At 39.9% G+C, this 72,089-nt stretch overlaps 2 protein-coding genes and 1 non-coding gene across 3 annotated transcripts; 2 read left to right on the plus strand and 1 right to left on the minus strand.

Annotated features, from left to right (window-relative positions):
• The first annotated feature begins 14,427 nt into the window (after window positions 1–14,427).
• Window positions 14,428–15,585, plus strand: LOC143438791 (olfactory receptor 8B12-like). The gene has a single exon (XM_076924479.1). It carries the CDS (start codon window positions 14,428–14,430, stop codon window positions 15,358–15,360), a length of 933 nt encoding a protein of 310 aa, XP_076780594.1. The 3' UTR covers window positions 15,361–15,585.
• Window positions 15,586–28,035: 12,450 nt separating this feature from the next.
• On the plus strand, window positions 28,036–32,600 carry LOC143438983 (olfactory receptor 8B8-like). Its single transcript, XM_076924687.1, has 2 exons — window positions 28,036–28,267; window positions 28,881–32,600. The coding sequence occupies exon 2, from the start codon at window positions 28,899–28,901 to the stop codon at window positions 29,829–29,831; it is 933 nt and encodes a 310-aa protein (XP_076780802.1). The 5' UTR covers window positions 28,036–28,267; window positions 28,881–28,898; the 3' UTR covers window positions 29,832–32,600.
• Window positions 32,601–47,505: 14,905 nt separating this feature from the next.
• Window positions 47,506–47,703, minus strand: LOC143439462 (U2 spliceosomal RNA). Its single transcript, XR_013107686.1, has one exon. It is a non-coding gene; the product is annotated as a U2 spliceosomal RNA (small nuclear RNA).
• Between the last annotated feature and the right edge of the window lie 24,386 nt (window positions 47,704–72,089).

Consider the following 72,089-nt stretch of genomic DNA (forward strand, 5'->3'; position numbering starts at 1 on the left):
TGGCTTTGGCTAGGGTGGTTTATCACAGCATCAGGAAAAATAACTAAGACAACTGCATAAATGAAGAACTATAAATTAAAATATCAGGATGGCAATGTTAGCATCCACTTGTCTCAACTTGTAAGGAAATTATTGCAAAATACAGGGAAGAGAATGTGTTTATATTTCTGGCAGGAATGTTACAGAAAAAAAGATTTAATGAGAACAAACTCAGTATTCTTGCCGAGTGCATGATTAGAAACATCGGTGTTAATTGCTAGGAGCTTATCCTTGGAAGATGAATGAAATGCCAGGCACAGAAGAGCAAATACCATGTGACTTCCCTCACATGAACACTGATCATGTTGATCTCACAGAAGGTAACAGTAAAATAATGGCCAATAGTGGTTGAGGAAAATTAAAGTTCCCAAGACCTCCCTGGGAACTGACATCCTACTTGTCAGAAAGAGATTTGTTTGTGGGTAACTGACATCCTGGTTAGCAAGTTAAGACATGAATTTTAGATAAGGTAAGCCACATCCTAGTAGACTAGTTAAGAAATGACTATTAGGCAAGGCAAGTCCCCTACCACAGTTGAATACCTCAACCAATGGGAACAGGATAAATGTACAAGAAAGACATGTTCCTAAGGAAATCTCTTGTCCCTAAATTCTGATTGGTGGAGTAACTTGGCACAGATGTTTGTGGGTTTTAGGCTTAAAAGCCCTGTAGAATCTTAACTCAATGTCACAGTTTAGTTCCTGAATCTGGATTGTGACCCTGATCCATCAGTCCTGAGGCACAGGCTCAATAAACTATCCCTGTCTGACTGACACTGGTATTCATGTGGTTCGTGAGGCAATTCCTGGAGCCCAGCAGAGATACTTGAGCCTTTTGTATTTGTACCCTTTTTGTTTCTTTCTTATCTCATTCTAGCTAAAACCTCTAGAACTATATTGAACAGGACTAGAAAGACTAGACATCTTTGTCTTATTTTTGATCTTACTGGACATGTTTTGAGTTTTTCTCCATTTAGTATAATATTAGTTGTCAAAAAAACCCCACATTTATTATGTCAAGGTAAGACATGGGCCAGCTGTTTCAGGGCTTTCAATAGGGTCCTGATGGGAAAGACTGGAGAGAGAGGGAGAGGGAGAGAGAGGGAGAGAGAGGGAGAGAGAGGGGAAGAGAGGGAGAGGGAGAGAGAGAGAGAGAGAGAGAGAGAGAGAGAGAGAGAGAGAGAGAGAGAATGAAAAGAGTTAAGAGTCAAAATCTGGGATCAGGAGGCTACAAAGGCTGATGACCCATGCCAGAGAGTTTATTAATGGGACAGCTATAATTATATCCCTCACAGAGGGAAGTGGGAAACAAGTTCTCAAATAAAGAACATCAGATAGCAGAATTATATGGAGTTTAGAACATCTCAAGTTCCTCTTTAGCCAATGTATTATGGGATGTAAGACAAAATATTTCACATCTCACAATCTGGAACATTTGGATACAAATATGGGGCAAATGTATTTGGTTTACACTTCTACATTAGAGTCCATCATTGAAGGAAGTCAAGGCCTGAACTCAAACTGGGAAGGAAACGAGGTGGGAGTTGAAGCAGAGGTGATGGAGGAGTGCTGCTTACTGGTTTGCTCCACATAGCTTGTTCAGCCTGCTTTCTTATAGAATCCAGGAATAGCACCACACACAATGTGTTGAGCCCTGCCACATCAATAGCTAATTAAGAAAATGCCTTCCAGGCTTGCCCACAGCCATGTCTTACAGAGGTATTTTCTCAACTGAGGTTTCTTTCTCTTTTATAATTATAGCTTGTGTGAAATTCACATTAAATAGTCATCACAGGTCACATGCATCTGGATGTTAATTCATTTTTTTTTAAAAGTCTTCACTTTTGTGGAATATAGCATTTTATAGCATGTACTCAAGACTTTCTGGATATTATTGGCATTTTAAAAATATTTTTGTCTTCTCTAATTTTATTGGCTTGGGTCTTCTTAGTTTTCCTTTTGTTTAATTTTCTGATCTTGTTTATGTTGTCAAAGAATGAACTCTTCATTCCCTGATTTCTTGAATTTTTTTTTTATGTCTGTTGCATTAATTTTTGCCCTGATTATTATTTCTCTTTATTTAATGCTCAGGGATTTAGTTTGTTCTTGTTTTTTTAAGACCTTAATGTATAGGATTAATCTATTAATTTGGGTTTGCTCTAATTTTCTGATGTAGGCACTTAGGGTTATAAACTTTCCTCTTGGGACTTCCTTTATTGTATCTGTAGGTTTCAGTATGGTGTGTTATCATTTCCTCAATTCTAGGAAAATTTGGTTTCTCTCTTTATTTTTTTCAGTGACTTATTCATTGTTTAACAGTGTGCTGTTTAAGTTCCATGAGTTTGTGTAATTTCTTTTGCTGTTAATGTCTAGTTCTCCACACCCTCATTGTTGTGGTCAGAAAAAACAAATGATATTACTTCAGTTTTCCTGTGTTTACTGAAATTTGTCTTTGTGTTCTATTTTTTGAAAAGTTCTATGTGATAATGAGAAGAATGTATATTCTTTGGTCTTGTGTATTGTCTTGGACTGCTCTACCCTACATTGGGGGCCAAAATGTCTGGGACCACTCTATCATTGTTGGAACCTGAACTGCCAAAAGTCTTGGGGGCTAAATTGTTAGAGCCCACACTGCCTCAAGCTGCTCTGGTCCGCAGGTCGGGGTTCAGCAAGAGAGAGAGTAAGGATGGACTCAAAGAATGGAGACCAGACAGAGTATGATTCAATCCCATTTGTTCTTCAGTCTCTCTTCTCTCCAAGTCCCTAGTTCCCAGTCCCTAGTTCCTAGTCCCTAGTTCCTAGTACCAAGTTGCTAGTCTCCTTCCCAGTCACTAGTCTTTTTCCAAGTGCCAAGTGCCTAATAATTTCTTCTGTCTGCCTCTTGCCTTTTATATGTCTCACTTGTAAGCTACACCTTTAAGTCATGCCTTTAAGTCTGGCTCTAAATCACACCTTTAAGTCTCATACACCTAAGGGGAAAAATTCTGGGTATCTAAAACAAGATGTTATCAGAGTGTGCTCAGATGTTATAGGCTATTGTAAACAAGTCTCTTGTCAGGGTATATGGCTCAAGATGGCTGCAAGGATGATAGCCGCCTTCTGTCAGCTCCCCACAGTGTATTATGTTTATTTGATTTATGGTTTAACTTTAATGTTTCTGTGTTTATTTTCTTGCCTATTGGTAATAGTAGGTTTTTTTTTTTTGTTTTTTGTTTTTTTTTTTTTTTTTTTGAAATCTCCCACTATAAGTGTGGGTTTATTTGTGGCATTACATTTAGTAGAATTTGTTTGATTAAATATAGTACATTTGTGTTTGGTTTATAGGTTAAGAATCATAATATCTTCTTTTTCCTTAGCCTCTTTTTCATCATCCTTGATCAACTCCAACTGGTCGACCTCCTGATCTTCATTATCCTGATCACCCAGTAGGTCACCCTCCTCAGCAGAGTCATCTGCACTGTCTCAGACTCCATCTTCACACTGGTCTTTCTTCACAGATGCTCTGCTCTGCTCTTCTTCAGACTTTTCATTCTTCATTTCTACTGGGGATGAGAAAGACAAGTCTGTTTGTTTGCTTTGTTCTTTTTAAAAAATTTTCAGGCTTTCCAGCAGGGACTACAGTTTTTGGTTTATCTGAGTCAGTTTTTACTTAATGGCCTGAAGGTCATTACCTTTCAACTTTTCAGACTTGGAAGAAGATCCCCAACAGAGACAGCACCAATGGGAAGGATGACTCTTGAGCACATAGTGGAGTTTAGAAATCGTATCATTATTCATTTACCTAAGTGCTTGTGATAGCTCAAAGTAACACCAGATCTTCTCCCCTAGTATCTTCTGCACATTCTCACTGTTCTCCCTCCTTATCTTTTCTGGGTTAATTCATAGTTGCCCTGGGCTTAGTTACATTTTCACTTTCTCTGATGTTCTTTAGTAGTTTCAGTAAGTCTTACTCTGTACGTTTTGCTTTAATTTTGATACCTCTTTGTCTTAACAATAAAAAGATGCATTTAAAAAAAAGAGAATTATAATGTCTAATTTTTGGGTTGTTCCAGGGGTAGGTGAAATATCACTTACCAGGACAATGGAATGCACACTGAATGCCTGTACTAAGTGGGGCTGAAGGTAGGGAAGGCAGGCCAGACCATGGTGATCCCATGGAATGGTTCAGACACCTGGAAATGGAAGCATGCCAGAATGGGCCATAGATACATACCTGCCAGTAAGACCATGTGGGGTAGCTTTAGCAGGTGGAATTGGAAACAACACCATATATATACATATATTAATTATTAGTAATTATTAATATGTAATATATTAATTTTAATATATGTATATTAATATGTACAATATATTGTATAATATATTGTATAATATATATGTATAATAACTAATATGTAATATATTAATTATTAATATGTAATATTGTGTTTGGGATCAAGTTCAGGGACTTGGGGTTGCTAGAGAAATGCTCTACCACTGAGACATGCCTCTCTAAGTAATGAAAGCACTAGACACTTAGATTAAAAAGGTAGCTTAATTACTTGTTCACTAAGGGTTATATTTCTTCAAGTAGAGATTTCTTTCTTCTTTGGCTAAAGGCCTCATAAATATCCCTGAGAAAGTATTTAAAGTGTGGTTGGCTAGATAACAGCTCAATTTGTGCCTTATACACTGGATCTCTGCCTGAAAGCTGATTTGAAAATTAGGGAAACTCAGAGAAACGGATGATATGTTTAGACTAGAGATACATAGACATTCCTACTCTTCACTGTATGACTTCTGATTCTGAAGAAAAGCCAGAAAATTCTTTTGCTGCTGTAACTTGTGAAATCTAAATTTCCCTTCAGTAGAGCTAGTGCTTTTGGTGGAGCTGTTGTCTGAGCCAAGGACAATGGGTACTGTAATAAGTTAAGCAGTGGTCAACCAATGACCCATTAAAATGATGGATACTGACTGAAATAGTGTAACCGTTATTTTTTAAGACCTGACTAACATGATTATCATCTGCTTTATAACACATCTAATCCACATAAAAGTTTTATGATTATCATCTTGTTTAAATATATAATGCAGAATCCCTGCCTTTCTTTCTCTTTCCCCATTCTTACTATTTGCTGTGATATATTACATAACGTGTTTATTATTTGTCTTCTCTTTCTTAGTAATTGTTAGGTACTTTGGTTTTCTTAGTGTTTTCTCTATAACCTCTAGACCAGTGCATGACAGGATTTCTCAACTTGTTGAATGAGTTAGTGAGTATTACTCTCTTTTTCAGAGTCCCAGATCTGCCTTTGTCATTAATGAAGTGCCTTTGAGCTTAGCATTTGAGGTTCTCCTCAGTGATGGATCCCTTAGTTCTCTCTCAGAGATGGATCCCTTGATTTTTTTTTCTGAACTTATTCAGGTTGACACATGTCTTACTTAGGGTTTCTATTGCTGTGAAGAGATACTATAACCACATTGACTCTTCTAAAGGAAAATATTTAGTTGAGACTGGCCTATAGGTTCAGAGGTTTGGTTCATTATCATTATGGCAGGAAGCATGGTAGCATTCAGGTAGACATGGAGCTGGAGAAGCTGATAGTTCTACATCCAGATCCTCAGGCAGAAGAAGGAGTGACATTGGGCCTGGTTTGAACACTGGAAACTTCAAAATGCACCCCCGACATATTTCCTCCAACAATTTACTCTAACAAGGCTAAACCTCCTAATAGTGCCATTCCCTATGAGCCTATGGGGGCCATTTTCATTCATACCAGCACACCACACATTTCAGTAGTCTTTTCTTTTTATTGCTGAGTTGGATTTCATTGTAGTGAAATACCATGGCTCATTAATATCTTCTTCTTTTAATGCTTACTTTGTTTCTAAGTCTCTAGCAAGCAAAGCCTTAGTTTACCGGAACCCCTGAGTGAACCATGTGGAGACGTGAATCGATGCAAAAAGCAAGAGGAATTTTAATGATCCAATGCATTGGGGTCATCCTGCAGCTGAAGGAGAGGCAGCAAACCTAGGCAGTCCATTTGGTCAGTTTTTATACAGTTTAAAGAGTGGACTAGAGAAACAGGGACTATGCACAATATGATAGAACAGTGTGACTTTTAAACTGATTGATCTTTGGGGAATGAGGTGGCAAGGACCTCCCTTGTCTGTAGGTGGCAAGGGTTGGTCATTCCTTCCAGATTGTGTCTACATGCTCTGGGCCTTCTTCACCCGAAGACTGGTTCCCTTTCCTGTGGTCTGAGGAATGTTAATTAGCCTCTCCCATGGAAAGGGGACAAGTGTTCCAAAGTTTCTCTTCATTCCCCCCTTTTTTCTTTGTGCATGCTTCAATCTTGAAACTATTGGATAGTCATGCAGCTTATATCTCTGGCTCTCTGTACCTAGCTCTTGACATCTTTGTCTCAGGTCCATCAACTGTACTGCACCTATGCAATCTTAAAAGCAACTAATCAGATTTAAAATGCAAGGGCCAAAAGTCAGAGGCAGGAACAAAATTATCAGTGGTTCTAACAATGTAGAAATTAAGGTAGTAAACCAAGGGGAGTTAGTTGTTAAATCAAGACTCAAACCATCTTTGGGCTTGCTCCCTCTTTCTCTTGGCTAGTCCCTCCTGTACCTTTGTCATTGAATCCTTAACTGTCTTCCTCCCATCCCCTGAATGGTCTCCAGTATGTGCTTCTCAATTTTCTACACCCTTAGGTAGCACAGAAAAAGTAGCTTCCTCCCACCCCCACACATACACTGATGGGCCTTCTGTAGGTTTCTCTCATTTTGGGTGCACACATATATGGGGGTTTCTCTCAAGACACTTCTAAACTTTGGGTGTACACACCCTAAGCACTACCATTTAAGGTTGCTTCTTGGGGTACGGTTTAGATTCAAAAGTCCCTCATCCCCGACATTTGGGTAATCCCCACCCCTGTGTCTCTAGGGTGGGGATATCCCAGGAGTCAAGGCCTGGTGCTAACTTACAGAGATCAAAGACAAGGTCTGGCCACCAGACACAAGGCAGGTGTTCCATTGTAGTGGACCAAGCCACATCTCCGGTGGCTGAGAGTACTTGCCAAGTCACTTTGGTAGGGTTGTAGGGGGTGCTGAGGGAAAAGGAAGATATACCATAGCCATCTAATGGTTTCTTTGGCCTTGCAGAATGGCAGGTGATCTTGAGCTTCAGGTGTCTGACTGCTCTCCAGTGGGCATCAGGTGTAGGTGCTGGTCTGAGTTATGTGAAGTCAGGCAGTTACTCTATCCACTTCAGTGGAGGTCAGGATGGTCAACAACACCAGGAATGGCCCTTTCCACTTTGCTTACTCGTATGGAACCTCTGGGGTACCTGCATTATACAGGGCACTAAGTGTAGGCCTCAATTCCTGGTGGCTGATCTGGAAAGCTTACAATTGAGCCATAAGATCCTTATCAGCCTGAAAAATCACATGGGGGGGGATCAAGAGCCAGGGGTCAAGGGAGTGGGGGTCCCACACAGGCAGGGTGTTCCAGGCTGAGAACAGGGCCAGGGGAAGGGGCACCATCCAGCCAGTGCCAGTTTCCTAGGGCAATTTCTCTGCCAATCTCTGACTTACCTTAGAAACAAAAGCAAGACTGTTATCTGATTGAGCCATTGCCCTTTCTTCTCTAGGTAATTGTTGGTAGGGTGGCTAACAATCTGAGTCCTTTCTTCTGTGTGTTTTAAGTGAGGCCATCCCTTAATCTAGTCCTATTCCTCAGCAGGTGTCTCTTGCTGGCCCACAACCAGGATAGGCTCCTGCATAGCCACTTCACGAGCCACTTGATCTGCCTGGTTATTGCCTCAGGCCACTGAGTCTCTTCCCTTGTGGTGTCCTGGGCAATGAATAGTACTCATAGTTGCTGCCTTCATCAGGGCATCCAAGAGATCCAAGATTTCCTCTGATGTGAGCAGTCCCCTCTCTTGGTATATAGCCCAGTGGACGGGGGCTGTGGTAAAGGGATACCTGCTATTCGTGTAGAAGTTAATTTTCTTGCTGGCCCCAAGTTCCAAGACAGCTTTCTGCACTTGGGGAGGGAGAAGGGGGTGTAAGAGGTTCAGCCCAGATGACATTTGTGCCGTCCACCAAAGCAGCACCAGCTTATCTCTGATCAGCAGGGAGAAAACTGCTCTTGTCTGTAAAGCTGGTTGCCTCGGCTCCCAGCAGGGGTTGGTAGGAGAAGTCTTTCCTCCACCCATAGGTTCTCCTTTTGGGCCAGTTTTGAGCAATTGTGAGATGCCAAGTCATGCTTGCCTATGTGTAAGGGATGACACATTTCTGCCCAGGAACAGTGCCAGCAGAGCATGGTTCTTTATGAGTGTTGACTATTGCTGTGGTCAAACTGCTTGTTTGTATAACAGTATACATATTTTCTTGTTCTTCCTTCAAGGAATGCCCCCTCTGCCAAGGTTAATTACTCCATGATAATCACAGTATGGAAGGTGAGGGTGTGTGTCTATGTCTCAGCATAATGATAGAACACTGTGACCTTCAGGACAGTCCTTATGGCTGTGGGAGAGAATGCTGAAAACATGAGATTAAAATTATATAATTTCTCAACTTTGCAAGGTATAAGGATGCAATATATGAATTGTATAAGGAGTGTCTTAGATCTAAAGGAACAGAGGCAGCTGCACTACAAGCCAGCTTGTCAGAAAGCTACAAGGAAGGAGAGAAAGAGATTTATGGAGTGGTGAAAGGCAAGATCCCACCCAGGTAAGTTTGTTGTTTGTGCTTACAAAGTCAGGTAGATTCCTGAGTTCAAGGTCAGCCTGGGACAGAGGGAGTTTAGATCCAGGCCTGGAAGTGGTAGGAATGGTAATTTCAGGGCTGGGTCCCATCCAGCTATCTTGTCTATGCTTGTGCTTACTGTCTCTTTCTAAGAATCAAGGGACTAGGATCCTGGAATGCTGATTCATGAGATAATCAAAAGGGAACCTGGGGTAATTGTGGGGAGCCGACAGAAGGCGGCTATCATCCTTGCAGCCATCTTGAGCCATATACCCTGAAAAGAGATTTGATTACAATAGCCTACAACAGCTGAGCACACTCTGATAACATCTTGTTTTAGATACCGAGGATCTTCCCTTGGGTGTGTGAGATTAAAGGTGTGTGACTTAAGGGCATGACTTAGAGATCAGATTTAGAGACAAGGCCTAAGGGCATGATTAAAGGTGTGACTTAGAGGTGTGGCTTAGAAGTGAGACATATAAAAGGCGAGAGATAGACAGAAGAGTTCAGAACAATTTGGAGTACAACTTAGAGTACAACTTAGAATACAACTTGCAGTTAGTTATTAGGCAACAGATTATTAGGCACTCAGGAATACAACTTGGAGTAGGAATTAGGCATTGAGGAAGAAGACACTTAGACTAGAGAACTCGGAAGAAGAATTATTATTAGGTAGTAGGCACTTAGTACTTGGAGAAAGAACTTGGAACTTGGAGGCACTAGGGACTAGGAACTAGGGACTAGGAACTCAAGACTTGGGACTTGAACTAAGAAGAGAGACTGAAGAATAAATGGGATTGAATCACATTCTGTCTGGTCTCCATTCTTCGAGTCCTTCTTCACTCTCTCTCTTGCTGAACCCCGACCTGTGGACTGGAGCAGCTTGGGGCAGTGCAGGCTCTAACAGTTTAGCCCCCCAAGGCTTTTGGCAGTGCAGGTCCCAACATTGATAGAGTGGTCCCTGACATTTTGGCCCCCAAACGTGGGGCAGCTCGGGCTGCAACAGGTAATGACTAAATTGATATGTAAATAAAAACTGGTCTTTTGATCTGTGTCAGGGCAGCCCTGCTTATACATTGAAGGCCTAAAATCAACATTAGGCCTAAAATCAGCAATAGGCTTGACATACATGCCTGCTAACACAAAGTCTTCGGTCTCTGTGGAAAAACACTGAAACAGATAGCTATAAGATATTGTAAACAGGCAGCTTTGGATGAGAACAATTAGTCATGGGTCTTGTGGATAGTCATAGACCTTGGGTAGCCTTTACACCTCTAAATTTTTGATCCTGTTGATTTATGCAAGGTCATTTTAATCCAACTTCTCCTGTAGTTTTAATTATACATCTCTATATTTTTGGCTGAATTATGTTATTGTTTTATTGCCTTAAACAAGAAAAATTATTTTTGAAGGAAAACAAAAAGAAAGTATTTCATATATGCGTATGTATTTGGTATTTTCACAGACATGAAGTTCCTCCTGTAGACAGGTACTTTCATCTGGAAAGACTTGCTTCTCACTTCTTGTAGTGCTTGGTAATAAATCTTTCACTTTTCATTTGCTTGACAATTTCTTTGTTTTGTTTCGGGAGGTATTTTTTACCGGATAAGTAATACTAGATTGACAATTGTTTTTCTTCAGAGTTTTAAAGATGTCATTTAATTGTCTTCTCATTTCCATTTCCTTTATAACAGGTGAATTGATTTCAGTTCGGCTCCCCAGGGTCTCTGAGCCTGCTTTAAAGTTCTTTTTTTTTTTTTTTTTTTTTTTTTTTAAATCCAGTTTTTAGCTATTTAACTGTTATATGCAACTATGATATGTTTTATATTCACTGTTCTCTTGCTGTGGTTTTCTTAACTTATTTTGTTTTCTGGTTCATCAAAATTATTGGATGGAAGGTTTTACATTTAGTACTTAAAAGTAATTTTTTCAGGTCATATTTTGGAACTGTGATTACACATATATTGGACTCGTTTAAGATTATCCCAGAGGCTTGGGATACTATGGTCTCTTGAAAATTAGTTTCTTTTTTTTCGTCTGAATTTAGTATAGCTAATTTGTATTAATTATTTTATCACTGATACTTTGTGTTATATTACCTAATCTGATATTAACTCAACTCACAAAATTCCTAACCCTCTATAAAAAGTCTCAGTGCAGTAGTACCCAATTAATCCTACTCATATCCACCCTGGTGGTGGTGGTGTCCCTCCTCGCTACCCACCCCAATGTACTGAGTTCTTGAATGAACACGCACATGCGTGCGCATACACACACACACACACACACACACACACACACACACACACACACACACACAGACCCCTTTAACAGCTCAATGACTGGCTCACTTCCAAACCTCCACGTGGCTAAAACACTTCCCTCCTCCCCCCTCCCCCCCCGCAATATTCCTGATTTATTGCTTTACTAAAATCTATATTCCATCTTTGTTGCCCTAGACTCAGTCAGAGGAGCCCCTTGGGACTGCTCTTCCTGGACTCTTACATGTCAGCTGTCTCTCTGTCCTCTGCAGCTCTCAGGCATGATGTCTCTACTCCTTTCCAGGCATGGCAGCTATCTCCCTTCCTTCTGCTTTCTCAGTCCCCTGCCCAGGAATCTTAAGATCCCGCCTCTGTCTCCTCGTCCAGCCATTGACGACCACCAGCGACTTTATTTACCAATCAAAACCAACTGGGGGTAGGGTCCTTCAGCATCTTATATGCAGACATGAGGATTCTCCTGAAATCTTTGGGGACCAAATTAACATAATAAAATCAGCATTAGAACAAATACACATTTCAGTTTCAAAAAAAATTTTTTTTTTATTTTGTTTTTTTCGAGACAGGGTTTCTCTGTGTAGCCCTGGCTGTCCTGGAACTCACCGTGTAGACCAGGCTGGCCTCGAAATCAGAGATCCGCCTGTCTCTGCCTCCCAAGTGCTGGGATTAAAGGCGTGCGCCACCACCGCCCGGCCAGTTTCAAAATTGTCATTTGGTATTTTTGTTGCTCCTTGTACACTGTTGGAATGCAATATTTGTTAGCTCATCTTTTTCTTTCTATATAAATTAAAATGTAATTCAAATGGCTATTTTAATGTCCTTACTTCTAATTCCAGGCCATGCAGTTTTACATTACTGACTATATTTTGGATCCTGGGCCACTTTTTATCATTTTATTGTATTTCTAGTAATATTCAACCTATGACACTAGGGATTCAGATATGTTATAGGACCCAGGATTATTCCCCTCCGTTATAATTACGACTGTTAATTGTTAGAATTTTTTTTCTAAAGGCTAAACAAGGAATTCTACAGATGAACATTTCTGCTTCCTTAGGGAGTGAAACTCTAAGGAGTTGGTCCTGAGAGAGCCTCTGTCTTCATAACTAGGCCCCTGAGATCTGCAAACCAGAATGAAACTCTTTTTCTGTTATTCAAGGACAGGAGCTGCTTCCTTTCTGGAAACTACAGGGGTCACTGGATAAACAGCAATTGTGAATCAATGTTGTTATGACAGAAAGGATTACAAGATAAACAGTGTATGCACATTGGCCTGACAAAAGAGACAGTCCTGCACTCTAAGCCATTCTTTTCTGTTCACAAGGTCTCTATTTTTTTTCAGAACACTTCAGAGGAGAGACAGTAAGCAGCAACATTACTGCTGCAAGTAAAAGAAGGTACGTGCCCCTCTGACCCTGAGCAGCCATGAAACAAGGGTTAGGAGTGCAGACTCTGTGTGGGACTCTGGAGCTTCCCTCCTGCCTGAAGTCTGGAGGATCTGTGACTCTGAGAACTCTGTGTCTCCTTTGTAAAGTGAGATTGCTATATGGTCACATATTCTTTGAGGCTCTCACAGCAACTCTTTCCTAAGTGTTAGCTTAGAACATTATTATTACTAAATCTATGTGTAGCTGACTTAATAGAGAGTGGGAAACACAACTACAACTGGTTACTCTTTAGTGGTGACCTAGAGAAGAGGTCCTGATTTAAGAAATTGGTATAGAGCAGGGCATGGTAAAAAGACCGACTTCAGAATATAAGAGCTACTCAACCTCTCATTCTAGAGGCTAAGTATAGCCCTTACTGTGCTCTGAAAGTTAGAGTCACCTGGTACTTCACTACTACCCACTGTAAATAGTTTAAACCTTCCTACCATAGTCCAAACCTCCTTTGGATTCCATTTTCACAAGGAGGACATAATTTCTTTCTTTCTTTTTTTTGTTATATTTTTTTATTGGATATTTTATTTACATTTCAGATGTGATCTCTTTCCTCATTTTCCCTCTACCCAGGAAGCCCCTCTCCTATCCCCCCTCCTCCTGCTTCTCTGAGGATATGCCCCCACCCACCTGCCCACTCCCACCTTCCCACCCTCAAATTCCCCCACACTGGGACATCCAACTTTCACGGTACCAAGGACCTCCTCTCCCACTTATGCCCAACAAGGCCCTCCTCCCCTATGTATACAGCTGGAGCCATGGGTCCCTCCCTATGTGCTCCCAGGCTGGTGGTTTAGACCCTGGGAGCTCTGGTTAGTTGGTATTGTTGCTCTTCCAATGGGGCCCGCAAACACTTTCAGCTCCTTCAGTCTTCTCTCTCACTCCTCCCTTGGGAACCCCATGATCAGCTCAATAGTTAGCTGTGAGCATCCTCCTCTGTATATGTCAGGCTCTGGCAGACCTCTAAGGAGACAGCTAGATCAGGCTCCTGTCAGCATGCACTTCCTGACATCCACATCAGCATCTACCTTTGGTGACTGCACATGGGATGGATACCCAGGTGGAATAGTCTCCAGACAACCCCTCCAGTTTCTGTTCCATGTTTTGTCTTCATATTTTCTTCCATGAGTATTTTGTTACTCCTTCTAAGAAGGACCAAAGCACCCACACTTTGGTCTTCCTTCTTCATGAGCTTCATGTGGTCTGTGAGTTGTATCTTGAATATTGCAAGATTTTGGGCTAATATCCAATTCTCAGTGAGTGCATACCATGTGTGTTCTTTTGTGATTGGGTTACCTCACTGAGGATAATATTTTCCAGTTCCATCCATTTGCCTAAGAGTTTCTCAAATTTATAGTTTTTAATAGCTGAGTAATACTCCATTGTGTAAATGTACCACATTTTCTGTATCCATTCCTCTGTTGAAAGACATCTGGGTTCTTTCCAGCTTCTGGCTATTATAAATAAGGCTGTTATGAATGTATGTCCTTGTTATATGTTGGAGCATCTTCTGGGAGAACATAGATTTCTTTCTTTCTTTCTTTCTTTCTTTCTTTCTTTCTTTCTTTCTTTTTTTCCTTTTTTCTTTCTTTTTCCTTCCTTCCTTCCTTCCTTCCTTCCTTCCTTCCTTCCTTCCTTCTTTCCTTCCTTCCTCTCTCTCTCTCTCTCTCTCTCTATCTCTCTCTCTCTCTATCTATATTTTTGTTATTTGAGACAGGGTTTCTCTGTATAGCCCAGGATGTCCTGGAACTCCCTTCGTAGACCAGGCTGGCCTCGAACTCAGAAATCCTCCTGCCTCTGCCTCCCAAGTGCTGGGATTAAAGGCGTGTGCCACCACTGCCAGGCCAGGACATAGATTTCTAAGAATGGTGGTGATGCTGCTTTTTCTCCACTGGTTCTCTTCTCTGTCACACAGGCCTCCCTCCTGAGAAGAATGACTGTCAAGAATTCCTCTGTGACAGAGTTCATCCTTGCAGGTTTGACAGACCAGCCAGGACTCCGAATGCCCCTCTTCTTTCTCTTTCTAGGTTTCTACATGGTGACTGTGGTGGGGAACCTGGGCTTGATCTCCCTGATAGGGCTGAACTCTCACCTGCACACCCCCATGTACTTTTTTATCTTCAATCTTTCTGTAATAGATTTCTGTTACTCCTCCACCATCATCCCTAAAATGCTGTTGAGTTTTATCTCAAAGAAGAACATCATCTCTCATTCAGGGTGCATGACACAGTTGTTTTTCTTCTGTTTCTTTGTTTTCTCTGAGTCCTTCATTCTGTCAGCCATGGCATATGACAGGTATGTTGCCATCTGTAACCCCCTGATGTACACAGTCACCATGTCTCCCCAGGTATATTTACTCCTTTTACTGGGAGTCTATGTGATGGGTTTCTCTGGAGGCATAGCCCATACAGGAAACATAATGAATCTGACCTTCTGTGCTGACAACCTTGTCAATCACTTCATGTGTGACATCCTTCCCCTTCTTGAGCTCTCCTGCAGCAATACCTTCACAAATGAGCTCGTAGTCTTCATTGTTGTGGGGTTTGGTATCGGTGTGCCCATTGTCACCATCTTCATTTCTTATGCCCTCATTCTCTCTAGCATCCTTCAAATGCACTCCACAGAGGGCAGGTCCAAGGCCTTCAGTACCTGCAGCTCCCACTTGATTGTGGTTTGTCTTTTCTTTGGTTCTGGGGCTTTCATGTACCTCAAGCCACCTTCCATTTTGCCCCTTGACCAAGGAAAAGTGTCTTCCTTGTTCTACACGATTGTGGTGCCCATGTTGAACCCTCTCATTTATAGCTTGAGAAATAAGGATGTCAAAGTTGCTCTGAGGAAAACGTTGGGTAAGAGAATACTTTCTTAACAGAGGAGCAGTATCATGAGGTGCAGTGTGTGATTGGTCAGTGAGCAGTATTCATATAGAAAGAGCTGTGTTTGGATAAGAAGATGCAATGTTGTCATGAGGGGTTCAAGGTCTGGTCACGTTTTTCTCCTCTTAAGTAGAGAAGTTTCTGGCACTATGAACTGAGCCTAGGTTTTCATGGATGCTGGGCAATTGTTCAACCAACAAACAACACGCATCCCAGAAACAGGGTTTCAAGTCCTTATATTTGAACAACATTTTAACACAGCTCTGTTTTTCCTGAGTGATTCTCAGAGTTTCTTCATAAACTCTGTCAACACTTATTTTTTTAATGAAAAAAGTATGTTTCTATTGAATATGCACAAATGTATAATTAACTGTCATCTTCTCTCATTCATAAACTATTTTTCTGTAATTTGCAAACATTGAGCTAAATAGCAATTTTTGTAATGTTAAGATGGTAAGGGTTCAAAGCCTGTGTCTCAACATGCAAGATTTGATATTTGTCCAATATTTAATATTCTGCATGTTTTTCAATAATCAAGAACTATTTATTTATGAAAAGGCTTTATAAATTATTTAACTATTCTAATTTAATAGATATTGAAGATATAGAAATCTGTTTTATTCAAGGATATAAAACTATTTGTCATCAAAAATAAACTCAAGTTTGGAAAGTTGATTCAAGCATGTATTGTTCGTCTTAATTCTGTTTTCTTGCCATATTATCCCTCCTTTAGGATTTTTTTTATTAAAATAATAATTTTTAAATTATTTTATTTTTTGAAATTAAAATATAATTACATAATTTCCCTTTTCTTTTTCAACCCCCAGCCCCTTCTATGTATTTCCATTCTCTCCTCCACATTTATGACTCCCTTTTCCTTAATTGTTAAGATTTCTCAATACATAAATGCAGCTTGAATATTTTGTATATTCTTGCCTGTAGCTATTAGATGTCAGGTCCTACCCTCTGGCCCTTGGTATGATTTCTCTTTTAAAATCATGATAATATATTAAAATCTTATTTTATGTATAATAATTCAATGCAACTTCTCAGAAGACAATTTTTGGGGTGGTGGTAGAGATGAGTCAGTGGTTCAGAGCGTTTTGCTGCTACTCCAGTGGACCTGCACATAGTTCTTAGCATCTAGGTGTGGTGGCTCACAGTTCCTGTAGCTCTAGTTCTAGAGGATCCAACACCTTCTACTACTCACATGTGGCACACACACACACACACACACATTAACAGATACACACACACAGACACACCCTCCCCAGACACAGACTCACATGCAGACACAGTCACAGATACACATAGACATATACACACAGAAACACACACACACATACACAGACACTGACACAGACAAAGACACAGACACATATAGATATACACACACAGAAACATATGTAGATACACACATAGACTCACATATATAGACACACATACACACAGAAACACACAGATTCACACAGATACAGACAAACATACAGAGACAGAAACACACATACTCAGAAGACAAATACATGTCAGGAGCAACCCTGCTTATACATTAACTCCTTACAAAGTCTTGGCCTCTGTGTGAAAGCACTAAGAACAAATAATCATAGATTTTGTAGACAAGTAGCCTTGGTGGGAAAGTAGTAGCTTAGATCAGAACAAATGAATAATAGATCTTATGGACAGGTAGCTTTGGTGGGAAAGTACTAACTTAGGTAAGAACAAATGAACAATAGATCTTATGGACAGATACATAGTGACCTGTTATGCCCTGCTTCTTGTGTGAACTCTTCACCCAGCCAATATTCTGTTCTGGAGAGCATCTATACTCCCTCTGAGAACAGCTGCACTCCCCAGAAACAAAGAAGACCCTACATCATCCCCGTCCCATATCCTGGTTCTATTTGTATATAACCCCATGTGGAAAAATTAAAATTTGACATCTTGATCAGACTCCAGACTTACTGTCCATTTCTTGCATACCCTTGCCCCCAAGTCCTCTCTTCTAGGTCTTCTGATCCCAGTTCCATGTCCTGTGGGACTAGGGCAAATACACACACAGGGATATAGACACAGACACAGACACATAGACACAGATTCAGACAAAGACACAGGCACACACAGAAGTACAGACACACATATAAAGACACAGATACGTACACAGACACAGACACATACATACATACACACACACACACACACACACACACACACACACACACACACTTAAAAAAAACTTTAAAATCAAGCAAATTGAGAGCATTGTCTTGGGCCGGGCGGTGGTGGTGCACCCCTTTAATCCCAGCACTTGAGAGGCAGAGGCAGGAGGATTTCTGAGTTCAAGGCCAGCCTGGTCTACAGAGTGAGTTCCAGGATAGCCAGGATTACATAAAGAAACCCTGTCTTGGAAAAACAAAAAAAAACAAAAAAAAAACAAAAAAAAAAACAAAAAAAAAAGAGGAGAGAGAGAGAGAGAGAGAGAGAGAGAGAGAGAGAGAGAGAGAGAGAGAGAAGAGGGAGCATTGTCTTGGAATTCTGTCCCATGGATCTGTGCCTTGTTTCAACAGTATTTAGACAGAGTAGCCCTAGGTATTCCCTCTTTGTTAGCTTCCATCAGCCTTATAGTCTCTCTAGTCTTAGCTTCCTGGATCATCTCTTCTATGTCTTTGGCTCCTAGGACCAGTCAGCACAATCTTTTTGAGATGACATCCAAACCTCATGTCAGCCATGAGCTTCCTGATTCTTATTAACCTAAGTCGAAGCTGCTATGAACTGCCTTATCAACTTGCAACTGCGAGTCTCCCACATCTACCTTTTTCTTTTTTTTTCTATTTTGATCAGGATGACTTGGCTCTGTAGGGTGTAAGCCACTTGTTTCATGGACTGGCTAAGATGTGCTAGGGCACCAAGTGTCTCATCAAGTTGCAGAACCATCTCAAGGGCCACTACTCTTCCAAAAACGTACGGAAACAATCTCAAGATGAGAAGGCCATGGATGCAGCCTTGTTCCTGGAGAAGAACCTGAACCAGGCTCTCTTGGATCTGCATGCCCTGGCTTCTACTGGCACAGATCTCTGTGACTTCTTGGAAAACTACTTCCTTGACAGGGAGGTAAAGCTCATCCAGGAGATGGGCCATCACCTGACCAATCTCTGTAGACTGGTTGGGCCAAAGCCAGTGCAGATTGGAGTGCTCCAGCTATCTCTGGGGGAGTATCTTTTTGAGCAGTTCACTCTCGAGCAGACTAGAAGGTATCCTCACCTTCCAAAGGGTTCCCTCCTTTGCTCTGCACCAGTCAGCCTCCAATTTCCACCGGGACCTTTCAAGGCACAAGGCAGTTTTGTAACTAGCCCCTCCCAAGTCTTGGACAAAGTAAAAATAAAGCTTTTTGAAACAGAAAAGCAGAAAAAAAGAAAGAAAGAAAGGAAGGAAGGAAGGAAGGAAGGAAGGAAAAGAAAAAAAATCAAGCAAAATTTCAATATTAAGTTTTAGACAGAAGAAAAATATCCTTGTTTTTAGCCAAGTAACAATAGAAACATGACTGTATTTTGTGCTTGTCATTGACTTCTGTGGAACTCAGGAACTTCAGTCTCATTCATTAGGACTGCTAGGGCTTTAATTGTTGTAAAGATGCTGAATATAACCTTGTATAGGTTTAAAAAAAAACGAGCAGACGTTAGAGCTTTTTGGATGTGAAGTTGAATATTTCAGCCTTGAAGAAGAATCTGTGACTCAGGATAAGCAGCTAAGGATTGGAAGTTTTAGGGGAATAGTGAATAATTTAAATCAAGGGGATGCAGTTATTTATCAAGGCGACATCAAAAGCTGTTTATTAGAAGCATTTACATGGGATATTTATGGGTGTGCTAACCCTAGGGATGATATTTTTATCTGGCCATGTATTTGCTTGCAGTCTTCATAGGTAATACTTTTTATCTGGTTATGTAGATGCTTGAATTGTTTTCCTGTCTCAGCTCAAACTTCCTGGGCAATATCAAAGAGACATTGCTTATCCGCTAGTGCATTTCTCAGAAACCCCATGACTCAAGGACCTTGTTGAACAGATAACTGCAGTTTTCTCATTCCTTCCCAACAGGACATTTACTACCCATAAACTGGCCTGATTGTCACAGGCTCCTTTCAGCCTGCTCAGCCCAGGGACCTTGTTCTACCCATGGTGGGAGAATGTCCTGAGAGAAAAGGATCTGGTCTTAAACCTTAAGCACTCCGCAAAGTGTACATGATCTTTCTGTCTAGGTTGCTTTACTCTTGTGAGGTAGCCTGCCAGTTTGTCCCCCAATCAACTTTTCCCCTCCTACAGAGTGGTCATGTTTCGTGGATTTGCTGTGCTTGCTTAAAAGTTCAAATTTCCAACCAATTCAAATAAGAAAATAAGCAATTGACATGTTCATGCAATTAAATGCTATTTAGCAATTAAGGATGGATTACACTCATATACATACATTGAAGAATCTTAATATGACTGAATTTTAAACTTTATCTAAGTAAAAGAAACTTCACATGAAAGTGGATGTGGATGACACTTTTTATAATATTTAAGGCAGGTAAAAATAATATATGACAGTTAGAATCAGGCAGTAGTCATGTAGGGTGAGCATAACTCAGGCTGGCAAACCTATTTTGTAAGTGAAAATATAACTTAACTGAGTGGTGATTGTGTGGATATGCAGTTTTTCAAAATAATACTGAATTGTACATATAATTGGTTTAATTTTCTTGAAGTCTACCTTAGTGACTTCAATGCTCATATACAACTACAAATGATCATGAGACCAAAAGCATACAAATAAATTCTTGAAACCTAAGGAGAGTCTAGGAGATAGCCAGATTTCTTGGTAGGCAGACAGTTAAGGAGGGGAGCCATGACCAGGTAATAAATGTGGCAAATGTTCCAGACAACCTGCTTCTTCTTTACTCCCCTGAGCTGAGACCAAATGCTAGCAGCTTAAAACAAGTGTTTTGCTAAATCCCCCCAGACCCAATCCCCCAGTCTCTTCCCTAGCACTGAAACAGCTGCAGTCTTGCTCCCCTCCTGCCTGAATCTCCTGTGGATTCCATGGATCATTTCCTCTTGATGTCCCTTCCCCCACTTATCCCTGTATCCAACCAAGCCTTTAACATCAGCAGGCATTGCCAGTAAAGAGGCCAAGGTAAACAGGCCAGGAAAACAGGCAGCACACACCATCACACTCTGAAAATCCAGACAGGAAACAGAAACCAAGGGAAACACCACCTACCCAATAAAGACAAAACCAGAAATCAGCGCCTTGACCTATAATCACTCCTAAACCCAGATTCGTAGGAGTCAGCATAAGAACACAAATCAATAACATCTAGGATAATATGTTGCCACTGTAGTCCAGCTATTGTACTGTAGAGTGAAAAATTATAAAGATATACCTGAACAAGAATGTAAGTTCCAGAAAGAGGAACCGAATGTAAGATTTTCACTACCCCAGGACACTTGCTGGATGAATTACATTCCTCAAGCCTCAAGCAGTAGGCCCACCTATGGGTAGGAGAGGCTCAAGGCAGGAAGACATTCCTGACCACAGATAAAAGATGCTGCTATCTAGGTGGGGCTATAGCCGGAAAAAGTAGAGATAGTTAATCTGAAATGGCAGGATTGGACACAATGGCATGGTAAAAACCACATTTTTGAGAAGAATGCAGGGTGATTTCCACATGACACTAATCATTTAGGGTGAGTACCTCTGAATTGTTCCACTATTTTCATGTTTTGTATCCTTGACAGCCCCTCACCCCCCTTCCCACTCCCCTGGTTTGTGATTTTTCCCTTTAAAACCCTCCACGGACTGGCTGTGGGGGTCGTACCCTACTCCTGCGCGAGTACGTGGTCAGACCGCTGGCTGCCAGCTCTTTTCCCTAATAAACCTCTGCTGATTGCATCCAGGTATGGTTTCTTGTGATCTTTGGGTGGTCGTGATTTTCTGAGACTTGAGGAAGGGTCTCCCGAGTATGGGGGTCTTCAGTACCACAGCATACCTTGAATATTCCAATGTAGGGAAAACACAAAGAAAGACTTTAAAATCAGATATTTGAAGATGATAAAAGTCTTTAAAGAGAAAATGAATAAATTCCTTAAAGAAAACCAAGAAAATACAAAGAGTTCAAGAAAATATATAAACTGTTCAAGACTTGAAAACGGAAATAGAAGCAATAAAGAAAACACAACCTGAGGGATTTCTGGATATGGAAAATTTAGGAATTTGTACAGCAACTACAGAGGCAAACTTCAACAGAATATAAGAGATGAAAGAGAATCTCAGGCATTGAATATATGATATGAAAAGTGGATACGTTAGTTAAAGAAAATGTTAAGGCGACAAAATTCCTGACATAAAACATCCAGAAAATCAGGAATCCAATGAAAAGACCAAAACTAAGAATAATAGGAATAAAGGGAAAAGAAGAATTCTAGATCAAAGGTCCAGAAAATATTTTCAACAAAATTATAGAAGAAAAATTTCCTAATCTAAAGAAGGGCATGCCTTTAATGGTAAAAGAAGCTTACAGAACACTAAGTAGATTGGACATAAAAAGAAAGTTTCTTGTCACATAATAATCAAAACACTAAACTTATAGAACAAGAAAAAAATTAAAATCTGCAAAGGAAAAGACCAAGTAACACATAAAGGCAGACCGGTTAGAATTATCAGATTTCTCAGTGCAGACTCTAAAAACCAGAAGAGCCTGGATTGATGTGATACAGACTCTACAAGACCACAAAGGTTAGGCCTGACTACTACATCCAACAAAACTTTCACTCACCATAGATAGAGAATATATAATATTTCTTGATAAAGTCAAATTTAAACATTATCTACAAATGTGGCCATAGAGAGAGTTCTAGAAGAAAAACACCAACCTTAGGTTATCAACACTTACAAAACAGAGAAAAGATAATAATCTCACAACAAAACAGGAACAAGACAAGGTTGTCCATGTCCTCCATATTTATTCAATACAGTAGTTGAAATTTTAGCTAGACCAGTAAGACAACTGAAGGAGATCGAGGGGGTACAAACTGGGAAAGAAGAAGTCAAACTATCGTTATTTGCAGATGTTATGATAGTATATATAAACAGCCCTAAATATTCCACCATGGAACTCCTATAGCTGAGAAACACTTTCCTACAAGACTAACTAAAAAAAAAAGTAACTCTCTTGTATATAAATGACAAATGGTCTGAGCAAAAAATCATGGACACAAGATCTTTCACAATAGCTTCAAATAATATAAAATACCTTGGAGTAACTGTCATCAAGCAAGTAGAAGACTTGAATGGTAAAAATCTAAAGTCTTTGAAGAAGGAAATTGAAGAAGATATCAGAATATGGAAAGATCACTGATGCTCATGGTTTGGCAGGATTGATGTAGCAAAAATGACCAGCCAACCAAAAGCAATCTATAGACTCAATGTATTACCTATCAAAATTTTAACACAATTGTTTATAGAACTTGAAAAAACAATACTCAAGTTCATATGGAAAAACAAAGAAACCAACGAAAATCCTTCAGGATAGCTAAAACAATCCTGAAGAATAAAAAAAACCTTTGGCTGTATCAGCATCCTTGGTTTCAAGTTGTACTATAGAGCTAGATAGTAAAAAACCACATGGTATTGGCATAAAAATAGACATGTTGATTAATAGAATCAAATCAAAGACCCAGACATAAATCCACACACATACAGACATGTGATTTTTGATTAAAAAGCCATAAATACACACTGGAAAAAAGATGGCATCTCCAACAAATGGTGTTGTTCATACTGGGTGTTTGCATGTAAATGAATGCAAAAAGATACGTTTTCAACAACTCTGAGGTGTTCAAGACTTCTTCACTGCTACCTGTGGAACTGGAGAGTTTTTCCTGTCTTTTAATTTTTTTAATTGGAAGAGAAAATTAACCTGATCAAGACCCCCAAGGCTGCATCACTGACATAACTTGTGTATTGGTTGATGTTGGTTACCAGCTTGACAGGATAGGTATTTTCCTCGGAGAAAAGCTTCATGACAGACTTGTGAGTGATATATCTAGATTAGGTGAGCCTCTGATCATAAGTGTAAGAGATTAAAATGGTCAAGTAAACTGTAATGGTTCCATCCATTGTGGGTAGCTCCATTCCATGTCTGGGTTCCTGGACAGAATGAAAGGGAGAGAAGTCCATGCATAAGCAATCGTCTCTCTCTGCTTTCCAGCTGTGGTTGCAATGTGCCCAGCTGCCTTAGCCTTCTGCATTCATAGGAGTTTTTACTCTTAAGTTGCTTTTATCACAACATTAGGAAAAGTAACTAAGATGACTACGTATATGAAGAACTATAAATTAACATATCAGAATGGCAACTTTAGCACCCAATTGTCTCAATTTGTAAAGGACTTATTAGAAAATACAGGGAAAAGAGTATATTTATATTGCTGGCAAGAATGTAACTGAAAAAAAAAAGATTTAATGAGAACAAACTCAGTATTCTTGCAGAGTGCCTGATTAGAAACATTGATGTTAATTGCTAGGGGTTTATCCTTAGAAGATGAATGAAATGCCAGACACAGAAGAGCAAATATTATGTGAGTTCCCTAATATGATCTCTGATCATGCTGATCTCACAGAGGGCAGCAGTAGAACAATGCCAGTAGAAGTTGGGAAGTGTGGAGAAAGGGGAGTGAAAGAGATTGCTAGTGGATACAGGTAATAGAAAAAAGGCTCTGGCATTCTATTGCACAGTAGACTTTATTTAATAATAATAATGTAGTATATATTTCCAAATAATGAGGAGAGTAGACTCTGATATTCTCATCATGCAGAGATAACAAATATTAGAGGTGATAGAAATTCTTATTATCCTGATATAATCATTCTGTGATATACATATGCACACACTGTACAGGTTTTTGAAAATTTTTCTTTTTTTATATATTCTTCTCTCATATATTACACTCTGACTGCAGTTGTTCCTCTCCCGCTTCCTCTTTCCTTCAAATTTACTCCCACTTTCCCTTCTCCTCATAAAAAATCCTTCTAAGGACATCAAACAAATATGACATAGTAAGCTACAAAAAGACCAGGAACATACCATTACATCAAGGCTGGACAAGGGCACCCAGTATGATAAAAAGGATCTCAAATGCAGGCGAAAGAGTCAGAGATAGCCCCGTTCCCACCATTAGGAATCTCACAAGAACACTAAGCATATATATATGTATATGTATATGTATATGTATATGTATATGTATATGTATATGTATATGTATATGTATATGTATATATATATAAAACACAATCATAATATATTTGTAGAAGAATATATATATATATATATATATATATATATATATATATATATATCACAATCATAATATATTTGTAGAAGCCCTAGGTCAGAAAATATATTTGTAGGGAGCCCTAGCTAGGCTCCCTGATTTCTGAGGGCCCTCTTGAGTCCTGGTCAGTTGATTTTGTGGGCTGAGATCTTGTGGTGTCCTTGATCATTTTGGCTCCTCCAGTCAATCTCTCTTCTCCTTCCTTTGCAGGATTCCCACAGCTCTGCCCAGTCTCTGGTTACGGAACTCTGCATCTGACTCCAACAGGTGCTAGATGAAGTCTCTCTGGTTTCTCTGATGAAGATTATGCTAGGCTCCAGTCCCAGTACATGATGCAGGCATGACATACTGTGGATTGGAGGTTTTGTGGCTGGATTGGTGTCCCAATCTCTTGGGAGAATGTGACACTGTCTAGCCGTGGAAGGGTATCCTGGTTCTTGGGTTGTGGGTTTGGCCATGACCCCAGAACCCAAGCTCCTGACACGAGGTCTAATCTCCATTCAGTCACATAGTACATAGGTAGAGGGCTTCAACAGGCCCCAGGCCCTAGAGAGATTTACATAGCCAACTACACACAGACTGGGGTGAGGAACCCTGCGGCTCTCCAGCCATTTTTACCGACAGGACACCAATCTATTTGAAGTCTTGCCTGGTTACAGAATGGTAGCCAGTTCAGGCTCCATGTCCCCTACAACTAGGAGTCTTCAGTAGCGTCACCTTCACAGAGTCTCTGGAGTTTCCATTGCAGTAGGTTTCTACCTTACTTCCAAAATGCCCCCCAACTCCAGGTGTATCTCTCAGTACTTTTTCCTTTCATCCTCTGCACCTGATCTTTACTGTTTCCACCCCTCCCCTCCCTGAGTCCACTATCGAAATCGATTGTATTCACCTTCCCAAGAGGATTCTTCCATCCTCCCTTAAGCTCTGCTTGCTACTTAGCCTCTTAGGGTCTGTGGACTGTAGGTTGAGTATCCTTTACGTTATAGTAATACCCGTGAGAATATACCATGTTTGTCTTTCTGGGTCTGAGTTACCTCACTTAGGATGAGTTTTTCTAGTCATATCCATTTGCCTGAAAGTGTTGTGATGTCATTTTTTTTTTTTGATCAGCTGTATAACAGTCTATTGTGCAAACATACGGAATTATAAAATTTCATTCATTGGTTGAAGGTCATCTAGGTTGTTTCCAGTTTCTGACTATTATGAATAAAGCTGCTATGAACATAGTTGAGCAAGTGTCCTTGAGGCATTTTCTTAATTGAGATCCCCTCCTTTCACATGACTTTTGCCTGTGTTGAGTTGACACAAAACTATTCCAGCACAGTGTCTTAGCCACTATTATGTCCCTGTGAAGAGATATCATAACCAAGGTAACAATAAATAAAAACAAATAAAGGAAAGCCTTTATTTGGGGGCCTGTCCCAATTTCAGAGGGTTTGTCCATTATCATCACGTCAGGGAGAATGGCGGTGCAAATGTCACTGGAGCAGCAGTTGAGAGTTACATCCTGATCTGCAGGCTGCAGGACAACCAGACCTGACATAGGTCTTTGGAACCTCAAAGTCCACCTCCAGTGACATACTTCCTCAAAAAAGGCCACACCCACTCCAAGGCCATACCTTCTAACTCTTCTCAAATAGAGTTAACCCCTGATGATTAAACATTCAAATATAAGAACTTATTTATGGGGGCTGTTCTTATTCTGATTACCACATTGTGTAGCTTTAGTTTTATGGATTTATATCTGAGTTTTCAACTCTGTTCCACTGATCTACATGATTGTTTTTGTGCCAGTACCATGATTTTATTCATTTAATATTTTATTACCATAGCTTTGTGATATAATTTGAAATTGTGAATGGTGATACCTCCAGCAGCATACCTTTTGTTCAGGAATTCTTTTTAGTTGTTTGGGTTTCCATATACATTTTGAGATGGCATTGTCTATATCTTTGAAGAATGGCTCTAAAACCATCACTGAATCCGCAGACTTCTTTCAGTAGGACTTCTTCATTTTCATAATGTGAATTCTTCTGCTCATGAGTATGGCAGTTCCTTATTTTCTGGTGTCTTCATCAATTTCTTCAGTGTTTTAAAATTTCTATCATAGAGTATATTATTTAAGGTGCTCTAGAGAAAAGAAGTAATAGAACAAAAATATCTATAACTACACACACATAGAGAGACACACACAGAGATAGAGAGACACAGAGAGACACACAGAGACACACAGAGACACACACAGAGAGACAGAGAATTTTATATTGGCTTACAGGCTATTTGGCAGCTAGTCCAACAATGACAGAACATCCAAGATTCCAGTAGTTGTTCAGTTCATGAGGTTGGATAGCTCAGTTGGTTTTCAGTACACATTGGGATCCTGAAGAAGTAGGCTCTAATGCCCACGAAGGAATGAAATTGCCAGAGACTGAAACGGCAAACAGGCAAGAAGCAAGTGCTTTCACTCTTTCATGCTCTTTATATAGCCTGTCACCAGAAGGTATGGCCCAGATTTACAATGGATCATCTCACCTCAAAAGGTCCAGATTTGGGGTGGGTGTTCCCACTTCAAATGATCAAGGGAGGAAAAGTCTCCACAATTATACCCAGCAACTTGGGTTTTAGTTAATTCCAGATGGATTCAAGTTAACAAGCAAGACCAACTTTCAAATGGAGGTCGTTCCACAACTCCCTCGGTTAGGGGATTCTGAAGTGTGTGTGACTATTGTGTATGGGATAGAATTTGGTATAGCTCATTTCTATTAATTCTGTCTTTGGTTTCGCTGGTACTTTGTGTGACTTTACTCAGCCTGACATTAAATCAACTTCCTGTATTCCTAACCCTCTATAAAACGTTTCAGTTTTGAAAATTTCATCAGGTATTTTGATGTTTCTTATATTCTGTTGTAATTAGCATTTGTTTGATCATTTTCAAATGTAAATTTAAAATGTAATTCAAGTGGTTATTTTAAAGTCCTTACTTCTAATTCCAGACCACATTGCTCAGCATTTACAGACTATATTTTTACTGTTGGATCTTGGGCAACTTATTATTTTATTGTATTTCTAGTAATCTTCAACTTTCTGACATAGGAAATTTCAATAAGTTACAGGATCCAGGATCATCCCCTCTCACATAATTATAATTAGAAGAAATTGTTTCTGAAAGCCAAGCAAGGAATTCTACAGAAGAATCAAACATTTCTGCTTCCTTAGGGAGTGAAACTCTGAAGAAATGGTCCTGAGAGAGCCTTTGTCTTCATAACCAGGCCCCTGAGATCTACAAACAAGAACGACACTCTTATTCTGTTACTCAAGGGCAGAAGCTGATTCCTTTCTGGAAACTGCAGGGGCTACTGGATAACAACTGTTAGTCAAGATTCTCAGTACAGAGAGAATTACAAGAGAAAACTGAGTCTGAACTTTGATCTGAGAAAGGAGAAGGTCCAAGCTCCAAACTGTTGTCTTCTATTGACCAGGTGTTTGTCTTCCCCAGAACACTTCAGAGGAGAGACAGTAAGCAGAACATCCCTGCTGTAAGTAAAGGAACAGTATGTGCCCCTTTGACCCTGAGCAGCCATGAAACAAGGGTTAGGAGTGCAGACTCTGTGTGTGACTTTAGGAGCTTCCCTCTTGCCTGAAGTCTGGAGGGTCTTTGAGAACTCTGTGTCTCCTTTGTAAAGTGAGATTGCTCCATGGCCACATATGCTTAGAGCTTTTTCCAATAATTCCGAAGTGTTAGCTTAGAACATTATTATTACTAAGCCTGTGTCTAGTTGAGTTAAGAGACTGTAGGAAACACAACTTCAACTTGTTACTCTATAGGGCTTCCCTAGACCTATGATGTATTCTGTCTGTTAAGATTCATTGCAGAGAAGTGGTCCAGGTTTCAGAAACTGGTGTAGACAGGGCATGGTAGAAGGACCATCTTCAGAGTCTAAAAGATGCTCACCCTTTCATTCTGAAGGATAAATGTAGGCCTTTACTGTGCTCTGGAAGGTAATTTACTGCTATGCAGTGTAAATAGTTGAAACTTTCCTACCATAGTCCAAACCTCCTTTGGATTCCATTTTCACGAGGAAGACATAGATTTCTAAGAATGGTGGTGATGCTGCTTTTTCTCCATTGGTTTTCTTCTCTGTCACACAGGCCTCCCTCCTGAGAAGAATGATTGCCAAGAATTCCTCTCTGACAGAGTTCATCCTCGCAGGTTTGACAGATCAGCCAGGACTCTGCATGCCCCTCTTCTTTCTCTTTCTAGGTTTCTACATGGTGACTGTGGTGGGGAACCTGGGCTTGATCTCCCTGATAGGGTTGAACTCTCACCTGCACACCCCCATGTACTTCTTTCTCTTCAATCTTTCTGTAATAGATTTCTGTTATTCCTCTACTATCTCCCCCAAAATGCTGGTGAGCTTTATCTCGAAGAAGAATATCATCTCTCATCCAGGGTGCATGACACAGTTGTTTTTCTTCTGTTTCTTTGTTATCTCCGAGTCCTTCATTCTGTCAGCCATGGCATATGACCGTTATGTTGCCATCTGTAACCCTCTGATGTACATGGTGACCATGTCTCCCCAGGTTTGTGTACTCCTTTTGTTTGGTGTATATTTAATGGGTTTTGTTGGAGCCATGGCCCACACCATTTCCATGGCAAGACTGACCTTCTGTGCTGACAACTTTGTTAACCACTACATGTGTGATATCCTTCCCCTTCTGGAACACTCCTGTACCAGCACCTATGTGAATGAACTGGTTGTCTTCATTTTTGTGAGTTTTGATATCGGTGTGCCCATTGTCACCATCTTCATTTCTTATGCCCTCATTCTCTCTAGCATCCTTCAAATGCACTCCACAGAGGGCAGGTCCAAGGCCTTCAGTACCTGCAGCTCCCATATAATTGTAGTTTGTCTTTTCTTTGGTTCTGGGGCTTTCATGTACCTCCAGCCACCTTCTGTCTTGTCCCTTGACCAAGGCAAAGTTTCTTCCTTGTTCTATACTATTGTAGTACCTATGTTGAATCCGCTGATCTATAGCTTGAGAAATAAGGATGTCAAAATTGCTTTAAGGAAAACCTTGGGCAGTAGAAAATTTTCTTGAGGAGCTGGATTGTGAGGTGTAGTGGTATGATTGGTTAGTGAGCAATTTTCATAAGAAGATTCGATGTTGCCATGAGAGGCTCAAGATCTAGTTATATTAACTATTGGGAAATCAGAAATATATTGTTACTCAGGAGGTAAAAACTGCCTGATTCCACAGATACACTCAAATCTAGGTGATTGAATTTCACTTTACTGTTTTTTTTTTTTTATGCTGTGAGTTTTTCTTTTTTTCAACATTATCATTTTTTTTTTTTTTACTAATTTTTGTTTTATAACTTTGGCAATGCATTAAAATCTGATTTCCTTTACAATAATTGAGCATAACTTATCAAAAATATTTTACATCATAATCATGATCATCATCATTATCATCATTATTATCAAGAGGCAATACAAAAAACTTCTTTAAGTTGGTCTAGACCAAGTGTAAAGAAAAAAAATAAGACTGTGTTGTGTAGTTCTCATTAAGGTTGAGACCATGACTCAACAACATGAATCTTTGCATTAGGACTTCCAAAGGCTTCGTGTTTATTAAGACAGTGAATGTGAAGCTATATATTATTTTAAGATAAGTGAATGTCATTTAGACTTTTTGGGGAAGTGAATTTAGGTAGTTAAGCCTTGATGGAGCAATCTGTGATTCAGGATAACTAAGTAAGGCTCTGAATGGCTTAACGGGGCAGTGGGTAATTTGGGACATGCATTTATTTATCAAGGCAATATCCAACAAACTCTATTTAGAAGGGACAACTTAGTTGCATTGAATTTTATAGATGAGATAAACTTATTTTAGTGATCTGATACTTTTATTTTTAACCTTTTTTGTTTTATATTTGATGTTATGGTGAGAAGACTTCTTTTTCCTTGGACACCTTATGTGTTAAATGGATAGAAACATGAATTTTAAAAAAATCAATGAAAAATAGACTTTTGGTTCTTTTACTCTAGTAAACAGAAACAATTTCTTCTTTCTCAGGCTTCCTTGAACTATTTTCTCATGTTTGGGTGACAGGGAAAAGAAACTTGGGGAAAATATAATTTAAACATCATAAACCAGGTAAAATAGAGTCTTGGATAGGCCTGTTTGGTCCAGTCTCTTTCCCATGGTTGCTTCACTCAGCACAAAGAAATAGGAGTCCCACAAATGAATGGCTCTGGTAGGCTTGTTGCCCTCCTGCTTGCTCAGTGAGATGAACTTCGTTTGATGTACAATTTTAGAGCTGTTGTGTTTTTACTCCAGGATCACCTCGATTGCAGTGACCAAGGAGTTACTATAGGAGCTGACCAAAGCAGACTAATTAGCACAGATGTAGAAACAGCTGTAGGATGGCTTTGAGGCCACCCTGAGCTAGAACAGAGGAGTAGGGGAGTCTGGAAGTCACTAACTCATCTGTTTATGTTCTCCATGTTTCTGTTTTCTCACTGGAGCCTGCCACAGTGAGCAGTTGGCTGTTTGCCCCACGTCACCCAAATGTTCAGACTCAGCCTTCCTGCCTGTTTCTCTTATCTTCAACTAGAAAATGAAATACTTCTTCCATTAGTGTAACACATGTGGAAGCTGATACCTGGATTTCTGAAGCAGCACAGTGCTCTGAAGTGATGTTGCAGTGTGGAAGTGAGTCTTGAGGAAGAGGCGCCTATCCCCCGTTTTCATCCATCTTCTAGAGTCAGGAGAGAGAAGTGATGCTTATCTCTTAGCTGTGGTCACAGGAAGAGGTGTGGGACACTAATGAACCACTATTGGGAAATGTGGTAGGCAGCTCCACATCGAGGAAAGACAGAAACCTTAATTTGCACATAGCCCAAATTCTCTTGGTAGAGAGACTCACCCAACAAACAATGTGTAATCAGACTAAGGATATGAATGTGAGTGATATTACTGATATTAAAAAATGGTAAGGGAAATGTAGATAAAATTACTCTGCCTTTAGACATCCAATACAATTTGATAACTTAAAGATGCTGACACGCCAAGTACTGATCAGGGCATGAGGCCCTCACTTATGGCTGATTAAAGTGTAAAAACTTGCACAGGTACATTTTTAGCATCTTTCTTGTCTTAGTTTTCAATTGGAAGCAATCCAAAGTTTTCCTAAGTGGTGAACAAAGATCAGAACTTTATGCTGAGGGAAAGGACTGTCACATTTAAGTGGCTAATGTATTTTATAACTTTAAATATAGGCAAAAAATAATCTAGTCAGTCTGTAGTTGCTTAGGACCGAAGTGTGGGGTGTGGTTTAACAACTTTCTCTTCTATGTGAACTTTCCATTTTGGAGGGAAGCTCTTGAAGACACAGGGTGTTCTAAAGGAGGTGAGACACTCTACCCTGTAAGGAAGCTCTTTAAGTTCCACAAGTTAAAAACTCAGTTCTTTCAGGAAGTCTCTAAAATTGACCTGCTTTTCTAGAACCCTCTCGCCTCACATTTTCATACATAAGTAGTGAGCATCCTGGAGAGATACTCTCAGACAAGCTAAGCTGCCTAGAAGAGACTGATAGACCAGGCCACCAGGAAGAAGCAGAGACCAGCTGAGCTGCTTGGAAGAGACTCACACCAACTGTGCTGTGTGGAAGAGAGCTTCTTTCACATTTCATCTGTTAAGATGGCTGAGAGTTGTGCTGTGAATTCCAAATTTCCAGCTTTCATGAGGTGTCACCTGTACTGCAGTAGGGTCTTGGTGATGCAACTCTATCTGATCCATTTCTGGTTCTGTAATTCCTCATCCATGCTCCTGGAAGTAACCCCAATAAATTCATTGATTCATCAAGTTGGATTAAGTAGTATCATTACTTTCTTCTGCCATTGATTCCTTATCTGGAATAAGTAAACATTTGCTTATGTTTCTCCTGAAATAATGTCATACAATGGGGGAAGGGGCTACTCATAACAGTACAGAACATTTTAGGAAGATGAAATAGCATATATTGATTGCATGGATACATAATTTATTAAAATTGCTGTGCTGGTCACAAAAATTTACTTGAATTTCAGTAATACCTCAATAAGGCATATTTACATGTATCCATGTACACTGCTAGCTAAGTGGAAACTTCTGGTTTGTTTGGAAAGTCAGTTACGTCAAATGATGTTTTCCTGGTGCACACAGGTGAAAGGATATCTTGCTGGAGCAGACACAGGATGTTTTCCTGAGGCAGTCACAGGTAAAAGAATATTTTGATGTAACAGACACGTGAAAGGATGTGTGATGAAGGAATATATATATATGATTCCACACATAGTGGGAGACAAGCAAAGAGCATTGGTTTGGTTTGCTCCACCCTGCTAGTCTTCACTAACAACATGCAAGCATTGGTTCGCCTTATATAACGTTGTTGAGCTCCACTTGTGGTAACGGCATTGAGAGAAACTCACCCAAAAAACTTCTTGTCAGGTTCTTGTGGCAGCTCACCTAGGCAGGTTGGTGAGCCTTTGCAGTTTCTTCAGGACTGAACTACAGCTACTGGTTCATGCCTGATGTCTGCCTGCTGAGAGGACTGGACTGAAACTGCTCGTCTGCATGTGTTGTCTGCCTGCCTAGAGAACTGGTCTGCATCTGCCGAGTCATATTTATTGTTTGGTAGGGACTGAACTGCCGCTGAAGAAGATCAAGCTTGCCCCCCAAGAGCTATTGCTAAATAGGCTTACTTCCTCCATATCCTAATAACTTTTCTCTTCCACTATCTCTCTGGTGGGTGGCGGGCAAGAGGAGGGGTTGACTGCATACTAAAAGTAGGCTGTAAAAAAAAAATGTATGACTACATATGAGTAACTGAGGATATGAAATATAAAAATAAATTCCTGAAACTTAATATAACTGGACCAAAGATGAAACTTGAGTTGTATCTCTGGACCTGGAAGAGATACAACATCTCGAATGACCTAGAAGGCCGTTAATAGATAACTACCTAAAGCTAGTACCAGGGGCTATGGTAGTATTTATATGTAGAAGGATGTTTTCTGATAATGAATAAAGCCATTTATTAGTCTGTGCTGGCATGCATGTCGGGTCCTCCACTGGAGCATTGGGAAACCTACTGATGGCCAGATTCCCAGTATTTCCTCAATAAGAGATGGGATCTGTGAGTCTTCATTGTTGTGGTAGTATATTAACCTGCTCTATACATCCTGGTTGGTATTTATGTGCTTCTTGCTACTGCCCCAGGGTTCTGGATTCCTGAAAGAAAGACACACATACACAGCCTTATATTTTAAATACCTTAAACAGCTCAATGGTTGGGCTGCTCCCCAACTCAACATGATTAACATATGTTCCCCTACGATATTACTGAGTTAGTAGTTAATAAACCTATATTTTATCTTTGCCACCCTGGACCCTGCTGTGCACCTACATGTTGGGTGTCTCTCCCTCCTACATTTTTCTGGTGTGGTCTGTCTCCTATGCCCTCGTCATGGTGAAATTTATTCTTCTTCCTTCCTTGGTCCCTTCCCCTAAAAGTTCAGACTCTGTCTACCTGCTCAGCCATTGGTCACAGATAACTTTTTTGGCCAGTCAAAAACCAACTGGGGACAGGCTTCCTTTAGTCCTATGTGTGGGATACTGTAAACAGGTTTTGGGTAACATAATTAGCATGAAAACACAAGCCACTATATTCTATCCATCCTAGAATATTGACTGGCTTCGTCTTATACAGATCTTCTGAAGATAACCACAGGTTCTTGAGAGTTACAGCTATTTTAAATCCAGAAGACAGCCTTTCTCACAATCTCTGCCCATCCCTTGGCCCGTACATTGTTTCTGCCCACTCTTCTGCTATGTTCCCCAATCCTTTGGGTGAGGGATTGACATAGATAGCCTATTGATGGCTGGGAACTCTAAGTCACTGATTCTGAACCCTTTGACAATTTATGAAGGCCTGCATTAACTGCTGCCAACTGCAAAAAGAAGCTTCCTGACCAAGGTTCAGAGCAACACTAATTTATCTGTTTAGAAGGCAGTTGGACAACATGACCATTTAACAAAACAACAGTAGTAAGTTACTCTTTAGGGTTCATAATCTCCTGAGTGACAGGCCACTGGCCAGGCTTATAGTACTAATTGTAATTTTCCTTCTGTGGAACAGGTCTCTAATCTCATTAGAAAGCAGTTGGATACTTCTGTAACAGTCATGCCATTGCACCAGTGGGCGGATCACGTCTGTCAGGTTGGAGTTGCAGTATTCAGGACACAGTCTGAAGCCCTTTCTACCACAGTAGCTTACATAGAATCTTCAAGCACTATTAAAATTAGAGAGAATGGAGGAAGTTTTATTTATATTATTTAAAATGTATTTATTTATCAGAGTCAGTTTAGGCTGCCCTGAAACTTGCTATATTGCAGCAAGTGGTGATGACTTTCTTATCATCCTACCTTTACCTATCTAGGTGCTGAAATGACAGTTGTATGTCACCACAATCAGCCAATTTTACTTACTGAATAAAAACTCTGGAAGTAAAGTAATTAAAATATACAATCTCTGATAATAATAATAGTAGTACTGGTGATTAAATGTATTTTGTACCTTCTTTGTGCCAGACAGTGTCTCAGTTATTTATTAAAATTTCCTTTGGGTTTTGGTTATTTTCCCCATTTTAACATCAATTATTAGGAATTCACAGGAAGGTAAAACAAATTTCCCAAGAGAACACTGTTGGTAAGTAGAAAAGCCAGATTTGTATCGAGGAATGATATTTCAAAGTTTGTATTCTAAATACTTAATTACGGTACTGGAGGAGCTGGTAACAATTTTCCTGGGACAATAAGTATGACAACTGGCACCGACTATAATCCAATAATAAAGTGAGTGACTACTGAGAGATCTGCTTTATGGGGAAAAGTCTTTATATCCAGGTTCTGGGATGACTGTAAGATAGACTTTTAGAAATATCCAGAAAAAAAACCTGGCTACTATGGGAGAGCCTAATTAAAAGTCCTTGAACTAAATTCGCAAACAAGGGAGCCTTGCATGTAGAGGTGTTGTTGAAATCATAAAACGAATTGTTAGGTGCTTTAATTAGGCTTTAGCATGTTTGGAGGTCATTGGGGGATGAACTCTTCCCCTCAAATTAACTTTGGATTCTATCTCTCATTTCCCTGGTAACTCACTAACTTTAAGGATGGGAAAATATCACAAGTTCACTCCTTTGAATTTGAAATATCATGTGAAGGAGGGAGGAAGCATCATTATCACTTCCTCCCCCATTTAGATTTAAAATACTATGTGAAGATGGGGAAGTGGAGTAGCCGGGACCTGCTGAGGCCCACTATGAAAAGGCTATTTTCTCCTGATAAAGCATAGGTACTTTTTACATTTATTATCATTTTAAAATTTCCCTTAAACCTTTTACATATATGTTATGTGATATTTGGTCCCAAGAATGGGATTTGAATTCTATTTCTGTCTCTCAGTGGAGTCACGCCATCTGAATACCCCCAAAATTGCATGATTTCAAAGGCATGCTATGGTCCCCTCCCGTGAGTTAATCCAAACGAACCTGTCAACCATGTGTACAAGAAAACACCCATCAGAAATGTGTGATTTCAGGAAATATGGTATGTCTGAAAACCTGACAAAAAGCTGGGAGGAATAATTATGCCCTTAATGACTTAACAAAATGCAAGTTTATCCTTAAAGGACCCCCTGCTTCACTGAAGTTGCTTCTGTCTTCTCCTATTATTTTTTGAGTTCTAACTCTGAAAGCATTCTTTTTAAAAATTGTTGTCTCCTTGTATCTTTAAAAAAAACCACTTTGACAACTTTTTATAGAATTAACACTTTGCCCTAGGACCCAAGGTGTTCCATATCTTTACTCTAGAGAAAACATGTTTACACATCTTGTTTTTTTTTTTTTTCCTTTCTTTTCTCTTTTCTAAAGATATGGTTTCACTCTGAAGCCAAAAATCTAATTTTGCTTTCTGTATGTGATGGTTAATATTGTAAACAAGGAAGGGTCTAGAATCACCTTGGAGACAAGCCTCTGGCAAGCTCATGAGGAGTTATCTAGATTAGATTGCTTAAAGTAGGAAGACTTACTTTAAGAGTGAACAGATTAGTTCTACTTATTTTCTTAGATGCTGTGTAACTTTAATGTTTCAAACCCTATTTTTAATGATGGTTCTTAAACACTTTAACCTCTTTTTTAGCCCACCACCCACCAGAGGTAGTGGGAAAGAAAGGATATGGGAGAAGTGGACCTGTTTAGAAAGGTTCCATGGAACAGGTCCTGTTTGTGTTGTCTAGAAATCAGCAGTTCAGTTCACAGGTTAGCAGGCAGTGGCAGCTCCATCCACTTGCAAACACTTCATGGATACACCAGCAGCCCAGTTTAATAGAGTCAAGATAGTGAACACGAATCAGCAGTGGTGGTACTACCTAGCAGAGGCAGCCCACGCCTCAGCCTCTGTAGGGGTCAGCAGGAGGAACCTGGAGGGACATGAGAAGTTCTCAGCTGTGCCTCTCACAAGGAAGTGAGTATCAGTGAAGACTCAAGACCCACAAGCATTGTACAGCTAGCTCTAAAAGCAAGCCAAGCTCAGCCTACACCACTGTTTATCAATTCCTATTCAACCCTCCAAACATCACGTGTCCTCCATGTGCCTTGCCTCAGCATGGATCTTGCCTCAGCACATGCATCCAATCAGCTGGAGTCCTTGAAGTCCCAACAAATAGAGCTCAACTAAGCAATATAAGGCAGACCAATATGTGTGTGTTGTTAGCAAAGAATCCTTTATCATGTGTCCTTTCACATGCTTCCTTTAGCGGAACATCCTCTCTGCTGTGTCTGCTTCAGTGGAACGTTCTTTCACGAGTCTGCTTTAGTCTTTCACCTGTGTCCACTTCAGGAAAATACTCCTTCACATGTTTGCCTCAGCAAAACACCATCGAACAGAACTGACTTTCTGAAGAACCCTTAAGTTCTTCTTCAATGCTGTCTGAGGTGTGGCCGTAACAATAGAGTCCTGTCTCATGCCATTTCTTCTTTCTGGCCAGGTTTGTGCTGTTTTTTCTTTTTCTTTTTTTTCTGTTTATGAAAATAAATTTTTTCCTCACTTAATATTATTGATTACATCTCCCTTTTTCTCCACTCACAGTTCCTCATCCCCTCTCCTCCTATCAGAATCCATCTTTTTCTCAGAATAATTCTACAGGATAATAAAATAATTCTACAGGATAATAAAGAATAATTCTACAGGATAATAAAATAATGAAATAAAATAAAAGCTAAAACAAAACTAACACATTGGAACAGGACAAAACAAACACATAGAAGGAAAAGAGACTAAGAGAAGGTACTAGAAATTGCTATCGGTACAGAGACCCACTCATTTGCACACTTTGGAGTTCCATAAAAATCTTAAACCGTAAGCCACAACATATATGCAAAAGACCTGCAAGGTAAAAAGAGATAAAAATATATAAACAAAATAAAATAAAAATTGAAAAAATATAATACATTAAAAAAAAAAGAGAGAGGGAAAAGCCCTGACATGGCATTATGTGACAAGGAACCTCTAAAGATGCGGTTGACTTCACTTTCTCTTGTCATCTACTGCTGGGCAGAGAGCCCAGCCTTATGAGTGGTTTGCTTCCCCAGTGAGATTCACTTGGAGAAAACTAGCTTTCATACTCAAGTGGTTATCAATTGGAGATAGCTTTCTGGGTTAGGGATGGGGTTTGTGTCTGTTTTTTCCTTTAAGCTCTAGCATCCCATATGGGGCAGATATGTACAGGCCCTGTGCATGTTGTCTCAGACTCCATGAGTTCATATGTGCACCCATCCTGGTGATTCTGAGGGCCTTGTTTTCTTGGTGTTTTTTATGTTAGTATTCTGTCTGGCAACAGGCAGGTATGCTCCTCCCCACAGTTACCTGGCAACAGGCAGGTATGCTCCTCTCCACAGTTACCTGGCAACAGCCAGCTATGCTCCTCTCCACAGTTACCTGGCAACAGCCAGGTATGCTCCTCCCCACAGTTACCTGGCAACAGCCAGGTAGGCCTGGCCCACTATAAAAGGGGCTGCTTGCCCCCTCCTCTCTCTCTTACTCTCTTATTCTCTTGCCTCTAGCTTCTCTGTCCCCTCCCCCTCCCCTTCTCTTCCTCTCTCCCCACGTGGTCATGACCTTCCTCTATTTCTCTTCTTCCTCTCTTCTTCCATCTTCTTCTCCCCATCTTTGCCCTATCTCCTGAATAAACCTCCCCCCCCGCCCCCACATCCCTCCTCTAATTGTGTGGTCTGGAGTGATCTGTTCTGAGCTGCACGGGGACATCTAACACTTTATCCCCTTTAATTCTTACACATGTTCTCCCTCCTCTGCTTCTGGGTTCCCTGATCTCTGATCAGAGTGACTTTATGATGTAGAGTGAAAAATTATAAAGGCCATTTTATGAAATATGTGTAGATTTCTTTGCCCTTAGGCCTGGGCAGAAAAATGCAGGTCCCAGAACGCGGAACTGAAAATAAGATTTCAGGCCCCCCAGGACACTTGCTGGATGAATTACATTCCTCAAGCCTCAGGCAGTAGGCCCACTATGGGTGGGAGAGGCCCAAGGCAGGAAGACACATTCCTGACCACAGATAAAGATGCTGCCACCTAGGTGGGGCTATAGCCGGAAGAAGTGAAGATAGTTAATCTGAAATAGTTGGTAAATGACAGGGTGGGACACAGTGACATGGTAAACCATTCAGGGTGGGTTTCTCTGGAATGTTTCACTATTCTTATGTTATGTAGCCTTGGCAACCCCTCACCCCCTCCCCACTCCCCTGGTTTGTGGTTTTCCTCTTTAAAAGACCCCTTAATCCGTCACTCGAGGCCAAAGCTTGCTCTTGAGAGAGAGCTTGTGGTTTGACCGCCGGCCAACTTCCCTAATAAAGCCTCTGCTGATTGCATCCAGGTATGGTTTCTTGCGATCTTTGGGTGGTCGTGATTTCCTGAGACTTGAGGAAGGCTCTCCCGAGTATGGGGGTCTTCATTGAAAACATCCCATTGAGGACTGAGTGTGTTCTAGTGCTTTTCACTCCCTGCATAACATCTGGTTGTGGGTTTCTGCGTTTGTTCCCATCTGCTGCAGCAGAAAGCTTTTCTGATAACGGTTGTCAAGGCACTGATCTATGAGTATCAATGCCACTGAGGGTCATTTAATTACTATTATTATTTTTTTATTTTTGATCAGTTGCATTTGTTGTCCCTCCAGGTCCCTCGGGTATCCAGTCTCAGGTTCTTGGTCATCCAGGTAGTGTTAGGTTTGGGTTCTAGCTCATGGAGTGAGCCTCACATTAAATCAGATACTGGTTGATTACTCCCCCCTCAAGCTTTGGGCTACCATTGGACTAGCATTTCTTACAGGTAGGACACTCTTGCAGATCACAGAGTTCCTGGCTGGGTTGGTGTTTACATTTCTTCTTTGGTAGGGTGTACTCTTCCTTGAGCAGGCCTGAGTTGTTTGCCACAATAGACCACAATAGGACCCAGGAGGCATTTCCTGCCTTGGCACCTGCAGTCTGCTACTGGAGCTGAGAAGCATAGACTGCCTGCTGAGCTTGCCTTGAAACTCCCCAGGCCTGTAATTAAGGATGGATTCCCCTCACCCACTCTGTCTGACTGAAGCTAGAACAGTCTCTGGTGGTGGGGATGGGGTTTTCCCTTTTTATTTGAAAGTCATACATTAAACTTTGAGCCTCGGTCAGAGAACTTTGTCCTGGTTTCATCTCTTCCTGCCCTCCTGTCCCTTCTTCCATTCCCAGCCTCTCTTTCAGGTGAACCTGGTTGACTGTGGCTGCTGGCAGTTACAGTAGGGTGCAAAGTACCCTGTACTAAAGACACTAGACTGTAGGAGTGAGGGCTCTATATAGTTTGTGCTTCTTCTAATGCAAGGCTCTGGACTGTACTTGCAATCCATGGTCTTCCTGAAGCCTAGGAGCCTAAGAGCTATACACATACATATATGCAAAATGTATTGTATGCAGGACATCTCAAATTCTGCAATGTTGAAATAATACGTAGTTTAAACCAGAAATAAATAAACAAAGGAAGTCACTTTTCTGAGACTCAAAGCTTTGGAAGCTATCAATATTGCAATAAAGTGGAAAAAACTGTCAACATAGTTGTTTTTTACTTGAGTTTTAGCTTATACTGGAGCAAGTCATTAGGTAACATGGCTTTAGAGAAGCCTGTCTAAGATTCATTTGGAAATGAGGTTGTCATGGCAACTGTCTCTGAAGCAACAGACAAAATCCCCTCAGAGCTTCCAGAGAACCTCCAACGTCTTCTTTACACTTGGATCCGAGGAGCCTGCCTTATGGGCTTATTTTAATTTGGTTTTAATGAATTGCCTTTCTTTTTCTTTTTTGGGGTGAGATTGGAATCCTTCAGACTTACTCTGGGATGGGGGCAATTCCATGTTAACTGATGATGGATTGCCATTGTCAACGTTGAACTGAGAGCGAGCAGGTTCTCACGGATGTATGGGTGTGGTCTCAACACATGCACAGACCAGTGTGCTGTGATTTTTAGAAGATGGACTTCTGTTTTTGTAAAGGTTTGTCAACTTCACCAAGACCATTTCTGTCATTATTTTGGAACAAAACCACATTTCATGTTGTAGGTCAAATTTCTCTAAATTCAGAGATTTATTTTATGTCTATGTAGTCAGTAGTCCTTATATTCCCTTATCATATGTATATATACTATTATATATACATATTATATAACAGCAGCAATGAGCCCAATTTCCATAGAAAACTTTATTAGTCCCTATATTTATATTTATTTATATTATTTATGAAGTCACTTCTTGAAAGTGGTTTGATAATATGCACATCTCCCTGAAGACAAACCTGCTTGTGGGAGACAAAGCTGGGTGCTGTCAGTAATGTATCTGGAGTTTAAGGAGCTCAGTGGGGTTGACTGAAGATTCATTCTGTAGTGTATTATCTGGGTGCTCTACCATTTTAAATGCAGAATGATAGATCTTCCTTTGAAGTTGTTGTGAACAATAAGTAAGACAGAATTACTAGCACACTGCCATTGGATCCTTTGTCTTTGAATGAGGTTCCTGGACCAGATGTGGTGTTTTGTGTATAGTAAGTGCTTCAGTACAGAAGAGCAAAAATAGATTTTTTCCATAGTACATTGTTTTTAATTGTGCATATAAAGATGCAACTGTAGAGTGAAAAATTATAAAGACCATTTTATGAAATATATACAGGCTTTTTCTTTACCCTAGACCTGAGCAAAAGAATGCAAAACTTCAGTTCCAGAAAGCAGAACTGGATGTAAGATTTCAGGCCTTCAGCAAGCCAGTGGTGGCGCAGCGGCTAGGGTAGCCACCTGCAGAAGGTGAGCCCGTGCCCTTTGCTCTCTCTCTCCGGGTTCGAATCCTGCTTTCCTGGTGTCACTCTGCCCGAGTTTCATAGGAAAAAAAAAAAAAAAAAGGTTTCAGGCCTTCACTGCTCTGGGACACATTCCGGGTGGAGGGCATTATCCCTGATTCAGAGGACACTTGCTGGATTAACATTCTTCAAGCCTCAGGGTGGGCAAGGCCCAAAGCAAGAAGACATTCCTGACCACAGAGAAAGATGCAAGTCATCTGGGTGGTTCCAAGAAGTAGCTAACTTTTTACTGTTCTTGGTTACCCCCCCCCCCTTGAGGTTTTCCCAGTGTTACAGCCTACTTATGTTCAAAATTTGTAAAACAACCAATCATGTGTAACCGTGTGAAAATGCAACCAATCACATGTAACTGCATGAAAATTCCTTCCTTTCCCCACCCCATGCTATAAAAAAATCCCTCAGCTTGCTGGCCTTTTGTCAAAATTCTGACGAGCAGTTTTGACCTTGGCTAGCCAACTCTCCCCAATAAACCTCTGCTGATTGCATCCAGGTATGGTTTCTTGTGATTTTTGGGTGGTCATGATTTTCTGAAACTTGAGGAAGGGTCTCCTGAGTTTGGGGGTCTTCACAACTTAATGAGAAAACATAATTAAAAGCTACATGTTTTATTATCAAGGGCATATGTGTATGTGTGTGTGGTGGGGTGGGGGTGTGGAGAAGGCAGACTTCTGACAGTGGATCTGTGAGCCCATTACTAGATTTCTAATCCAGAGTCAAAGTCTTTAGACCCCCGTGACCCACAGTGCCAGGAATGTATGCAGTTGTTTTGTGCAAAGACTATACTGAAGTGTTTATAAAAAGATAAAAAGATAAAGAGAATATGTTCTGTGGGTGTGTGGAGAGGTATGGGAAGGGGATGTCTCAGCGGGCCCATGTAGAGGCATCTCTTCCCGTGAGGGACCAGTTTATTGAGGGCATGGGGCGGGGAGCCATGAGGGTAGTAGAGGCAGAGAGTGAGAGAGAGAGAGAGAGAGAGAGAGAGAGAGAGAAGAAAGAGGGACAGACACAGAGACATAGGCAGACAGAGACAGAGAGGGAGAGAGAGAGAGAGAGAGAGAGAGAGAGAGAGAGAGAGAGAGAGAGAGGCAGAGTAGCAGAGAAGCAGAGAAGCAGAGGAGTAGAGAAGTGGAGGCAGGCCATGACCACGTGGAGAGAGACGAAAAACGGGGGAGAGGGGACAGAGAGGCAAGAGAGTAAGAATAAGAGATTAAGAGGGTAAGGAGGGGGCAAGCAGCCCCTTTTATAATGGACCAGGCCTCCCTGGCTGTTGCTAGGTAACTGTGGGGAGGAGCATACCTGGCTGTTGCCAGGTAACTGTGGAGGTGGAGTTTAGACAGAATACTAACATATAGGAGAGCATCAGGGCAAATGCATACCAGAGAGCGTGTTCTGCAGTTCAGTCTGTGAACCAAGGAAAAACTAAAGGTTTTGGTCTTAAAAGTAATGAACCAGAAACAGACAGGAGCATCGCCTTCCTTTTCTTTCAGAGCAATTTGTGTTCAGAAGTTGTAGAGAGCAGCCATGTGGCTATAAACTAAAGGGGTAAGTGCCTGACTGACACACAGTGTCCTGATGAGATGAGTTACATTTTGAAAGCCAGGTGCCTTAATGTTCACCTGCCACTCACTAGCCTTGAGACTTTGTACCAGTTACTTAGACCCAGGGTCCTCACCTGCAAAAATGGACAAAGTTGTAATAACACACAGCATTTGACACATTCAGTAAACATTCCCCTTCATTTATATTAATTTTTTTATTCATTAATTAATTTATTCACTTTACATCCCGATATCACCCTTTCCCTTCCCCCTTCATAGAGCTTTTCTCCCTATTCCCTTCTCCCTTTTTACTCTGAGTACAGGGAATCACCCCCTGGGTACCACACCATTCTGGCACATCAGGTCACTTCAGGACTAAGCACATCTCCCACTGAGGTCAGACAAGGCATCACAGTTAGGGAAATGGGATCCACAGGTAGGCAACAGGTTCAGGGACAACCCTCACTGCAGTTGTTAGGGGACTTACATGCATGCCAAACTGCCCCTCTGCTATATATGTGCAGAAGGTGGGTGGGTCCAACCCATGTATGCTCTTTGGTTGGTGGCTTAGTCTCAAGAAGTCCCCAAAGGTCCAGGTTAGTTGACTGTTGGTTTTCTTGTGGAGTCCCTATCCCTTATGGAGCCTTCAATCTTTCTCTCAAGTCTTTACTCTGTAATCTTCATTTAATGTTTAGCTATGGGTCTCTGCATCTGTTTCCATTGGCTGCTGGGTGGAGCCTCTTAGAGGACAGTTATGCTAGGCTCTTGCCTGTAAGCGTAAGAGTCTCATAAATAGTGTCAAGGATTGGTTTAAGCCATGGGATGGGTGTCAATTTGAGTCAGTCATTGGTTGAGTCATTCTCTCAGTCTCTGTTTTGTCTGTGTTCCTGCACATCTTGTAGCCAGGATACTTTTTTGGGTCTAAGGTTTTGTGGGTGGGTTCCTGTTCTTATTCATCTACTGAGAGTCCTGCTTGACTATAAGCAGTGGCCACTTTAGGGGTCATAGCCCCCACTGCTAGGAGTATCAGTTAAAGTTACCCCCGTAGACTCTCTGGAGCCTCCCCCTGAACCCCTTTCCAGAACTCTAAAGATGTCCCCTCCCACTGCTGATTTCTGTTCTCCTCTGCACCCCCTACACCAACCCCCAACACTGTTCCCTTCTCCATCTCCTCTCCCACCTCTCCCACTTACTTCCCTCCCTCCATTCACCTTCAGAGACTTAGCTTTTAGTTTCACCCATTTACACAATTACTATTATCATCCAATAATGGTTGTAGAAGACGAGACTTTGGGTGTAGCAGAGCCCAATTAATTTACTCAATTCGATCCCAGTGGTAGCATTGTGCTGCTCACTACCCACCCTAATGTTCTGGGTTTCCGAATGAAATACACACACACACACACACACACACACACACACACACACACACACACACACTTTTCATATTTTGATATGCCTTAAACAGCTCAGTGGCTGGGCCACTTCTTAATCTCGACAAGGCTAATCTACCTCTCTCTGATATATCCAAGTTATTACTTACTAAAATCTATATTCCATCTTTGCTGTCCTAAACTCAGTCAGGGGTACCCTCTTGGGGCTGTTCTTTCCTGGCCCCTACATGGTGGCTATGCTCTTCAACCTGTACTTTCTCAGGTGTGGTTTCTCCTCTCCTCTACCTTCTCCCAGTATGGTATCTCTTTCTTCCTTCTCCTCTCCCTAGCCCGGGAATGCTAAAAGTACCACCTCTGTTTGCCCTGTCCAGCCATTGGCTGTGAGCATCTTTATTTACCAATCAGAACCAACTGGGGGCAGGGTCCCTCAGTGTTTTATGTGCAGAACAGTGCAAACAGGTTTTTAGGGGGCATAATTAGCATGAGAATACAAGCAGCTACATTTGAGTTACACAATTTCATCCCCAGGCTCTGCTTACTGCAGTTTATAACATATATGGAAGATCTGGACAGAGTCAAATGTATCTCCTCCTCCATGAAAGTTTCCTCCCGGGTTTCACTGCCAGCTGGGACTCCAGATCCCATTGTTATTGCGTTGAGATTTCTCTATCACCATCATGGGGAACATGGACTTGATCACAGTCCATGAACTCTCACAGACTCACAGGTACTTTTTTTTTTTTTTTTGTTAACATGGTTCTTTGGAGATTTAAAAAAAATATTGATTCTTTTGTGAAGTCCATATCACGATTCCAATCCCAAACACCTCCCCGTTTCTTCATATCTGCCCTCTGCCCTTGCAACCTCCCCACCCAAAACAAATCAAAAATCTTTCCGTGGAAGCTGTGGTGTGTCACAGTGTGTTATACAGTATGACGTTTTCCTCAAACAGCTTTACTTGCAAATATTCATTGCAATGAGTCATTGGTCTGGTTTAAGGCCTCTGGCTTCTGCTATGCTATCAGTACTGGGTCCTCATGGAGACTTCTCTCAGATATTCTGTGTCATGAAGATCTCGCAGTGTTGCTTCTTCAGGACCAGTCTCTCCACACACTCCAGCAGTTCATAGATGAGGTAGATGTTGGGGTGGACTAACCCAAAGCTCTGCATCTGGGCCTTGTTGGTTGCTGAGTTGGTCAGCCTGACAGCTCTCCTGAACCTACCATGGTCAGCTTTCCTGCTTTGCCCAGGGGAAGAACAAGGCCAGCTAGTGGTAGCAGGGAAGGCGTGGGACAAGCTCTTCTGCTTTTACACCTTCAGGGCCAGCTCTCTAGCACTGCCATGGCAAGATCTGGGGCTAGCTTTCATGACTTTATATCCTAGGAACCAGATCCTCTGAGTGCTGCAGCCAGTGAGGGGCAGGGCCATCTCTGAGCAGCTTTGGGACCTCAACATGGCTCCAGGCAGCAACCCAGACAAGGGACATCTTTATGGCCTTTGTTGGTAATATAAGAACATAGACATCGACACAGAGCCCTGATTCTGCAGGACTGAAGACCTAGAAATGGCCCTCCGTGGCAGGCTGAGCCAGGACATCACTAAGGCCTCAGGTGGCAGCATAGGCTACTCACATCAGGCTATTTCTTATCATCTTAACATCTCCACTTCCACTTCACTTCAGAATGCTCAAGCCGTTCAGGTTCTCTTTCTCTCCCATCTCTCCACCACCTATTTATTCAACATAGTAGCCTCTGTGTATCTTCTGACCATCAGTGCCCCACGGCAGCATCCTTTAGAGTTTTTTAGTTTTTAATATCATCCCCTCAAAATGAATGAATTTTCTTCAGGTGATTTTCTTTGCAGGGTGTATGGTCTATGACTAAACTTTTATTATCTGAGCCTTTTACACTGTCAGTGTTATATAACAAGTAAGTAGTCCTGTATATGACCTCCTGTTGTACCTGGCACCATGCTTTCTCAGTTCTGTTTACTTCACTACTTACTTGGGGTGTATTGATAATAAGGAGTTCTCGAGCTATGGCATGCATAGGAAATAGTGTCTTCTGATATGTTTTCAGATAGTATCATCAATCACTGTATGTGACATCATTTTCTTCCTTGAGGTGCCCTTCCATAGTTCTTTTATTTTTATTTTTTCAGGTTACTTCACACTGTTTTATTTGGGAGCAGGTGCCACGTTCACTCCTCAGTCATGGACTTCACATCTCATATGCTTCTGTACTCATGAACTCACCTAGCACCGAAGGGTCACTCAGTGTCATTTTGATGAGCCAAGCATCTTCATAAGAGGATATGTTGGTGAGTCCCAGGATTTCAGATGCCTCCGACCCAGAAAGGTGTATTATTTGTAGAAATACTGCAATTTCAGGTCTCTTTATGGAGTGGATGGAACAAGTCCCTTAGTTCACCATTCCAACTCCTAGCTCCAACAACCTATTTAAGACATTGTCCCGAATAGCAGACATATCATATAATTAGATAATGAGAACAGATATTACACTTAATTCTAGCCAAGAGGCCAAGAAGGAATCTGCAATAACTCTTACATCAATTTTTTTTTTTTAAATTGCTGCGGCCACTGGTATTGAGGTTTTCATTATTTGATTCCCCCCCCCTTGCTCTTCCTCCCCCCTTCCATCATTCCGCATCATTCCTGCTCTTTGTTCTTTTTCTTTTCTTTTTCTTCTTCTCTCCATCTGCTACCCCCACTTCACTCTTTTTAAAGATGGTGCAGCTTCAGGTAGCCTGGAACTTGTTATGTAAAACAGTCTGACTTCTAACCTGTGATGATCCTTCTGGCTCTGTCTTCCAAGTTCTGGGAGGACTATGCTACCACAAATGGCTCTTGATTTTTTTGTTTCTTATTCTCTTCCAGAACTTTTCATATTAGCTCCAAAAGAGGCAGCTTAAAAATATTGAGTACTAGTCAATTCCACATAATTACAATTTTTCTCTTCTTTGGATGAGACAGTTTGATGTACTTCAAACTGCATTTAACACCTTGGCTGGGGGTGGGGATTATTTCCCTATTCCCTAACAAGGTTGTGTCCACATTTAACTCATTAATTTGAGGAATAGAAGTGTCAAATTCCCTGCAAAACCTTTAACAGAATATCTACTTGTAAAAAAATGGTTTAGTTTATTTATTTTTAATCTCTCTCTCTCTCTCTCTCTCTCTCTCTCTCTCTCTCTCTCTCTGTGTGTGTGTGTGTGTGTGTAGTACAGGCATCTGTTGAGGCCAGAAAAGGACACCCTATCCTCTGGAACTGGCATTACTGGCGGTTGTGAACCACTTAATATGGATGCTGGGAACTGAACTCAAGTCTTCTGGAAGAGCTGCACATGCTCTTAACAGCTGAGCCATCATCCCAGCCCAGAATATGCACTATGAAGTGTTTTTTTTCTTTCTAAAATCAAGTAAAGGATCCTTTACTTCTCTCATTACTGTGGTTTTTATTATCATCATTATTTTTTCAATAAATAATTCAAGCTCCAGTGTCTTATATCTTATATGTAGAGGAAATTTTAACTTTCTCTTAATGGAGTTATTTTAATCCATATATATTTTTTTAAAATTTTAAGATATAGATTTTGTAATTACAGAATAGTTGATGTCAAATGTATTTATATATCATTTCAACTCACCTTTTTACATCTCAAAGTAGGTAAACTTTGGAAACTAAAATTTACCTGTTGACCAAGGACAAATATACCTGGTGCTGGCATTGGAATCCTGGCTTGAATCCCACTTCATTATGGTTTTTAATTATGAAGTATATTTTTTGCCTTCCCTTTTTCTTGGAAGATTTTATTTCACATGTTAGTTGACCTAACACATTTAAGTAATTCCATGTTCTTTTTCACAGGATAATTTGAATATATCACACTTTGCAAACGCGTAGGAGGTGAAATATTTTGTTGAGTTGGCTTTGGCAAAGGGACAAGATTGGTACCGGATGAATTTTTAATGTGTGTGAGGGAGGCATGTTTGGTTTCATATAGGAGTAAACGTGGTGTCCTCTGGCTTGGTGGATGGAGCCCTAGGGAGACAGTTTAGTGGAATACACGTTGTAAAAAATAAAGAGGCATGTATGATAAGGAATGTGTACTTAAAATACTATGATAAGGTCATGGATTATATAATAATAATATCCTGGGGGCCCATCAAACAAAATAGGCTATTGCTATTGTTGTTACCTACTATAACTTAATGCTAAGACTCTGTTGCTGACGGCATCACACAATTTGGCCACAGGACATGGAGAAATAAACTGACACTGACTCAGAAGCTTTTTCCCTGTTGATTTTATAGAAGGTGCTATTCAGACTGCAGAGAGAGAGAGAGAGAGAGAGAGAGAGAGAGAGAGAGAGAGAGAGAGAAGCGTCATCAAAAGTCTTACTCAGCTATAAATTCTGTGAGCTACAATCATGACAACTGGGCAAGATATATCCATGTGTGCAATTGTGACATGAATGATAGGAAGCAATAAATCACACCTTGATGGCCTGATCTGCAGGAGGAAAGACATGCTGGTTCTGGATCTGACCAAGAACCTATGACTGGGAGCTCATAGACTCCCATGGTGAACCTATTACTGTTATTTTGCTAAGCGGACATAGTACTGAACTGAACTTTAAATACATAACTTTATACAAGTAGATTATTGCAGCCCTAAGTTCTCATCAGAACGGCTTTTTGTACAATAGACAGTAATTAATGCAAAAACTCACAATTAGTCCAATGTATATCATGTCTGTGGAATTCTCAGACCCAAATGGGACATTTATATCACACCCTTTCCACCAAGGGTTAGGCAACATTGTAGAAGAGGAGGCAGCATGTCTGGCAGGACCAGCATGAAACAGTGTCTCTTGGACACGACAGGACTGTTGAACTCATGAATTCATAGCAGCTGTTGTTGACCATACAGCATCAAGCCAGTCAAAATTCCAGCATGGAAAGGAGAAAGACTGGTGAGCTCTTATCCCTACCAGAGGAACTATTGACAGTTGATGGCTTCTAGGGGAGTGAAATCAGTTTTCTTTAATGATATGGCTCATTGTAGATCAACCATGATTCAATAGGTGGTCCTATATTCATGCATACATAGACATCCCAAATTAAATTCAATGAGTCATTAAAAAAGGAGGAAATGAAGCTTTGGGTGGGGGAAGTAAAAGGTTGAATTGGAAAGACTTAGGAAGAGGAGCAAACATGATAAAAATAATACTAGTGGGGGTAAATATAATTAAAATATATTTTGTGTATGGAGGAGTGAGAGAGAAGACTGAAGGAGCTGAAGGGGTTTGTGGCCCCATGGGGAGAGCAACAATACCAACCAACCAGAGTTCCCAGGGTCTAAACCACCAGCCTGGGAGCACATAGGGAGGGACCCATGGCTCCAGCTGTATATGCAGGAGAGGATGGCCTTGGTCCCATGAAGGCTGAACACCGAGTGTGGAGGAATTTGTGGGTGGGAAGGTAGGAGTGGGCGGGTGAGTGGGGGCACATCCTCATAGAAGCAGGAGGAGGGGGGATGGAATAGGGGATTCCTGGGTGGGGGGGGGGATGGGGAAAGGAGATCACATCTGAAATGTAAATAAAATATCCAATTAAAAAGTGAAAATGAAATTCATGATTAATAAAAACATATTAGCGACATGTGAAGAAAACTTCTATCTTGAAAGGAATAACATGTTTACAATTATGTACTCTACATTGGTTGACACTTTTTTTTATTAGTGGGGGTATTTTTGAAACATAAAGATTAGTAGAATAAGAAGGCTTAATTGTGGTCAGAAATGGGAAGGTGGGGCAGAGGAAGGAATATGTGGAGGGATAACTAAAACTAAAGACTCTTCCACAATAATCAAAAGTAACATCAAGATGGACAAATAGAAGCAGCAGAATAGATAGACAGAAACACACACAGAAATTGGGTCATTTGATTTTTTAAAAAATTAATTCTTGAAGAATTTTGCACAGCATGTTTCAATCTTATTCAGGCCCCCTCCTCCTCCCCTCACCATCCCTTCTTTCTCTATCTACTCATCTGTTTGTACTTTTCCACCAAATCAATTAAATCCAATTTTTGCTGCCCTTGTATTCTTCAATGTGTGGTCATTCACTTGTGGTCATTGACTGGAGCACGGTTGATCTAACAGGGGCAACAGTGTTGAAGAACACCATCTCTCCTTTCCTAGCAACTTTCCATTGACAATAGCTTCTCGGCCAGGGGTAAAGCTCTGCCTACTTCCTCTCACAGGAGAGGAGCTTGGTCTAGTTTGAACATACACAAGAGTGTGCACGCTGTCACATTGCTGTGAATTCATATGTGTAGCAGTCCTGCAGGGTACAGTAGATATTCTTTATTTGAATTCATTTATCATCTCTGGCACTTACAGTCTTCTTACAGTCTTTACAATGATCCTTCATCCTTAGGAGGGTAGGATATGATGTTGATGTCTCATTTAGGGCCGAGCATTCTGTCGTCTCTTATTCGCTCTGCTTTGCCAGCTGTAAGTCTGAGTGTTAATCACTGCTTATTGCCAATAGAAACTTCTCTGATAAGTGTTGAGAGATTAATTATTAATTTATTACTAGTATAACAATAAGTCATTAGAATTCAATTTACTATTACGTCCATTTAGCTGCACGATAGTAGGTTCACTCCTAGGGCCTATGATTTGTTGAATCGCATGCTCTTGAACCAACAATGGTCTAAGATACGAGTTGCATCTTTTGAAATGAGCCTTAAATCCAATCAGAAAGTGGTTGGTTACTCCCGTGATTAATGCCATTATTGTATCTGTGGGCATATCTTGCTCAGCCAATCGGCTAAATCACCTTTATTAAGTTTAATAAATTATTCTGGCTACAGCAGATCCTTAATATTTTAATTAATTTTAGTTATCTCATAAATTCCTATTTTTAAAAAAACCCCTGGTCATTTTGATAGGAACCGCCTTAAATATATGAAAAGTAGGCACTTGTAGTCTCCTTAGAAACAGATGGGAGTAACTGCTTTAATTTCTCTAATGTGGCATCTCTTAAAATACTTCAAATTTCAAAATGATCGCTGAAGAATACATTTTTGTGTTGTTTTGTTTTGCATTTCTCTTATGATGAGAAAGACGAGAACGTTTTTGAATGTTCAATGGCTGCTGAATTCTTTTAGGTAGTGTTCTTGTATCCTTGGCTCATTTTCTTCTGATTCTTTTCTTTTCCTTTGTATAGTAGGGAAATGGAAATCCCTAGCACACAAACTTTTTTACCTCAGGTAGAAGTTACATGTATTTCCTTTCATTCTGTTATTTGGCTTTTGACTTGTCCTGTATTGTTTTTTTAAAAAAGTTTCTCTTGGTTAAATTTATTATTATTTTATAACTTATGATATTTTAACCATAGTTAGATACGCTTCACGGCTTCATAGTTCGTGAAGCAATTTACTTAGAACTCCATTCCGTTTGCGTCATTTTATGCCTTGAACAGGTAGATGGCTGGTTTATTTATGAGTTGTACAGATGTGCGGTGTGAATGGATCCCACTTCATCTTTTTTTTCCATATGGTTATTCATTTACTCCACTGCTATTTGCAAACATGTTCATCTTTTTCTAGTTTTGAGCTCCTGCCTTTATCACACAGTAAATGTCAAGGATGTTAGGCTATTTCTGAGTTCTCCATTCTGCCCCACTGGTCCATCAGTCTACCAGTAAGCTAATCCCACACTGCTTTAACTATAGAAACTTCATTATGTTCTTATACCATTAGGGTAACTTCCCATTCACTCTTTTTTTTGGGGGGGGTGGGGAAGATTTGCTGAATATTTATGTTTAACCATAACTTTTGTAATTAATTTGGTTTAACTCCAACAAAATATCTGATAGCATAGATGCACTAATTTTTTTTCTTAAGTTGATAAGTAAACTAGGGAGTGGAGTGTCTTACTTAGGGTTTTATTGTTGTGAACAGACACCATGACCAAGGCAATGCTTATAAAGGACAATATTTAATTGGGGCTGGCTTACAGGTTCAGCGGTTCAGTACAATATCATTATGGCAGGAAGCACGGCACTGGAGGAGCTGAGAGTTCTACATGTTGTTCTGAAGGCAAAGAGGAAAAACTTATGTCTTCTAGGCAGCTAGGAGGAGAACCTCAAAGCCCACCCCAACAGTGACACACTTCTTCCAACAAGGCCACACCTACTCCAACAAGGCCACACCTACTCCAACAAGGCCACACCTCCTAGTAGTGCTAGTCTCTGAGTCAAGCATATTCAAACCACCACAGGGGTGTATGTTCTCACACCCCAAGATTTTAAAGCTTCTAGTTGTGAAGTGTAATACAGCTTCCTGTTTTTTTGATTTTTTTTTATTTCAGGTTTCTATCAGTATTTTTGATAATGTTAAATAATTTGATTTGTTTCTCTTTTGCATACATTCTACTGGTCATATGTATGAAAATGCTACCATGACTTTAATAAAAGTCTTATCTTTTACTAGGTTTTCTGTTATTTCGTTATATGAACTACACTAATAAATGTTTGTTTTATACATTGTAATATAGTTTGTCACTTATAGATATTTTTATTTTTGAGTTTTTCTTTTTGATTGACATCATAACTGTGCTTATGAAGCTCAGTGTGATGTTTCATTCCATGTTTTCAGTGTATAATGATCAAATCAGGGCAGTTAGCTTAACTGTCACCTTAAATGTTCCTTCTTTATAGTGAGTACATTAAAAACCTGTACATTTTGTGCTCCGTTACCTCCAACTTTTAAGCCACTTATTCTTTTCTTTAAAAATTTATTTATTTATTTTTATTTTTTCCCTTTTTATTGGATATTATATTTACGTTTCAAATTTTATCCCCTTACCCCAATTCCCCCCACCACCCAGGAACCCCTTATCCCATCCCCCCTCCTCCTGCTTCTATGAGGGTGTGCCCCCACCTACCTCCCCACTCCCACCTCCCCACCCTTGAATTTCCCCCCATTCAGTGTTCAGCCTTCATGGGACCAAAGATCGCCTCTCCCACCTATGCCCGACAAGGCCATCCTCCCCTACATATACAGCTGGAATCATGGTAAGCCACTTATTCCATCCTCCTTTACATGAATCAATGTTTTTTCATAACTTAAATACAACATTAAACAATAGTGATGTCTTTAAGTACGATGGCTTTATTCTGTCTTCTAATTAGAAATGAATTTCAAATTGCTACCCTTTGACCTAAGATTTTTGTATTTTACTATTGATTAGTTTGGATCTGAAATGTCACCTAAAGGCTTATATGCTAAAGTATTGGTTCCCAGATCATAAATAATTTTTGGTGGCGGTGGAGTCTTTAGGACGTGGGGCCTTGTTGGAGGAAGTTTGGGTCACTAATGTGTGTTTCTGAAAGCGATATCAGGACCCTGTACCCTCTTCTTTTTTTCTTTGCTTCCTGGTTGCTGTGAAATATATAGGTTACCTTTCTCACATGCTCCTACCATGGTGTACTCAGAAGGTAAAACAAACAAACAATCAATCAACCAACCACAACCAAAACAAAACATGTCCCCAGTGATCATGGACTGAAAATTCTGAAACCATGTACAAAAATTGGCTTTTTCTGTTCCAGCCATGAGGTGGAAGTTGGCACACTGTTTGACCTCAATTAGTTATTTAGTAACTTGTTATTGAGTCTTTCATTATTGTATGATTGCAAGAATCCCATCTGCCTGTAAGAAACAAAGATCCCAGGCACCTTTTCTTCACTTTTTCCCATTGGTTTGGTTTAGCAACACTTCAGTACACTATAACAACCAAAATATTGCTGTTGGTACCGCCAAGATACATAACAATCCATTGCCACAAGGCTCTCTTGTTTCCACTGCCTTTTTATATCACACCTTTCTCCTCCAAGAAGGAACGCGTTATTCATGCACATTGCAACTTGGGTGCATCTCAATAGAATTATGCTGTGTGAAAAAGAAGCCAATTTTGATGGTTAAATACTGTCTGATTCCATTATATAACACAGTTGAGATGAGGAAAGGGTAGAAACGAGGAGCAGATTAGTGGTTGTCTGAACTGAAATTATACCTGTTCTTTTCACTCCAATTTTTTAAACACTACCTTCCTTCCAATTTTTATGGGAAATATATGTAGCATCATTTTAAGAAGGTAAATCGATAGAAATGGTATCATCATTTACTTAATACCATGTTTTGGAGGAAAGCATTTTTAGCAGATGAGTATGATTTAATATTTATATGTACTTAAAATGCAGAAATTATGGAAATATAGAATAATCACTGAATAGAAGTATGAATCATTCATATAGTGAACTTATGCCTTAGCCAAGATAATGGAGAATATGAACTGAATCTTGCCTCCCAAACTGAGGTATCTTTAGAGAAATGTCACTGTGGTTATGTGTGATTCTTCCCTGCTGTCTTTGTGCAGGGCATCCCTGTTTGCATAGAGCCAATGGTAAGGTGACATTTACTCTGCTCTCTCTCCTTCATGTACTGGTTTTGTGGAGGGTAAGCTTCCATTGTTATTTGATAACATAGAATCTGGAAGTTTTAAAGGTTGTAGGCATTTTACTGAAAAAGCCACCACTGTGAGATAAAAAAATAGATACTTTAACTGAGTGTTTACCAGATCTTAGACTGTAGTACTAAATGTCCCGGTAGGGATTCCAGGTTTGACTCAACGTTTTCCCTAGGCTGAGTTTAAGGAAATCTTTTATCTTGGGATGTGCAGCATTTTTTGAAATAAGAATTTCACACAGAAGTAAAAGTGTGCTATTACAGAGGTGTTTAGGTGAGTATGTGAAGATCTCTCTGCGTTTCCTTTTTGAGCTCTGATCCATTCAAATGTAAAGGAGGCCATTCTTTACTTATCACTCTGTGGTCCAGGTATCACAGATGGGTGGTGCTTTCTTCCTTCAGGTGTAGATGAATTTTTAGGCACAGTCCTGTGTTGAGATCACAGTCCCCGTCAAACTCTGCTTTCCTGACGTGTTTCACTAAGCTGGTGGATTTTATGATGCCGTGCTTATAACCGAACATCTTTATTTCAGACAAACTATCATTTTTCACTGTTCTTTTTCCTCTCCCTTGAGATAAAATCCACACCTGATCTTTTAATTTAAATTAGGTATATTTACATACCCCATTTCACCTTTGGGGACCACGGACTACGTTAGGGACTTTTCAAATTTTAGCGTGCATAGAAGCCATCCCCTAATCATGGGTCTATATTTCAAAGCTTATCTTATGCACAGATACCTTTTATAAAGTTTAATTTATAGATTATGCATATTAAAAGATTTACAACAATGTTAATAATATAGAGCAATCAAAATGATATGCAGTTGTTTCCTGGAATCCATGGAGTTGAGTTCCACAACCTACCATGGATATCAGAATCCAGTTCTGCATTGAGCTTTGGAGTTAAGTCTCTTGTACAGAATGGTTTAGTATTTGGATACAATATATGCAAATCTGTATACAAAATTTCCTGTATAATTTAAACCACCTCTATTTATGAAACACATATAATATGTAATCTTTTTTGAAATTAATTTTTTTATTGGCTATTTTATTTACATTTCAGATGTTATCCCCTTTCCTCATTCCCCCCAGAAACCTTCTATCCCATTCCCCCTCTTTCTGCCTCTATGAGGATGTGCCCCCTCACTCCCATCTCTCCACCCTCTAATTTCCCCACACCAGGGCATCCAGCCTTCACTGGACCAAAGATGATCTCTCCTACCTATGCCCGACAAGGCCATCCTCCCATTCTCCCCTACAAATACGGCTAAAACCATGGGTCCTTCCCTATGTGCTCCCAGACTGGTGGTTTAGACTCTGGGAGCTCTGGTTGGGTGGTATTGTTGCTCTCCTTATGGGATCGCAAACCCCTTCAGCTCCTTCAGTCTTCCCTCTAACTCCTCCATTGGGAACCCCATGATCAGTTCAATGGTTAGCTGTGAGTATTCTCCCCTGTATATGTCAGGCTTTGGAAAAGCCTCCAAAGAGATAGCTATATCAGGCTCCTGTCAGCATGCACTTCCTGACATCCACATCAGTGTCTGCCTTTGGTGTCTGCACATGGGATGGATACCCAGGAGGAAAAGTCTCTGTATGGTGCCTCCTTCAGTTTCTGTCCCACACTTTGTCTCCATATTTGCTCAAATGAGTATTTTGTTACTCCTTCTAAGAAGGACAGAAGCACCCACACTTTGGTCTTCTTTATTCATGAGCTTCATGGTCTGTGAGTTGTTTCTTGGGTATTGTGAGTTTTTGTTAGGAAAAATGTATACATGTTCAGGAGTCTTTTAAAAATATTTTTTTATTTCATGGATGATGAACTTCACACATACACAGTCCACAGATATAGCAGGAGATAGAGCAATAAGAAGCTATTTTAAATCTACCAGTTGATTAATCATGACATTTCACAGCTGATACTTTTGAACCATTGTTGACCATGGAAAACTGAACCCATGAATGAATGTGAACTTCTGTAATGAAATACCTGGCAGAATATCTAAAATGAAGATTATGAATCCTTCTTCCAGAGTTTCCAGTTTGGTAGGATTTGAGTGGTACTTAGTTTTTTAAACAATTAAAAATTATCTTTTTGGACCCACAGATAGGTTAGAAGACAGGTGTGGAATAATCTCTCCCCTTCTTCCTTGATAAGTGTTCCAAGGATTGAACCTCCATTGCCAAGCTTGCATGGTAAACATCTCTACCTGCTGAGCCATTTTGCTATTTTGGACTAACAAATTTTTATTCCTAAAACATTCTGAGGTAATTCTCTGCTTCTAGTCTGGACCAGTGTCAAAACACGTAGTTACCACATAGTCTCCTCCAGCCACATGGCAACCATTCCTAGCTACCCACACAACTGCTACTTCCTAAGATTCTTCCTGTGAGTTAGAGATATACTGATTTATAAAGTGTATTTTTTTTTAAAGGAAATTACGATGTTCTGAATTCTAAGCATTTTCCTTATAAACAAGAGTGATTAAAACTTTTCAAGCGGTTTCATCTTCCCTTTGCTTCTGGGATCAATCTGTTCTCGACTCTTTCTATTTGATTCTTGTCTTCGATGAGTTCTCCAGTCAAAATGAAGATTCATGTTGCAGTGACCTCTTCTGGAGCTGTGATGGCTAATCCTGCTTGTCAACTTGACTACATCTGGAATCAATGAAAACCCATCTTCTGACCACTGATTGGGGTTTTTTTATTAATTGAATTATTTGAGGTGTGGAAATCTACCTCAATTTACCCTAAATCTAGTTTATATCTTTTAATGGCAGCCCATATAAAAGGATGTGGAAGAAGGAAACTCTGCTTATAAGAGTTGCCTTGGTCTTGGTGTCTGTTCACAGCAGGAAAACCCTAACTAATACTGCTTCCAGGCAGCTGGAATGAAGGTCTTAAAGCTCACACCCACAGTGACATACTTAATCCAACAGGGCCACACCTTCTAATACTGCCACTCCCTAAGCCAAGCATATACAAACCATCACACATACTAAGAAAGTCACTATATGAAGCAAACTCTCAGAACAGTAATTAACTGTAGTTCCCAACTGCACGAGGTCTTTGAAGACAGTACGGCATGTCCCAGAATTGTTCTGAGCATGGTTCATGCATCTGGAGTATTTATGGTTTGCCTACATCAATCATGGCATTGGGCAATACTTAAGGAAATAAATATTTCCCGCTTTCTGTACATTTCTGACCAGGGAATAGAACTCAGATACTGTGAGTAGAACTCTATGGAAAGTAGCACTAGGTGCTGGCTTTTGGGAGTTTGTGAAAGGCTACTCCAAACTGGAGTGTATCAAAAGGAGAACAGTATCTGGTTGTGGGTGGTTGTAGCACTGCACAGTGACTGGCACACTTCTCACCTGGCATTAAGCCCAGAAACATTACATCTGAATTGTTCAATTATCATTTGTGCAATGAGCTTCTCTCCTTTCCTGCTCTTTTTTTTTTTTAGCTTTTTATACATGATCATGAAAAACATTGATAACAGCGTATGTAACTTTATTATGATGCTTCATTTGTTGGGGGGATATTTTGGTTTTGTTAATTATGAATCAATTACTTGCCTGTGGAAAGAAAGGCTAAAGAGTTGTTTGCGCTTGGTGGGAATCTGGTTTCCTCTGCCTTTGCTCTTGCCAGACACTTTGAGCTGGAATCACTAACTGTGTCCCGTTTAGGCTGGCCTACTTTCATTTCTGACCAGATTTGGCATTTTTAAACATATTTGAATCTCCTGAGGGTCTTGGATGTCTTCTCCTTCCTGCTTCTGGCCCTCTTGTCTGTCATGTGTCACATACCTGTGACCCACCTCTTCCTCATTTTGCTTGTTATCCAATTTGGTTGCAGGATTGTGTCTGTGATTAAATTGAGCTTATCTCATGTAAGTGCTATATGCTGGCTCTACACACGTGAGGATGCCATTCTTGATTTTCTGCTTGACCATGTTAGCATACACATGGTAATTATATCATCTCCTTTACTTGACCTGAGATCCTTTGTGATTTTTGCATCTTACACATACTCATAGTTCCTATTATTTCTCCCTAACCAGACTACATGGATTGTTTCTTTTCTACACATCTCATCCAGCAGAAGGTCCAGCTCATCAATAGTGGTTATTGTCAGCAGTATATCCATAAACATGTATGTGTAAGCATCTTTGTGCAACATGAACTGGGTTTTCCATCTTCTCTGAGCATCCCATGTCTTACTTCACAGTTATTTTCGGAGAATGTAAAATACAAGAGGTTGAATCACCATCTTTTGCAACCTCAATAATCTCCTGTCTCTTCCACACACTCAGAAATTCACCCTGAACCGAAGTATGTGCGGCTTTACGGAGCTTCTAGGATTTTTGTTTTCTTTTGTAAAAACTGTAGGCCCTATGCTTGCACCGCCATCCTTCACCCACTGCTGTGGATCCACTTCTTATTAACGACTCACAGCTATATGTTTCTAGTATGCCATAAACCTCATATATAATATCAGAATATAACTAAGAACATAACTATGATATGACTTTTATGAAAAACAATATCATAGCAATATACAATTGCATAAGATTTTTGAGCAGAAATTAAAGTAAAACACATTAAATATATGATCCATCAGAGCTCTGGCCGAGATTGGTGAGCTTTGCTTGTGCCTTGCTCAATCCTTATATTTGAGCTGGGTGGTACCTCCTGTTTACCAGTCAAGCTTGGTCTTTTCACATTAGACACAGCCAATGAAATAAGTCCCTATGCCAGTTCCCACTGCAAAACCACAAACCACATGGTAGTTCAAGAAAGAATCTGGTTCCTTTAAAATCCACCAGTCCTAAGGAAATGTTCTCCAGTGAGAGGTACCTAGACGGACCCCAGGACACAGTGCTTAAAATAAGGAACAGAAACTTCACCAAAGAACTCAAGGACTCTAAGGAAGACACAAAGAAACAGCTCACTAATGTTAAAGAGAATGAATGCCCGAGCAATGCCCAAGAAAACACAAACACAAAGGCTGAATTAAATAATGAAAACAGCTCAGGATTTGAAAACCAAATTCAATAAGAAGATAGAAATATTGAGAACTCAAGCTGTAATAAAGATGAAATTGAAAAACTGAATAACTTGACTAGAAAATGCAGGGGAAAGACAAGGAGAATGCCTCAAGTAGAAGACAGAATATCAGGACTTGAAGATAAAATAATGGAAGTAGACCACATAGGTAATACATATAAAAATGTTTTAAAATCAATGTATATTTACATGTATTTTTGTGATTGTATGCCACATGTGAATGTGTACAGGTGCTGGCCTAGCGTCCAGAACAGATGTGAGTCACCTGATGTAGTTGCTGAAACTGAACTCAGATCTTCTGGAAGGACAGTAAGTGATCTTAACCAAAGCGCCATCTCTCTAGCCCCAAAAACACATAATTATTTTTTTTAGAAAAAATGATCTCAACTTTTATAAAATGGACAGTTGTATAATTCCTGAATTGATTTTCTGTGGAAACTTAGTAAGTAATACGGCATAACTGCATCATTTATGAAAAACAGACCTCCACCATAATATTGATCACTTAAAACATACATATGTATGATATGTTATATAAACATTTAATGAATAAAAATGCTGTATCATTAATAAGCAAACTGAACTTGGAGGTACACTAATTGATTTTATTTTAGAAATATGTTTAGGGGAATTTGTAGTGGTGTGTGTGTGTGTGTGTATGTGTGTGTAGTCAACAGATTAACCTGCAGTTCTATTCATTCTGTCACCATTTGAACAGCCAAATCTAACTTGTTATTTAAAAAATAGTCACAAAATGAAATAGAAATAAATTGTTGTATATTATTAATACCCTAAAATAATGTACAGACAAAATATGCACAGTATGATAAATCTATATTCTAGAACAAAATAATCCAAAGAATAAAATGCCTAAAATTTAAAAATAAGTAAAGGTAGAATGCTGATTATGATATATTTTTGGGAAGTTGGTTTCACTGTGAGGAGTAGCTGTGGGAGAACCTTCTGAATATTGGAAATGTTTTACATTTTGATTGATGTAATGATTACAGATGTGTTGAACTCTGAAGAATTGGCCCTTTATGTGTCTCTTTGTAGCATGGGTATAGAAATTCATTCACATTCTAAATGGATTATGGACTAAGATCTGACCAGATGACATCCATGTATAAAAAATTAATTCTAGGCAAATTGATAGTGTAAAGGACTACTAGGGGGTGTTGGAGAGAGAACAGAAGCAGACGGACCTCATTGGGGAAAGACTTATTAGGCGGAGGAAAGATAGACAATAGCAAGTTATGTTTCACATTCATAGAAATTATCAAGTGAAGTTCTCATGTAGAAAACCCTTCATCTTGGGGGAAATAGAAAGCTGAAATTAAAATAATAAGGGTACACATTTAGATTTATAGAAAAGAAAAATTTGAGAATAAATGTGAACTCCTAATAGGCTGGACAGGGCCCAAGACAGGCTGGGTAATAAAAGCTGGACTTGATGGGGAAAGAAGAAAATAAGTGTTCTGGAAGCTGTGTGAGCAGGTAGAATGGATATGTTCAAAATATATTGTTTGAGATTTTTAAACATAAATAAAAAGACCAAAGCGTAAATTCTTATTGATGTTGATCATGACACAGACATACTTCAACAGGAAAAAACTTCTGCTCTTCACAAATAATACGAAAATAACTGGATATCCAGTTATGATGGATATCCATAATGAAAAAAGGAAGAATTTCAATCTACATTTTATATCCTTTGTAAAAACTGAAGTCAAAATGGAAGCTTTACAAAATGTGAGGTAAGGTTTTAAATTGCTATATGAAATTAGTCTTTGACAAAACTGGCAAGGAGAAGATTTTGTAGACATAAATTATAAGAGAAAGTATGATAAATTTCTATCAAGATTGTGATGGTCTTTCTTGCTTCTTAATTAGGTCATTGGGGAATTGCCTCCAGGCAAAGCTAACAAATCCGCAGCAGTGATTGAAGACTCTCCAGAATCACATAATAGAAGAGAACGGTGGTGCAGGTCTGTAACTCCCAGTGCTGGAGGGTACAGAGACAAGCAGAGCCCAAGAACTCTCTGATTATTTAGTCTTGATGAATAAGAAAACTCTAGGTTCAGTGCGAGCACAACTGAGGAAGACATTCGCTGGGCATCCAAATGCCCATGCACACATAACAACATGCACATTTAAATATACAGACGCACTTACTATACCCGCCCCGCCCCCAAATAAGGTATATATCAAGAAGCAAAATAACACCATATTATACACAATAATAAAATAAAAAATAACACAATAATAAAATAAAATTTATTATTATTTAATAATAAATAAGAAAGTGAGTGAACCCTACCCTGGAGCTAGACCATTGTGCTTGAGTTGTAACTCTGGTCAAGTTCCAACCTGGACATCAAAATGAAGGCGTTACTGCATTTAAGCAACTTTAAGCTAAATTGAACATAAGCAAAATGGGTGGCCTGGGAGCATACACCCAATTTCCCCTCTACACAACATTAGTGAGAGGGAAAGATAAAGCCACAGGGATCCACTTTGTTTAGCATATCCTTCTGGCAACATCACCAGCTGAAACCCAAGCCTTCTACGTAATTACCGGGTCTTGGCCCAAAGGCTGGTAATTTATGATTCTGTTCTTAGAACTGACAGTTGCAAAGACTGGAACTATGGCTATTAGGTCCTCATTCTGCCTGTCCTCGGGTTCCATCCAGATGGCCCTGCGATGTGATTCTTGTACATACTGTCACGTGCCTTCCTGTCTCACAACACAGGCTCCTCCTCAAATTGGCTGAGCCTGGCGTGACTCCTGCATGACAGGCTCCAATTCTCGTCACCACTGAGAGCCAAAGTTCTACTCCAGGAAGCCGCTGGCATTGTGTAACTGATGAAGACTTTGACCGTTCTCCTTCAGTACTCCCTATAACTACCTCCTGACACTCTGACATCTAGCCATCAGGGATGAAGAGTTCAAACTCAGTTCCTACATTTCTGTATAACCTTTAAGAAAAATGTCTGGTGCCTTCAGCAGTAGGGTCTTACCATCCAGTTCTAGTGGGCAATCATCAACAGTAGTAATTATTTGGTGGGCCTCAAAAGCCTCCCTGATCAACAGCTCAAAGAGTACTCCCGTTAAAACATGATTTACTATTTTTATTTTTAATTAGGTTACTAAGTTTCAGGCTTGATTATTTCTTTTTAGATATTCTTAGTTTAGAATGACTTTGTCTATTTTTTTGTCAACTAATTAAAATTCCCTAAGCTGATAGGACCCTGTGTATGCTTTTATCATACATATCAACAACTTCATGATTGTGGCGTTTGGAGAAATCGCTGTTTGTAACGTGCTTTCCCCACAGCATAAAATTTACATGTTTCAGTCACATTATTACAAGTCTCTTGGATAGCCCCAATATGCTCTAGAAAGGATAAAAATTTCATAAGTCACAGAAATAGAATGATGAACTCTGATATTTGGATGTTAAAGATCTTTATATGAGATCTTTATGTGTGTCAATGTTTGCTAGGTAAATATGAATATAATTATGTGTGACTTGATATTTTTATTTGGAAAGTGGGAAAATGAAACATCTTTGGAACTGTCTAACTCTAATTATTAAACCTAAGTCTATTGCTCAGGTAGTAAGTAAAGACCTCTTTGTAGGACACTAGAGAAATGTTCAGACTCTAGGATTTTACTTTTTATTGATAGTTAATAGTAATGGTGAATCATTTTTCATTTTTCGTTCATCAGGCAAGCCAGCACTAATCAGTCAGTTTCTTCGTCTCTAAGTGTATTATTTTCAAAAGTACAAGCCACTGTACCTTCAATAATATTTGCTTCTACAGTGTCTTCTTGGTTGTCACCAATAAATCTTCGTTGAGTATGTTGTAGAGTGACAGGCACTATCCTCACCTAGCCCATCAATCTGTTTGACAATTTCTTCACCCAACTGAGAACGGATCAGTCTTCAGTCCTTGTCTTACTGTTTTTTGTTGATACAATTTGCTTTGGTCCAGGTCCTCTGAGAGGTGGGTACCAAGACAAGACAGGTTATGCCATCTGTCAGAAGATCTAAAGGAAACTTGAAGAACCATCTGACTGGCAAGGCTGATGGTACAGCTTCCAGAGGATCCTTAAATATCTTAAGTCTCACATCAGTCTTGAATGTTCTGTCCGCTTTACTGTCAGTAAAACTATTGGTTACATAAAAATGGCAACCGAGAATTACTAGAGAAAATAGAGGTGGGTGGGTTTTCAGTTACCTGGCTGGAGGGTTGCAGATAGGGGCACAAGAAGAAGGAGAAATGAGAAAGGGAAAGAAGGAGCATGAAGGGGGAGAAGACAGAGAGAAAGGAGGCCTCCATTAGTCATGATGGACCTGCAGCACATGACAGAGTGAAGTCCCTCCCCAGAACATCAGACTGCTGGAGCAGAAATAACCCAGGAAGATTCAAACAGCAAGCATTTGGGAAGCGCAGTGAGTGAAGTAGCCAGTCTAGGGTTAGAGAATTAGATTAGGGGTCATCTCCCAGTTATTGTGCAGAACTTAATAAATGAATCACAGTTTGAATTTCAATCACTTGGTAGATTTCAATCTCTTGCTGGTAGATGGGGATTAGCATAACGTATTTTACTTTGCAGGTGACCTCACACACTTCCTGAAGTAGTCTATCTGAGCAGTACAGATTATGATTACTCTAAAGAACTTAAACATAAAATACTAGTTTATTTCATTTAGAACAGTCTAAAAGAGAAAATTCATTGTAAAGCAAAAAGTTAGAGGCACCCATCAGTGTTTATAATGTGATGCAGTAAAACACGTAAGACCAATAAATAGCACAAAAGATGGAAGGGTAAATGGAAGTAATGCCACGCAATGCATAGTTGGCCACAATGCGATTTCAAAATAAAGTTTGTTAAGATAAAGCTGTATATCTCTAAAACTATGAGCAACAACTAGTAAGATTAGATACCAACTGAAAGGATAAAACGAAGTACTAGAAAAATCTAAATGCAGGCATGAAAAGAAGGGAGAAAAAGTAAACAAGATCAGAGAAGACGGTATGAATAGAAAAGGTAGCGCTTGCTCAATAATTACGCTAAATACATATAATCCAAACATGCCAATTAAGAGGCAGAAAAGTTAAACTGGGTGACGAAAAACCCAGTTATGTACATTTAAAAATGAACATTATTCGTTAACGTTCACAACATTAAATAGGAAACAGCTTTTTTTTTCCCCTCAAAAAATTATGGGAAACATTATGGAGACTCCTTTAAAAACTAAAAATACAATCACCATATGCTTTAGCAGTCCCATTACTGGTTAAATGGCCCAAGGACTAAAATTAATATATCAAAGAGGTATCTGCATCTTTAGGTTTACTACACCATCATTCATAATGATTTTAGAATAACCAAGGTCTCCATCATCCCATAGATGGATAAGAAAATGTAATTATAGAATACAATTTGGTTACACAATCATCAAATCCTGTAGTTAGGGCAATATGGGTGGAAATGAGGTCGTTATGTTAAATAAAATAATCCATGCATAGGAAGACAAATTCCACGTTTTTCCTCATTGAAATTGAAAAATCTATTTTTTGTTTGTTTTTCTTTTTTTTTTTTTTATTATTACTGGATACTTTATCTAAATTTCAGATGTTGTCCCCTTTTCCCATTCCCCTCTCTAGAAGCCCCTTATCTCATCCTCACTTCTCCTATTTCTATGAGGGTGTGCTCACACCCATCCACTCACTCCCACCTCGCCACCTTCTAATTCCCCTTTACTGGGGCATCTAGCCTTCAAGGGACCAAGACTCTCCTCTCCCACTGATGCCTGACAAAGCCATCCTCCACTACATATACAGCTGGAGGCATGGCTTCAGGCAGAAATCTGACATTAGGCTAGAATGAAGAAGTAATTTCAGATAGAAGTCTAAATTTTAGGCTAGAACAATGAAGTAGGCTTCAGACATGAAAATGACTTTGGGCTAGGACAGGGAAGTTGGCTCAGATATTTTGGTCATCCTGATAAGCCTTTAGAAACAGTGATCACAGGAGTGTTCAGTTCACAGAATTTAGTTTATTGCCTTGCTTGTTCTTTGACTATGTGCATCTATTGTATTGCTAGCTCCTGAACCTAGAACTGACCTTAAGACTTGCATGTAATTAAAATGGTATAAAAGCAAAAAGGTGGAAGGGGGATGGAATAGGAGGTTTCTAGGGAGGGAAAATGGGGAAAGGAGATGTCACCTGAAATGTAAATAAATAAAACATTCAACAAAAAGAGAAATAAATGGGAGAAACACAAACATGTTAAATAAAAATGCAGGATGTGTTCCTTTTGCTGGTTGGAGGAAAAAAAAATTGAAAAATCAATCTTATAGAAGGGCAGAGTAGAGTAGCAGTCATCAGAGACTGGGAGACACAGAAGAGAAGTGAGGTGGGAAGATGTTGCATAAGGACCAAAACACACAGGTAAGATGATTGGTGATGGTTTATAAGAGCTTAATAGGGTAAGTACTAGTTAGGGTAAAAGTGTGTGATAGATTTCACAATAACTAGGAGTGTAAAAGGTCCCTGAATATAGATATGTTAATGATGGGAACACTAATAAGCACCTTGATCTGGTTACTATGTTTGGCATGCATGTATCATATAGTTCCCAATAAATATTTCCAAGTATATCTCATATCTCAAAAAAGTAAAAGTAGAAAAAAAAAATGAGAAACGAAACCCAATCATTGAAAGTTTGGAGTAGCTATGGTAAGTTTTAACACAATGGACACCAGGACGTGAAATATACAACTAATTATTATTGGAGACATTTTACAATAACTCTTGTCAATTGAAGAGAGCTTATTTCATACGTGCAAGGTCCTGGGATGGTTCTGAGGGTAACAGGAGGTTGGGAATAAGAGTAGAAGGAAAGGATGAGAGAAAGAGAGGTAGCGAGGAAGAGAAAGGAGAGGGAGAGTGAGAATGAATGACGAAAGTCAACTTGGAACTTCAAATACATTAAACAAACATTGAGAAAACTGAAAAAAAGGTAGAGAAAAATTCAAATTCTATGTTGGTGATGTCAACAATAACTGACAAAATATGTAGACAAATTATAGGCATAAAAGACCAAACAGTACTATCTACTTACACGAAGAGGGTGACATTATATAACATTTTACCAAACAACAATAAAATACACACTTTTTCAAGTGTACATGGAAAAAAATCACGAACACAGACCATATGCCCAGACATTAAACAAGTTTCAATAAATTTAAGAGTACCAAAAACATACAAAATATGTTCTCTTCCTACTGTGAAATTAAATTAGAAACTAAGAGCAGATCTCTGCAAAATCTCTGCACATATGGAAATTAAACCAACTATACACTTCTAAATAACATAATTGCTGGAAAACAAAGCCCACAAGGAACATTAAGAAATATTTTAAGCTAAATAAAAATGAAAGAGTTGAACATTGTATGATTTAGCTAAAGTTGTTTTATAATTTTAAATATCTGTTTTTATAGAAGAAAAAATTTAAATCAAGAGCCAATAATTTATATGCGCCAACCTGTAAATAGAAAAAAATAATGTAAATAAAAGAAAATAATTAAGATGAAGTATAAATTAGTAAAATAGAATATCAAATATTAATAAAGAAAAATCAATGAAAGAATGTAGGTATCTTATTTTAAGAGATCAATAATTTTTTTTGCCATATTGATCACAAAAGATATAAAATAAGAACTAATAATATCATTAATGAAGAGGACAAATCACTACAAATATTAGACATTAAAAATAATTTAATGTTGTGAATAACCATACTAATAACATACCAACCTAAAAAAAAGTTATTTAAAACATGGAAATCAGTAAAATTTATAAGTGAAGAAAGAGAAACTCAAATTAGTCTTTAATACATTAAATAAATGAAATCTGTTCTTACATCTTTCTCATGCCTTAAAGTGGCTTTGATAAATGAAATCTTGGAAACATTTTGCATTAATGTATAGGTAAAAAGTGATGTGAAGGAATTAGGAGTCTGAGTCTACAATTTATTACTCCTCTTTCAAATTGCGTTTTCTGGGGAAAGAGTTCAGTCTGGTGTTATGGAACTAACAAATGTTTACAAAAGTCAGACTTCATAACTCAGACACACCTGCAAGTGTGGCATTATTCTCCCTGAGCTTACTATAGGACTATCATATTTCAGTGATATTAGGACAATTTTCCCAAGTTCACACAACTAAGGAATTGTTGAGCTGGAATTGATTGCTAGTCAATTTGCCATCCTTAGAGGTCTGCCAGAGCCTGAAATATACAGAGGCGGATGGATGCTCACAGCTAACCATTGAACTGATCCTGGGGTTCCCAATGGAAGAGTGAGAGAGAAGACTGAAGGAGCTGTAAGGGTTTGTGGCTCCATGGGGAGAGCAACAATACCAACCAACCAGAGCTCCCAGGGTCTAAACCACCAGCCTGGGAGCACATAGGGAGGGACCCATGACTCCAACTGTACATGAAGGGGAGGATGACAGTGTCAGGCATAAGTGGGTGAGGAAGTCCTTAGTCCAGTGAAGGCTGGACGCCCCAGTGTGAGGGAAATCGTGGGTGGGGAGGTGGCAGTCGATGGGTAGGTGGGGGCATATCCTCATAGAAGCAGGAGGAGGGGGATGCGATAGGGGGAAATAGGGTAAGGGGATTACAACTGAAATGTAAATAAAATATCCAATAAAAAAATTAAAAAAAAGTCTTCTTGAGAAATTTTCCTTCTCCCATTTTCTGAGTGCTTTTGAAAGGTTTCATCCTTAGTGCTTGTTTTAGTTAGGATTTTACTGCTGTAAGTATATACCACGACCTAGGCAACTTTCATAAGTACAATTTTTAATTGGGGCTGGCTTACAGGTTTAGAGGTTCAGTCCATTATCATCAAGGCAGGAGCATGGCAGCATCCAGGCAGGCATGGTGCAGGAGTGCCTGAGAGTTCTACATCTTCATCTGAAGACTGCTAGCAGAAGACTGGCTTCCAGGCAGCTAGGATGAGGGTCTTAAAGCCCACACCCACGTGACACAACTACTCCAACAAGGCCACACCTCCTAGTAGTGTCGCTCCCTGGGCCAAGCATATACAAACTTTCACAGTCCTCAACCTTTGGTTTAAGCATTGCGTTCAGAGCTGTTCCTCATTCTTCAGCCATCTCTGTTGAGCTGATTCTCCACTTTGTACTTTAACCTCTTCTCCTTCAAGCTCTGTTTCTCCGAGGCTGAATTTTTACTTTTTATTTCTATTCAGGGTTAGGCCAGCATTTTATGATCTATTCTTAAGTCCAGTTCTTTGACCCCCCTACTATTTATTCACACCTGCTACCTGCTCATGCTTCTCTGGGATTGATTTCCACACTCTCTAAACTTCATGTTATTATTATTTTTTTTATAATCTGTCAGGGGCAGCTTTGCTTATACACTGAAGGTCTAAATTCAGCCATAGGCCTAAGTCAGCCTGCGAACACAAAGTCTCGGGTCTCTGTGGAAAAACACTGAAACAGATAACTATAGCATATTGTAAACAGGCAGCTTTGGTGGAAATTTACCAGCCAGGATAGGAACAAGTAGTCATGGGTCTTGTGGATAGTCATAGACCTTGGGTAGCCTTGAGTGGATAGTACCAACTTAGATAAAGGTAAATGAATCATAGGCGGAGTCATAGTGAACTGTCCCCTGAACCTTCACCCAGCCGAGACTCTGTTCTGGAAGATACCTGTACTCCCCCTGAACACCTACACTCCTGAGTCATCCCCTTCCCCAAATCCTGCCTCTATGTGCTTATAACCCCTGTGTGAAAAAGTAAAAATGGCGATTTGATCAGCCTATAGACAGATCGCCATTCTTTGCGTGGGCCTGTTTTCCCTCACTTTCTCTTCCAGGTGATCTCCCGGACCCCTGTTTAATGCCCCGCTGGACAGGACAATAATCCACAAAATCTAATTTGAGTTACTCATCATTTTAGGGCCTTCCACTGGAACATTTGTTGACCTACCAGAAGCAATCTTAAAGAAAACTTGACTCTCCTTCCCACAGATCAACTGTCAAGAGATCCTTAGCTCATAGTGGGGGCTAGTGAAACCTTTCACATTCCCTGCTGAAATATTAACTTAAAATTGTGCAGGTCTTGAGCAAGCAATTTTAGCAGGCAATTATTCAGTCCCGTCATGTCTGGAAGACAGTTTTCTACTTTGACTGTCCTGGATCTCCGGCCCTTACCATCTCTCTTCTGTTTCTTCTGCAATGGTCTCTAGCCTCTGAGAGAAGAGGGTGCTACATGGTATCCCATTTGTGGCTAGGCACTTCACTGACATTATTCTCCATACTTAGACCAATTCTGAGTTTCTGTATTAACAGTCATCCAGTGCACAAAGATACTTCCCGGAGAGCTGCACTAAGCTATGGGCACAAATATGTGAATTTGGAGGGAAGTTTGATACTCAATCCATTCAGCAAAATAATAGTAGCAAGTTCACCCTGGAGTCTCAGAACTCCCAAACCATCCATGACATCTAGATTTACAGTAGCAGAAAGCAGTTTGAAAATTTGTATTTGCACTTTCATTACTACAATCTATACCTGCATGTAAAACAGATATTTAGACTAAAATGATGTGTACTCTTACCTAAATGGGGAAAGGTGATGCATGAGATTTCATCGGCAGTATGGATATCAAAGCAAAACAGGGCTGAAAGATGACATCATGAATTGACAGGAAGGTTGCTCTATGATTTGAAGGACAGAAAGGAAAGAAACACAAATCAGAGTACTCTACTGGGTTTGTAGTTGGTGAAAACCTTTTCCCATTCTGTAGGCTGCTACATTGCCCTACTGACAATTGTTCTTTGCCTTACAGAAGCTTTTTAGTCTCATGAGGCCTCATTTGTCAATTGTTGATTTTCTGGCCTACGTTATCTCCTATGCCATTGTGTTCAAGGCTGTTTCTCAATTTCTCTTCTACCAGGTTCATTATATCTGGTTTTAGGTAGAGGTCTCTGATCCATTTAGAGTTTTGGATGTTGTGCAGTGTGTTGTGTGGAGGGATCTGTTTGGATTCTTTCACATGCAGCCCTCCAGTTCGATCAGCGTCATTTGTTGAAGATGCTGGTTTTTTTTTTTTTTTTTTTTTATTTTGTTTCCCAGTGTGTATTTCTGTCTTCTTTATAAAAAATTAGGTGTCAATAGGTGTGTGGATTTATATCTGGGTCTCCAATTGAACTCTATTGATCAACCTGTTAGTAGTTTTACAAATACCTTGCTG

This window comes from Arvicanthis niloticus, chromosome 26 (assembly GCF_011762505.2).
Source record: "Arvicanthis niloticus isolate mArvNil1 chromosome 26, mArvNil1.pat.X, whole genome shotgun sequence".
In the NCBI taxonomy this organism is placed as follows: domain Eukaryota; kingdom Metazoa; phylum Chordata; class Mammalia; order Rodentia; family Muridae; genus Arvicanthis; species Arvicanthis niloticus.

Coding starts and splice junctions, on each gene's coding strand:
- LOC143438791 (XM_076924479.1), top strand. CDS start 14,428: ATGACTGTCAAGAATTCCTCTGTGACAGAGTTCATCCTTGCAGGTTTG.
- LOC143438983 (XM_076924687.1), top strand. CDS start 28,899: ATGATTGCCAAGAATTCCTCTCTGACAGAGTTCATCCTCGCAGGTTTG.